Here is a 72,089-nt window from a genome sequence, read left to right on the forward strand (position 1 = left end):
GCATTATGTTGCCTTTCAAATGAATGATGAAATGAATAAAGGACTAATGCATGTGTACCTACACATATACATACTATTATTATGTAATGAAGAGCTTTTGAGGCTCTCTGAGTAAACTGCCATTTGTTTAACCTGTTCAGTTCAGTTCAGCTCAGTCGCTCAGTCATGTCCGACTCTTTGCAACCCCATGAATTGCAGCACGCCAGGACTCCCTGTCCATCACCAACTCCCGGAGTTCACTCAGACTCACGTCCATCGAGTCATTGATGCCATCCAGCCGTCTCATCCTCTGTTGTCCCCTTCTCCTCCTGCCCCCAATCCCTCCCAGAATCAGAGTCTTTTCCAATGAGTCAACTCTTCGCATGAGGTGGCCACAGTATTCGAGTGTCAGCTTTAGCATCATTCCTTCCAAAGAAATCCCAGGGCTGATCACCTTCAGAATGGACTGGTTGGATCTCCTTGCAGTCCAAGGGACTCTCAAGAATCTTCTCCAACACCACAGTTCAAAAGCATCAATTCTTCGGTGCTCAGCCTTCTTCACAGTCCAACTTTCACATTCATAAATGACCACAGGAAAAACCATAGCCTTGACTAGATGGACCTTTGTTGGCAAAGTAATGTCTCTGCTTTTCAATATGCTGTCTAGGTTGGTCATAACTTTTCTTCCAAGGAGTAAGCGTCTTTTAATTTCATGGCTGCAATCACCATCTGCAGTGATTTTGGAGCCCAAAAAATAAAATCTGACACTGTTTCCCCATCTATTTCCCATGAAGTGATGGGACCTGATGTCATGATCTTCGTTTTCTGAGTGTTGAGCTTTAAGCCAACTTTTTCACTCTCTACTTTCACTTTCATCAAGAGGCTTTTTAGTTCCTCTTCACTTTCTGCCATAAGGGTGGTGTCATCTGCATATCTGAGGTGATTGATATTTCTCCCGGCAATCTTGATTCCAGCTTGTGTTTCTTCCAGTCCAGCGTTTCTCATGATGTACTCTGCATATAAGTTAAATAAGCAGGGTGACAATATACAGCCTTGACGTACTTCTTTTCCTATTTGGAACCAGTCTGTTGTTCCATGTCCAGTTCTAACTGTTGCTTCCTGACATGCATACAAATTTCTCAAGAGGCAGGTCAGGTGGTCTGGTATTCCCATCTCTTTCAGAATTTTCCACAGTTTATTGTGATCCACACAGTCAATAAAGCAGAAATAGATGTTTTTCTGGAACTCTCTTGCTTTTTCCATGATCCAGCGGATGTTGGCAATTTGATCTCTGGTTCCTCTGCCTTTTCTAAAACCAGCTTGAACATCTGGAAGTTCATGGTTCACGTATTGCTGAAGCCTGGCTTGGAGAATTTTGAGCATTACTTTACTAGCATGTGAGATGAGTGCAATTGTGTGCTAGTTTGAGCATTCTTTGGCATTGCCTTTCTTTGGGATTGGAATGAAAATTGACCTTTTCCAGTCCTGTGGCCACTGCTGAGTTTTCCAAATTTGCTGGTATATTGAGTGCAGCACTTTCACAGGATCATCTTTCAGGATTTGAAATGGCTCAACTGGAATTCCATCACCTCCACTAGCTTTGTTCGTAGTGATGCTTTCTAAGGCCCACTTGACTTCACATTCCAGCATGTCTGGCTCTAGGTGAGTGATCACACCATCGTGATTATCTGGGTAGTGAAGATCCTTTTTGTACAGTTCTTCTGTGTATTCTTGCCACCTCTTCTTAATGTCTTCTGCTTCTGTTAGGTCCATACCATTTCTGTCCTGTATCGAGCCCATCTTTGCATGAAATGTTCCCTTGGTATCTCTACTTTTCTTGAAGAGATCTCTAGTCTTTCCCACTCTGTTGTTTTCCTCTATTTCTTTGCATTGATAGCTGAGGAAGGCTTTCTTATCTCTCCTTGCTATTCTTTGGAACTCTGCATTCAGATGCTTATATCTTTCCTTTTCTCCTTTGCTTTTTGTTTCTCTTCTTTTCACAGCTATTTGTAAGGCCTCCCCAGACAGCCATTTTGATTTTTTGCATTTCTTTAACCTGTATTCTTAATCAAATACCAGTTATCACTCAGTTTATAGCCACACTTCATCTCTAAAGTGTTCGCTCATTATACTAAATTGAAAAGACCAAATACCTATAATTATTTTCCCAAATACTCAGAACTAAGTGAGTGAAGTCACTCAGTCGTGTCCAACTCTTTGCGATCCCATGGACTGTAGCCTACCAGGCTTCTCCATCCATGGGATTCTCCAGGCAAGAATACTGGAGTGGGTTACCATTTCCTTCTCCAGACTCAGAACTAAAGCACTCAGAAAATTTAACCGTGCTAACCTCATCACAAGTCACCCATCACATAGTTTATGAGTTACTAACAGACACAGTTCTGTTACTGGGCCCTCCACTAGGCAATGTCTACAGTGCTAGCAAAGCATTAAAGGAAATGTACCAGTCTCACACAGTGCATTTATCACTTAAAACATAATTTGAAACATAGAGTACCTCAACAATGGAAGGGAAGATAATGTTAATAGGGTTTTTTTTTTTTTTTTTTTAAATATAGTGATAGTTTGAAACAATTTGGTCTTTTTTAGAATCCAGATGGGAAATTAATAGTTGCTCAGGTTTGGAAGTAAACTACAAGGTTATTCTGCCCAAATCTTTCATGACATCTGTCTCACTCAGAGAATTTTACTTATTATTTTTCTTTTCTATAAAGATTCTCATTAATGAGTTTAATATTATTTTTAAGCTTAAGACTAGAAATTGAGAGCTGGCTGTTTAAAAACGAAGCTGGATAAAAGATTTGTTTTGTCACATGTCTTTTTTAAATAAAATGATCCAAGATGTCTTTAGTCATCATCAGAATGTAGTTTGAGCCTTCATGTGTGTGAGAGAACATTTCCCTCAATTTATTGTAATTTCTGTGATTTATGCACAACAGTGATGGAAACAGCTTGGTGTAGGTTTCCAAAGCACAGTGTGGGAGGCCCTGTGTGTGCAAAATTCCTTGTTATTTGTTAATAGGATTTGTCCACATACCTTCTGCCCAATCTGTCCAGTGCTTTGAAATATTGCAGCTGCTTTTCATTTCCCGTTAAATCTGATTGGCAGCAATATCAGAGCTGTAGTTCAACCTGGAAACAGAAGCATGACTCCAGCAAGAATACACAGGGTGGCAAAACAGTCATTAATGCCACCACAAAGTGAAAATTTTCCATCCCTGGCTACTATCTGGGGGCTTTAGTTACAGTGCTAGGCCCATTTCTAAAGTAGGATGTTCCATCTGTACTGGATGCTGGTTTATAACATGGGTGACTCCAACACGGTGGTTCTTAACTGGGCGTGATTTTGCTTCCCACAGGACATTTAGCAATGTCTGTCTCAATGGTCCCAATTGAGGAGTGATGCCCATCACATGGGTGGAAGGCCAGAGATGCAGCTAGAGTCTTCCAAGATAAAGAATTATACTGTACATAATTTCAGTACTGCTGAGGTTTAGAGTCCTGTTCAAGGTATTCCAAACCAAACTAAAAGCTATAAACGATAATTTCCCTTCTTTACTGCCATTTAGGATACAAACAGCAATGCTTACTAGGGAACAAGCACTTTTAAATGCATGGGAACTGACTTGGTACTATACTTCTGTATTGGCAATATTTATGAATTCATTTATTGCTATGCATTTGACCAGGATAACAAGAACCAACAGGAACTTCCCTGGTGGTCCAGTGGCAAAGACTCTGTGCTCCCAGTGCAAGGCCGGGGTTTGGTCCCTGGTCAGGGAACTAGAACCCACAAGCCACAACTAACAGTTTGCATGCCACAACTAAAGATCCCACATGCTGCAACTAACACCCAATGCAGACAAATAAATAAATATTTAAAAATAAGTACCAATAATCAGGAGAAAGGAAAATGAAAATTCTTAGAAATTTTATAGCTTTGAGGGACTTTTCTAGTCCAGGCTTTACAAACTCTTACACAATTAGTTCTGTAAGACATATCCCATGATATGTCTTATAGGCATCCAGGTCCAATGGCACAGAGAAATGTTGGTTTAAACAGAGTGAAATATGCTTTGATTACATATGACCATTATAAGAGCCTTGATTGCTCACAGGCACCATGGCTCTTCAAAGGTGACTATAGTAAAAATATATATATTTCAACTCATTGGACCATGAAATCTTTTACTTCTGTAATATCTATTAATATGGCTTAAACAAATGATCTAGTCCAACCAGCATGTTCCTCTAAATAAAGAAGTATGGTATAATACAATAAGTATTGTACAATTGTATGGTACCATACTTCTTGTACCATACTTGTTGTATTGTGCCATCCAAGAAGTATGGTACAATACAATAACCCCAATACCTGGGGTTATTTGTCCAGGATTACCGACCAAGTTAGAGACAAAGAAAAGATCACATCAAAGACTACCTCACACAGTCCATTCTTTCTTCCACTATACAATGTTTCTTTATACAGCTGTTTTAAAATATGATTTAATTATATCATAGCACCACAGTACATAGTGCTTGGAGTAAACATTACTTTACACAGAGGGGGCTTTCCCTGGTGGCTCAGCAAGTAAAAAATCCACTTGCAATGCAGGAGACCCAGGTTCAGTTCCTGGGTTGGGAAGATCCCTGGAGAAGGGAATGGCTACCCACTCCAGTATTCTTGCCTAGAGAATTCTATGGATAGAGGATCCCACAGGGCAACAGTCCATAGTGTTGCAAAGAGTCAGACATGACTAAGCAACTAATACTTTCACTATACAGAGTATTTTCAAATTCATGATCCTGTTTAATTCTCACAACTCAGATCAAGTTATTTTTTCCCCTTCTTTTTTTCCTTTCTTCATCTTCATCATCATCTTTCCTCTCATCATCACTACTGCCACTTCTTGAATATAAACCACTAGTTCACCATGAGGTTAGGGTCTTGTTACCCCAACACTTAAAACAAGCTGTGGCTCACTGGAGCCACTTATTGTTCGTTGAATTAATGGATGCCCCATTTTACAGAGAAAAAAGAGTAAGAGGCGAACTTACAGTGGAAGTATTCCTGATGCTTCAGACAGTAAAGAATCTGCCTGCAATGTAGGAGACCCAGGTTCAATCCCTGGGTCAGAAAGGTCTCCTGGAGAAGGAAATGGCTACCCACTCCAGTATTCTTGCCTGGAGAATTCCATGGACAGAGGAGCCTGGTGGGCTACAGTCCATGGGGTTGCAAAGAGTCAGACACGACTGAGCGACTAACATTTTCACACATTATTTTTAAGAAACATGTTATTTTCATATGTCTTTTGACCATGTACATTTCCTTTTTATAAAAATGTCTATTCAGTTTAGGTACCATTTAAAAATTTTTTTTTGTTGTTTTTGTTTTTGATGTTAAGCTGTATGAGCTATTTATATATATTGGATATTAATCCTTTATTGATCATATCATTTGTAAATATTTTCTCTCATTCAGTTGGTTATCTTTTCCTTTTGTCAATGATTTCCTTTGCTATGCAAAAGTTTTTAAGTTTAATTAGGCCCCATTTATTTATTTTTGTTTTTATTTCCTTTGCTTTAGGAGACAAATACAAAAAAAAAGAAAAGAAAAGAAAACTGCTGCAATTTATATCGAAGACTGTTCTATGTTTTCCTCTGTCTTTTATGGTATCTGGTCTTACATTTAGGTCTATAATCCACTTTAAGTTTCTTTTTATATATGGTGCTAGAGAGAGTTCTAATTTTCTTCTTTTATATGCAGGTGTCCAGTTTTCCCTGTACCACATATTGAAGAGATTGTCTTCTCTCCATTGTATATTCTTACTTCCTTTGTCATAGATTAAGTACCCTTAAGTGCTTGGGTTTATTTCTGGGCTCTTTATTCTGCTCCATTGCTCTATGTATATGTCTTTTTGTGCCAATACCATACTGTTTTGATTAATGCAGTTTTGGAAGTAATGGAGCATAATTACTCCTGCTCTGTCCTCTTTCATTTAGAAGATTTCAATCTTTTTCAAGACTGTCTGTCTATTTGTGTCTTTTGAGTTTCAGTGCAAATTTTTAAATTATTTGTTATAGTTCTGTAGAAAATGCAATTGGTATTTTGATAGGGATTGCCCTGAATCTGTAGATTGCCTTGGGTAGTATGAACATTTTAGCAATATTAATTTTCCCAGTCTAAGGACACAGTATGTCTTTCCATCTGTTTGTGTTGTCTTCAATTTCTTTCATCAGTGTCTTGCAGATGAGAACCACAATGAGATATCACTTTATACTTGTTAGAATCACAATCATCAAAAAGAACACAAATAATAAATGTTGCTGAGAATGTAGAGAAAAAGGAATCCCTGTACATTGTTGGTGTGAATGTAAAGTGATGTGGTCACTGTGGAAAACAGTATAGAGGTTTTTGTCCTGGGTCTATATCCCTAAAACAGTAATTAAAACAATACATGCAGACTAATATTTGTAGCAATTTTATTTACAATTGCCAACATATGGAAGCAGTCTAAGTGTCCATCAACAGGTAAATGGATAAATAGGATGATACACACACACACACACACGCACACACACACAATGGAATACTACTAAGACATAAAAAAGAACAAACCTTTTCCATTTGCAGCAACATGAATGGCCATGGAAGGCATTATGCTAAGTGAAATAAGTCAGGCAGAGAAAGACAAATCTTATATGTTATCACTTATATAGGAAGTCTAAAAATACAATAACCTAGTGGATATAACCCAAAAAAGTGGACTCACAAATATAGAGAACAACCTAGTGGTTACCTATGGGGAGAAGGAAAAGAGGAGGGCAATATAAGTGTAGAGGAGTAAGAAACACAAACTATTATGTATAAAAAAGCTACAAGGATATATTGTACAACACAGGGAATGTAACCAACATTTCATAATAACTATAAATGGAGTCTAACCTTAAAATTTGAGAATCACTATATTGTACATCTGTAATATACAAGACCTTTTAGAACTACCACACAAAAAAGATGTCCTTTTCATTATAGGGGACTGGAATGAAAAAGTAGGAAGTCAAGAAACACCTGGGGTAACAGGCAAATTTGGCCTCGGAATATGGAATGAAGCAAGGCAAAGGCTAATACAGTTTTGCCAAGAGAATGCACTGGTCATAACAAACACCCTCTTCCAACAACACAAGAGAAGACTATACATGGACATCACCAGATTGTCAACACTGAAATCAGATTGATTATATTCTTTGCAGCCAAAGATGGAGAAGCTCTATATAGTCAGCAAAAACAAGACCAGGAGCTGACTGTGGCTCAGATCATGAACTCCTTATTGCCAAATTCAGACTTAAATTGAAGAAAGTAGGGAAAACCACTAGACCATACAGGTATGACCTAAATCAAATCCCTTATGATTATACAGTGGAAGTGAGAAATAGATTTAAGGGACTAAATCTGATAGATAGAGTACCTGATGAACTATGGATGGAGGTTCATGACATTGTACAGGAGACAGGGATCAAGACCATCCCTATGGAAAAGAAATGCAAAAAAGCAAAATGTCTGTCTGGGAAGGCCTTACAAATAGCTGTGAAAACAGAAGCAAAAAGCAAAGGAGAAAAGGAAAGCTGTAAGCATGAATGCAGAGTTCCAAAGAATAGCAAGAAGAGATAAGAAAGCTTTCCTCAGCGATCAATGCAAAGAAAAAAACAACAGAATGGGAAAGACTAGAGATCTCTTCAAGAAAATTAGAGATACCAAGGGAAGATTTCATGCAAAGATGGGCTCGATAAAGAACAGAAATGGAATGGACCTAACAGAGGCAGAAGATATTAAGAAGAGGTGGCAGAATACACAGAAGAACTGTACAAAAAAGAGCTTCACAACCCAGATAATAACGACAGTGTGATCAGTCACCTAGAGCCAGACATCCTGGAATGTGAAGTCAAAGTGAAAGTGAAAGTGAAGTCGATCAGTCGTGTCCGACTCTTTGCGACCCCATGGACTGTGGCCTACCAGGCTCCTCTGTCCATGGGATTCTCCAGGCAAGAATACTGGAGTCAAGTGGACCTTAAAAAGCATCACTACGAACAAAGCTAGTGGAGGTGATGGAATTCCAGTTGAGCTATTTCAAATCCTGAAAGATGATCCTGTGAAAGTGCTGCACTCAATATACCAGCAAATTTGGAAAACTCAGCAGTGGCCACAGGACTGGAAAAGGTCAGTTTTCATTCCAATCCCAAAGAAAGGCAATGCCAAAGAATGTTCAAACTGCCGCACAATTGCACTTATCTCACACGCTAGTAAAGTAATGCTCAAAATTCTCCAGGCCAGGCTTCAGCAATACATGAACCGTGAACTTCCTGATGTTCAAGCTGGTTTTAGAAAAGGCAGAGGAACCAGAGACCAAATTGCCAACATCCGCTGGATCATGGAAAAAGCAAGAGAGTTCCAGAAAAACATCTATTTCTGCTTGATTGACTATGCCAAAGCCTTTGACTGTGTGGATCGCAATAAACTGTGGGAAATTCTTCAAGAGATGGGAATACCAGACCACCTGACCTGCCTCTTGAGAAACCTATATGCAGGTCAGGAAGCAACAGTTAGAAGTGGACATGGAACAACAGACTGGTTCCAAATAGGAAAAGGAGTACGTCAAGGCTGTATATTGTCACCCTGCTTATTTAACTTCTATGCAGAGTACATCATGAGAAACACTGGGCTGGAAGAAGCACAAGCTGGAATCAAGATTGCCGGGAGAAATATCAATAACCTCAGATATGCAGATGACACCACCCTTATGGCAGAAAGTGAAGAGGAACTCAAAAGCCTCTTGATGAAAGTGAAAGTGGAGAGTGAAAAAGTTGGCTTAAAGCTCAACATTCAGAAAACGAAGATCATGGCATCTGGTCCCATCACTTCATGGCAAATAGATGGGGAAACAGTGGAAACAGTCAGACTTTATTTTTTGCCACTCCAAAATTACTGCAGATGGTGATCGCAGCCATGAAATTAAAATATGCTTACTCCTTGGAAGGAAAGTTATGACCAACCTAGATAGCATATTGAAAAGCAGAGACATTACTTTGCCAACAAAGGTCCATCTAGTCAAGGCTATGGTTTTTCCTGTGGTCATGTATGGATGTGAGAGTTGTACTGTGAAGAAAGCTAAGCACCAAGGAACTGATGCTTTTAAACTGTGGTGTTGGAGACGACTCTTGAGAGTCCCTTCGACTGCAAGGAGATCCAACTAGTCCATTCTAAAGGAGATCAGTCCTGGGTGTTCTTTCGAAGGACTGATACTAAAGCTGAAACTCCAATATTTTGGCCACCTCATATGAAGAGTTGACTTATTGGAAAAGTCTCTGATGCTGGGAGGGATTGGGGGCAGGATGCAAAGGGGACAACAGAGGATGACATGGCTGGATGGCATCACCAACTCGATGGACATGAGTTTGAGTGAACTCTGGGAGTTGGTGATGGACAGGGAGGCCTGGCGTGCTGCAATTCATGGGGTCGCAAGGAATCAGACATGATGAGTGACTGCACTGAGCTGAACTGAACATATAATAATGTATGACAACTATATTTCAATTAAAAATAATAATTAGTAAAAATCACTTAGTCTGCTGAAGGCACTATGCTAGTCAATTTTTCATTTATCATTTCTTTGAATTAGTAACAAGTAGCAGCAACAACAAGAGATAAAGCAAAACTGACAGAGGAAAGGAAAAAAATTCACATTCTTTAGGAAAGCATCTAAGAGAAACTACAGAATAAGTGAAAGAAAATTGCAGTAGTCTATTTTTTTCTTGCTTTTGCACATTAAGGGTATGTGTAGAGGAAAGCTGGACTTATTTTATATTTCAGCATATTGTCTTACATTCATTTGATTTTATGCAAAAGGCCAATGATTTTGCTAGGGAAAATTTCTCAGTGGAGCTACAAGAAGGGACAGAATAATGAGCAATGAACTTTTCATGACTATCTGGTTAAACTAACGGGAATTAAACACTTCAGTAGTTTCATTTCAGTTTTATTTTTTTTTTCTTGTGGTCATGGAGTCTAGTCAACTTGGTGTTTAACTCATAATTCTCAAAAAACAAAATTAAGTAGCTGCTGCTGCTGAGTCACTTCAGTCGTGTCTGACTCTGTGCGACCCCATAGACGGCAGCCCACCAGGCTCCCCCGTCCCTGGGATTCTCCAGGCAAGAACACTGGAGTGGGCTGTCATTTCCTTCTCCAATACATGAAAGTGAAAAGTGAAAGTGAAGTCGTTCAGTCGTGTCCGACCCTCAGCGACCCCATGGACTGCAGCCTACGAGGCTCCTCTGTCCATGGGATTTTCTAGGCAAGAGTACTGGAATGGGGTGCCATTGCCTTCTCCGAAACTAAGTAGAACTCACTGCAAAAGTAAAGAGATGAAAGATCATCTTTAATGATGAATTCCCTAAGCTAAAGACCCTTGTCAGTTCTTCTCCAATAACATGGAGACCAACATTGCAGAGAATTGTCTTAACACATTATTGACCAGGGGATTTTTTCCAGAAATGAACACCTGTGGCCAGTGATTTATTATGTAAGTGAATACTGAAATGTCACCAATGACCTTTGAGTAACAAAAGGTGTATTAATGAAAGCACTGGTTACTAGGAAGCAACATTTAACAGTGGGATATGTTACCAATTTCCTTGGAGGAGGAAATGGCAACCCACTCCAGTATTCTTGCCTGGAGGATCCCATGGACAGAGGAGGCTGATGAGCTACAACAGTCCATGGGATCACAAAGGGTCAGAGATGACTGAGCAACTAACATTTTCACACATTATTTTTAAGAAACATGTTATTTTCATAAGCCTTTTGACCATGTACATTTCCTTTTTAGAAAAAAAAGTCTATTCAGTTAAGGTACCATTTAAATTTTTTATTTTTTTTTTTGCTCAGTTGTGTTCGACTCTTTGCAACCCCATGGACTGTAACCTACCAGGGTCCTCTTCCATGGGATTTTCCAGGCAAGAATACTGGAGTGGGTTGCCATTTCCAATTTAAAGGTAGGCAAACCTAAAAGGGCATTATAACCACAAATAAGATAAAATCAGCTTTGAATTAGTTCATTTCTACACTTGAGACTAATGATTTTAATATCCAGTTATAGTCATAAGTTTCCACTGTTTCCCCATCCTTTTGCTATGAAGTGATGGGACCAAATGCCATGATCTTAGTTTTCTGAATGTTGAGCTTTAAGCCAACTTTTTCACTCTCCTCTTTCACTTTCAACAAGAGGCTCTTTAGTTCTTCTTCACTTTCTGCCATAAGGGTGGTGTCATCTGCACATCTGAGGTTATTGAGATTTCTTCCGGCAATCTTGATTCCAGCTTGTCCTTCTTCCAGCCCAGCATTTTTCATGATGTACTCTGCATAGAAGTTAAATAAGCAGGGTGACAACATACAGCTTTGACGTACTCCTTTTCCTATTTGGAACCAGTCTGTTGTTCCATGTCCAGCTCTAACTGTTGCTTCCTGACCTGCATACAGTTTTCTCAAGAGGCAGGTCAGGTGGGCTCCAAAATCACTGCAGATGGTGTTTGCAGCCATGAAATTAAAAGACACTTACTCCTTGGAAGGAAAGTTATGACCAACCTGGACAGCATATTAAAAAGCAGAGACATTACTTTGTCAACAAAGGTCTGTCTAGTCAAGACAATGGTTTTTCCAGTAGCCATATATGGATGTGAGAGTTGGACTATAAAGAAAGCTGAGGGCCAAAGAACTGATGCTTTTGAACTGTGGTGTCTGAGAAGACTCTTGTGAGTCCCTTGGAGTGCAAGGAGATCCAACCAGTCCATCCTAAAGGAGGTCAGTCCTGGGTGTTCATTGGAAGGACTGATGTTGAAGCTGAAACTCCAATACTTGGCCACCTGATGTGAAGAGCTGACTCATTTGAAAAGACCCTGATGCTGGGAAAGATTAAGGGCAGGAGGAGAAGGGGACGACGGAGGAAGAGATGGTTGGATGGCATCACCTACTCAATGGACATGTGTTTGGGTAAACTCTGGGAGTTGGTGAGGGACAGGGAGGCCTGGCATACTGGGTTCATGGGGTCTCAAAGAGTCGGACACAACTGAATGACTGAACTGAACTGATAGTCATATGTTTAGAAAAATCTTAAATGAGCCTGAAGAGCACATAAAGCTAAACTGAAAGGCTGCCACAAGATATTTGTTTATTGACAAGTCTATTAGCCCATCACTCATTTGTATATCAGTATGCACATACTATGTGGAAAGTACCAAGCTCAGTGCTATGGAGGATTAAAGATAAAGACTATGATCTTAAGGAAGCCATGCACTAGAGAATCAGATATTAAAAAAGATAATCCTATACATATGTGCACAAAATTGGATTTAAAAAAATGCTCATTGCAGTTTCACATTTTAAAAAAATGCAGGGAACATAAAGGTTCATTAAAAGAGAGACGGCTAAAATAATATAAATTATTCACTATGTGTAATAACAGCAGCAAGTAGCTCACAAAACAATCCCAAGATTCAAAATTTGAGTCAATAAAGCAAGTTGCTGAATAAACATAGCCACATAATTACTATATATTTAGTGTATATAACATGTATAGGAATGGTTAGGGGAAAGTTCTGAAAAGACATAAATGAAATGAAAACAGTGGTTCCCTCTAGGTAAAGTACTGGAACTAGAGGAGATGGTCATAAAAATTATAGTTTTACTGGAACTAGAAGAGATCGTCATAAACACTATAGTTCAGATTTTATAATGAGAATATGTTTGCTGCTGCTGCTAAGTCACTTCAGTCGTGTCCGACTCTGTGCGACCCCACAGACGGCAGCCCACCAGGCTCCCCTGTCCCTGGGATTCTCCAGGCAAGAATACTGGAGTGGGTTGCCATTTCCTTCTCCAGTGCATGAAAGTGAAAAGTGAAAGTGAAGTCGCTCAGTCGTGTCCGACTCTTAGCGATCCCATGGACTGCAGCCTACCAGGCTCCTCCATCCATGGGATTTTCCAGGCAAGAGTACTGGAGTGGGTTGCCATTGTGTTTATCAAAGAATGTAAACAGAGAGATATAGGCATAGGTTTATGTTAATGTGATCAATACCACAAAGAAAATCACATAAAGTGATTTAAAAAATTTTAATGAGTGAAATGGTTTCTTCCAGGAGAAATTATGCAACATTCTGTTTAAGAGAAGCCAAATCATCTTAGTTATAAGAAATTCAGAGGCAGACACAAAGTAGTGCTATAACACACAAAAATTAACTAAAAATGGCTGCCAAGCTTTTGGAGGGAAGGAAACAGGGATCAAGATGTAGAGCACAGGGGATTTTTAGGGCATTGAAACTATTCTGTATGAATTAGAATGGTGGACACATAATATTATGCATTTTGTAAAATGAAAAGAATTATTGAAGCCGAACAGTGAACCCAACTTTTTCCAATGGACTTTAGTTAGTAACTATGCATCCATACTGGGTATTTCAATTTTAACCAATTCACCACATCACTGCAAGATATTAGTAACAGAAGAAACTGTGTGGAGATGTTGTGGAGAGGAGTAGGAAGTATAAGGAAATTCTCTATTTTATGTTCTCTGTATAGTTGCTCAGTCGTATCCAACCCTTTGCGACCCCATGGACTGCAGCACTGGCTTTCCTGCCCATCACCAACTCCTGGAGCCTACTCAAACTCATGTCCATCATGTCGGTGATGCCATCCAACCATCTCATCCTCTGTCATCCCCTTCTGCCACCTTCAGTCTTTCCTAGCATCAGCATTTTATGTTCTATTTTTCTATAAAACTTAAAATACTCTAAGAAATAAAGCCTATTTTAATTTTAAAATGTTATAGTAGAGCAGTGCATAAAGAACAAGAAGAACATAAATAGAATAATTAATGCTTTGGGTGGGAGCCTTAGCCAGTGGTTATATGATATCCATGACATGAGTTAACAAACACACAGAGCTCTAATGTGACTGATACACAGAACATTCAGTGTTTTATCTATTTATTTGCTTATTTATTTAGCTGATTTATCTGTTTGCTTAGTTCATAATTTTTGATATGTCTTAAAGAAGTAGAATTGCACAAGGAAGACAAAGAATCAAAAATATTGCAAGGAAAGAAAAGAGCTAGATTGATGACATTCATATGTGAAGAAGAGTCCTTTCTGGGACTGGAATAGAATCTGGAGTGATTTGAGAGCAGGTTTATGTTAAACAAAATGGAAATGAAACAAGAACACTAAGATGAGATTAGACTTCTAAGGTGTTTGGGTATGAAAATCAACATTTTTTTTTTCCCTAAGACAATGACCTACTCACTTCTGTGCTTCTGGAAGATTGATGAGAATGAGCAGAGATATAGAGAGGCCAGGAAAGGGATAGAAAATATGTATCAAATGTTATGGTTTGGGAATTAAAATGAGTGGGTTCAAATTTTGGTTCTGATATTTTCTAGCTACGTATGTAACCATAAGACACACATCTTAAACATTTTCAATCTTAATCTCCTCATAAATAATAATATTTGTAAATACAGTACTGTTAAATAGGTTTGTTGGTGGTATTAGTTGAGATAATATGTACTAAAGTTGAGATAATATATTAAAAACTACCCAATACAGAATCTTATACACAGTAAAGGTTCTAGAAATTTAGGAGTTTTCCTGTTACAATACTCAATATAATTGTTGTTGTGTTAGAGACCTAAGAACAGATAGAGACAAAAAAATGAATTTGGGGCAATGGAAAGAGAAAAAGTATGACAGTGACTCAGCTTGAGTTACTTGAAGAATAGAGATATTAATGACAAACAGGGAAAAAAAAAAAAAGGATGGGAGAAGTTTGGACAAAGAATTTGATCACAGACATAGAACTTAAAATTTTTTCAAAATATACAAAGAGCTCATACAACTCAACAACAAAAATACAACTTTTGAAAAGTGGGCAGAAGACCGAAATAGAACATTTCTCCAAAGAAGACATATAGATGTCCAATAGCCACATGAAAAAATATTCAATGTCACTAATTATTAAAGAAGTATAAATCAAAATGATAAAAAGTCAGAATACCCATCGTTAAAATGTCCACAAATGATAAATGCTGGACAGAGTGTGGAGAAAAGGGAACCTTTGTACACTGTTGCTGGAAATGTAAGCTGGGACAGCCATTATGGAAAACAGTATGGGGGTCTCCTCCAAAAACTAAAAATACAGTTGTCATGTGATCTAGCAACCCCACTGCTGGGAAAATATCCAGACCAAACTATAATTCAAAAAAATACACGCAGCTCTGTGTTCATAGCAGCACCATTCACAACAGATAAACCATGGAAGCAACCTCAATGTCCATCAACAGATGAATGGATGAACTTAGAGATTATCATATTAAGTGAAGTAAGTCATAAAGAGAATGACAAATACCATATGATATCACATATATGTTCAATCTAAAATATGACACAAAAGAACCTATCTATAAAACAGAGACAGATTTACAGACATAGAAAAGAGATTGCCAAGGGGAAATGGTGGGAGGGATGGAGTGGGAATTTAGGGTTAGCAGATGTAAGGTAACATATATAGCATTGATTAACAACAAGCTCCAACTATATAGCACAGGGAACTGTATTCAATATTTCATGATAAACCATAATGCAAAAGACTATATATGTGTATAACTGAATCACTTTGCTGGATAGCAGAAATTAACGGGCCATTATAAATCACTATATTTCAATTAAAGAAAGAAATATTCATCCCAGATCCAAATGAAATCATACAGTAGAAAGCAACGTGAGAGGGTAAAATAAACAAACAAAAAAAACCTTTAGAGTTTAGAGTTTATGGGCAGGAGACTATATGTGACACTGAGATATTTTTAACTGATTCACAGGAAGTAGGCATTAAGGGTGCAGGGAAAACATGCAGGATAATGCCAGTGATGAAGGCGGAAGGCTGCAGAGGAACACTGTACTCAATAGAAACCTCTCACAATTTGCAACCAGTGAGAAAGGAACAGGAAGGTAAGAGTGGATTCCACAAAGGCCCTGAGGAATTCTCTCTGAAAACCAGTATGCTTCTACTGGCCTACTTATCTCTTTATGTTTCATCTCACACACATCCTCCACACAAATGCCCTCAAGGCATATCTCAGTTTGCATCATTCAGTCTCTCAGTCGTGTCAGACTCTTTGTGACCCCATTAACCTAAGCAGGCCAGTCTTCCCTGTCCATCACCAACTCCAGGGGCCTGCTCAAACTCATGTACACCGAGTTAGTGATACCCTCCAAGCATCTCATTCTCTGTCATCCCCTTCTCCTCCTGCCTTCAATCTTCCCCAGCATCAGGGTCTTTTACAGTGAGTCAGCTCTTCGCATCAGGTGGCCAAAGTATTGGAATTTCAGCTTCAGCATCAGTTCTTCCTATGAATATTCAGGACTGATTTCCTTTAGAATTGACTGGTTGGATCTTCTTGCCGTCCAAGGGACTCTCAAGAGTCTTCTCCAAGAACCACAGTTCAAAAACATCAATTCTTTGGTGCTCATCTTTCTTTATAGTTCAACTCTCACATGACTACTGGAAAAACCACAGCTTTGACTAAACGGACCTTTGTTGGCAAAATAATGTCTCTGCTTTTTAATATGCTGTCCAGGTTGGTCATAGCTTTTCTTACAAGGAGCAAGCATCTTTTAATTTCATGGCTACAGTCACCATCTGCAGTGATTTTGGAGCCCAGGAAAATAAAATCTCTCACTGTTTTCATTGTTTATCCACCTATTTGCCATGAAGTTATGGGACCAGATGCCATTATCTTTGTTTTTTGAATGTTGAGCTTTAAGCTAGGTTTTTCACTCTTCTCTTTCACTTTCATCAAGAGACTCTTTAGTTCCTCTTCATGTTATGCCATAAGTATGGTGTCATCTGCATATCTGAGATTATTGTTATTTTTTCCAGCAATCCTGATTCCAGCTTGTGCATCCAGCCTGGCATTTCACATGATGTACTCTGCATATAAGTTAAATAAGAAGAGTGACAACCTACAGCCTTAACGTACTCCTTTCCCTATTTGGAACCAGTCTGTTGTTCCATGTTTATTTCTAGCTGTTGCTTCTTGACCTGCATACAGATTTCTCAGGAAGCAAGTCAGGTGGTCTGGTATTCCCAACACTTTAAGAATTTTCCACAGTTTGCTGTGATCCGCACAGTCAAAGGCTTTGGTGTAATCAATAAAGGAGAAGTAGATGCTTTTCTGGAATTCTCTTGCTTTTTCTATGACACAGTGGATGTTGGCAATTTGATCTCTGGTTCCTCTGCCTTTTCTAAATCCAGCTTGAACATCTGGAAGTTCATGGTTCACGTACTGTTCAAGCCTGGCTTGGAGAATTTTGAGCATTACTTTTCTAGCATGTGAGATGAGTGCAATCATGCAGTAGTTTGAACATTCTTTGGCTTTGCCTTTCCTTGGGATTGGAAAGAAAACTGACCTTTTCCATCCTGTGGCCACTGCTGAGTTTTCCAAATTTGCTGGCATATTGAGTGCAGCACTTTAACAGCATCATCCTTTAGGACTTGAAATAGCTAAGATGGAATTCCATCACCTCCACTAGCTTTCTTCCTAATGGTGCTTCCTAAGGCCCACTTGACTTCCCATTCCATGATGTCTGGCTCTAGGTGAGTGATCACACCATCATGGTTATCTGGATCATGAAGATCTTTTTTGGATAATTCTTCTGTGTATTCTTGCCACCTCTTCTTAATATCTTCTGCTTCTGTTAGGTCCATACCATTTCTGTCCTTTATTGTGCCCATCTTTGCATGAAATGATCCCTTGGTATCTCTACTTTTCTTGAAGAGATCTCTAGTCGTTCCCATTCTATTGTTTTCCTTTATTTCTTTGCATTGATCACTGAGGAAGGCTTTCTTATCTCTTCTTGCTATTCTTTGGAACTCTGCATTCAAATGGTATATCTTTCCTTTTCTCCTTTGCCTTTCACTTCTCTTCTTTTCTCAGCTATTTGTAAGGGTTCCTCAGACAACCCTTTTGCTTTTTCACATTTCTTTTTCTTGAGGATGGTCTTGATCACTTCCTCCTGTACAATGTCAGGAACCTCTGTCCATAGATCTTTAGGCACTGTGGCTATCAGATCTAATCCATTGAATCCATTTGTCACTTCCACTTCAGTTTGCAAGGGCTGCTATAAATAAGAATATCATCGAGTGAGTGGTTTAAACAACATTTATTCTCATTGCTATGGAAACCCAGATCAAGGGAAATCACAATAGGTTTTGTTCTGAGGCCTCCTCTTGGCTTATAGGTTGCCACCAATTCAGCCTATGCTTATACGATCTCTTTATGTCCTTGTGTAGAGAGGGAGAGAGAAAGAGAAAGGGAGAGGGAACTAGGGAGGGAGCCAGGGAGGGAAGGAGAGAGAGTCAGGAGTTATCTCATATATTAGAAACAAAAGTATATATTCTTAATATGCTACACTAAAAATATGAATATTTATAATAGGGATGTAATGACATACTGTGGGAAATGATAAAAGTGATGTTGAAAAGTGAATATATTTTTTGATAATTTGTCTCTTATCATAAAAATTGACCTTTGTCATGTCCATTACTATTTTTTCACTTCATTCTTTTAATTATTAAACCAATAGACCATTGCCTATTTTTTATAATAATTTTAAAACCACCACTTCGACATTAATTTTGCTCACTGGCACACTATACTGCTAATTATTTCATTCAATGCATAATATTTTACCACTGTTATTGAAAGACCAAATTGAATTACAGATATGTAATTGCTATCCTGTGTTGATATGTAAATGCTATCCTGTATTGCTAATTTATCATATATTTTATTATTCTACTAATTACAGCACCAGCACTGATCATGTTCAGGGTAAAGGTGAGGGTTACTAAGGCATTAGTATTAGTTTCTAGGAACTTTAAATTTAAGTGATTCACTCTTTTCCCTAAAGCAATCTCATCGTTTCTCCATCAGACTCAAATTACATCTTATGGTTTTATTCAGTGACTAATTAATGCCATTTTCCAGAACAAATCTCTGACAGCGTTGAGAATAAAAGCCTAATTTACAATACAAAAACAATGGACCATGTGGTCATGGTCAGTGACTTTTACTCAAAAGTCAATGCCATCTAATTACAATGCTTGGAAAGTCGCACAAGGGATCAATGCCAACTTATTTTGTTCAAGTTCTCCCCGTTAACAGTCCAAATGTCCAAGAGTAGGACTGTCATCCTCCTAAGAAAGAACTCAGAAGGCAACAAACAACATGAAAGCAATAATGACCATAGGGCTTACCACAGCGTTGGGCACAAAGTAATTGTTCAATAAATGCTAGCAAATAACACTAAGAGTACTATACTACCAGATTTAGTAATGTTCTTGGTTAAAGTTCAGAGAATAAACAACATAAAAAACTAAAAGGGCTCCAACATATAAAGTATTTGATATGTAAATTTCTATGAATGTCACAAAAACATCCTTAATTTATTTCCTGGAAAACAGTATGCATCTCATTCATTTCCTGAATGAGGGTATGAATCAGTGCTCTTCAGAACAAACTGTGTATGTGAGCAAAGGAGGAGGCACGAAATTACTGCAAGAGTTGCCCTTTCACAGTCCTTTATAATGACCATGCTAGCAACTCCAACTTGGGTAAGCTAAACCCCAATAACTGTCACAGGGATCAAACAAATCTGCACCTTGCCAGTTTTGCATGTCTGACAGAATCAGGGCAGCTCCTTAAGAGTCAAAACATAATAATCATTAAATAAAAATGTGGAAAAATGCCAAAATAGGACTTACTTTTACTCTGTCTTTCCCTACAGGATATATTAAGCCAAAATTGCTGGCAGGGGAATGTGGTATTTTTTTATGATAAGTCCTGAGATTCTTTATTAAATGCCCATAACACAATAAATATCATTCTTAGTTTGAAAAATATTTAAACTCCATAGATTACTATTAGTCTTTCTTGGCGGCATCGTAATTAGAGGAAAAACACATTTTTAAAAATTACATCTCTATAAGGTTATTTTCTTGTCATCCCTTCACTAGATTTGCTCTGACTAAAGTTTCATCTTTCTCTATATATAACTTTTTGTGTGTGGGGGGCACACCTCATGGCATACAGGATCTTAGTTCCCCCATCAGGGATCAAACCCATACCCTCTGCAGTGGAAGCACAGTCTTAACCACTGGACCACCAGGGAAATCTCAATAACCATTTTAACTTTCCATTTTCCAAGCATCCTTAAAAGTGTACTTCTGCAATATCCTGGAGGAAATGCTATTCTAATTGCATTTTTAAATTATTACACATGTGTGTGCTGAGTAGGACTTTCAGTTAATGTCTCTGCCTATTAGGTAATTTTACCTTGAAGTTTGAAATAATTTGTTATTAAACATTGTTTAAATAATCCCAAGACAACAATGTAGCCATTAATATGTCTAGCGATGATTATTTATTCATGCATAATGTCTCTCATGTATGAGTTAATGTTACAATAAACCAGGCACTAACTCAATGTTAAATCCGAGATCTAATTCTGCTGCTGTTGACCACCTTTAAAAGCAATTTTGAAATTTTTAATTCAGCATTATGTGGCTAAAACCAAATTGAGATTATATACAGAATTATGTTAACTCTAATGGGAATTATAGGCTTTCAGTCTTGATATATGTTATTAAGCCGCAAGTATGAAACTTCGCAGGTACCAAAACCTATAATTTTCTACTCTTTAGCCACAAAGCCATCCCTTCCCCCTATTTTAAAAAAATATAATGTGGTAGGGGAGGGATGGAATGGGAGATTGGGGTTAGCAGATGTAAGCTATTATATATAGAACTGATAAACAAGGTTCTACTGTGTAGCAAAAGAAACTATATTTGATATCCTGTGATAAGCAACACTGTAAAAGAATATGAAAAAATAATGTATATATATGTGTATATATAACTGAATCACTTGGCTGAATAGCAGAAATTAACATAACACTGTAAATCAATTATTTCAATTCAGTTCAGTTGCTCAGTCATGTTCGACTCTTTGCAGCCCCATGGACAGCACCCCAGGCATCCCTGTCCATCACCAATTCCGAGTGTACTCAAACTCAGGTCCATCGAGTCGGTGACGCCATCCAACCGTCTCATCCTCTGTAATCCCCTTCTCCTCCCACCTTCAATCTTTCCCTGTTGTTCCATGTCCTGTTCTAACTGTTGCTTCTTGACCTGCATACAGATTTCTCAGGAGGCAGATCAGGTGGTCTGGTATTCCCATCTCTTGAAGAATTTTACAAAGTTTGTTATGATCCACACAGTCAAAGGCTTTGGCTTTCATGCCTTCTATTCCAGAATACAATTGAATTAATAAGAAATCATAATGATTATAGTATATCCATGCAATACTAATTTATATCAATTTAATTGCTCATTCAAATATCTCATCACTATAATCTATGACAGTTTTAAAGTCTTTTTGAAAATCAAAATTATATGTATGTGTGTGTGTATATATATATATATATATTAGATATATAGTAGATACATATATATTTTTTCCCTATTCCTTAGCAGCCGTCAGCTTTTAAAAATAATGTGACATTTGGCCTAGGAAGAAGTAAAGGCAGGGACTGTTTTATTTTGTAATCAGTTTGTCAGGAATTTCTTTATTCCCTTCTGCTTCCCTCCTCACCACTCCCCTCCATCTCTCTCTCTCCCTCTCTCTCTGCCCCCTTCTCTCTTACTCTGGAAGAGGCACTGAAATTAGAGGGACTGTGCATCTAACTATATGCCACAGACACCTTAAATTTTTTCACGAGTTTCTCTCTATGTATCTGTGCGGTAAGACACACCAGCCCAAAACCTTTCTCACTTCTGTACATATAGTATTTTATATATCCTGGAACTTGATTAAGATTTTGAATGTTTTCCATGGAAGCTCTTATTACATACATTCATCTTTTTCCTAAGGAAACTCAACTTCTACAAATTCTTTTTCCTTCTGTTTCAAATTAGCACAGACCAAAGCTGTCTTAACACAGTGTCTTAAATCCAGGTCAGTGATTCTAAAACTAAAACTATCTGAGATAAATCTGACATAAAATATATTTTACTTTGTTTAACAGTTTTGCTAAAATGTCTTTTTCATTGCATTCAACCTTTGTCAAAAATAAAAAATGAGTATATGTGCATGAATTTATTTCTGATATCTCTATTCTTTTCCATTAATTTCTGCATCTATCCTTTTAACACCACCATGCAATTATTGAGAGAGTTAACTCTCAGGTAGGTTGATAAGAAGTACAGGGCCCCCAAGGGAGAGGAGGAGGAGGAGGAGGAGGAGAAGGAAGGGATCTGGGACTCTCAAGGAGGAGAAAAGGAGAAATTTTTTTTTCCTCTCTACTGCTGCGTCTTAGTCACATAAAACTTTTTTTTTTCTTTAAGCCAAGAGGAAATGATTATACAACAAAACAACTCATCTTGCTCAAGGGTATGTTTTTCCTTAAACTCTGTACCAATGATTATATAACAAATGTATCCTGCTCAGGACAGAGGACATGTTTCTCCTTCTTGAGAACCTTCTGACTAATCCTGTCATCTTACAGTATGTGCTGTGGGAAGTCTGGTAAGATCTTTCTATTGCTAGTTCTAATCCTATTATCTTAAAATGTGTATTGTGGGAGTGGGTCTGGTAAGACCTTTACAACCTTGAGACATTATTTTGATTTCTTGTTAATAAGCAGTTGAAGAATATATAGCTCCCTTGCTAAGCCTAGTGGCAGGGCGCTCTCCGCCCCCTTCTGATGTCTATGTCAGAAGCGTACTCTGTGCTTTTTCATTGTTATAAAACTTCTGCCACAGTAAGTTCTGAGTGTCTGAAGCCTGGTCTGTGGTTCTGAGGTTAAATCTTCCTTTTCGGAAATCACAAATCTGGTATCGTTCACAGTAAGCTATCAGTATGATTACCGCAGTTCTATAAATTAGGAAAATTGGCCATTACAACATACATCACAAACTTCCATCACAGTTAAAATAGTTCTATGCATTTCTGAAAAAATAAGCCATGATTGGTTTCACATAACTTTTGAAAACATTTTGGCTATACTAGTCTTTTTGTTTTTCCATAGAATTGACTTGGAAATATCTACCAACAGCAAAAAAAAAAAAAAAAAGTCTGTTAGGATTTTGATTGAGATTGTATTGAATCTATAGATCAAATTAGGCAGAACTGACATCTTAATGATACTGAGTCCTCCAATTCATGAACATGGTTGAACCCTGCATTTATCTAACTCTTTAAAAAAATATTTAATAAATATTTGTGGCTTTAATACAGACTACACATTCTATTAGATGTATATTTATTTCATTTTCTGGTGCTTTAAGAAATAGATTGACTTTCAAATTTCCTATTTTTGTAGCTCACTGCTATTATACAGAAGCATACATTTTTGCTACCCAAAAGATCATAAAACTTACTCACTGTGAGATTTTTTTTAAAGATCTTTGTTATGTTTGACATAGATAATCATGTCAACTGCAAATAGAAATGATTTTATTTATCCTTTCTCAAACTGTATGTCTGTTTTTTCTTTATTTTATAATGGTTAAAACTTTATTTGAAGTGATTTTTAATAGAAATGATGAAACAAGATATTGTTGAATTTTGTCTGATCTTAAAGGAAAAAGAATTCAGTCTTTCATCACTGAATATGCGATTACCTTAGGTTTTCTGGTGCAAGAAGTTTCAACTGAATATTTGATGGAGTTATCTTCTATTCATAGTGAGCTGAAATTTTTCATTTTGTTGAATTTATTATAAAAAATTACATGGATTGATTTTCTAATGTTAACCCAGGTTTATAGGCCCTAGATAAATTTCCCTGGGGCAAGATGTAGTATGATTTTAATATACTGATAGATTCTATTTTCAAATATTTGGTAGACAATTTCTGTAGCTACATTCATGTGAGATATTGATATGTAGGTTTTCTTTTCTAGCAATATATTAGTCATATAACTGGTAGTGATTTTGGTATTACCTAAATGCTAGTGTCATGAGATAAAATAGGGAAATTTTTCTTTTCTCTTCCATTTTTGAAATAAATAGTGTAGAGCTGATATTATGTATTCCTGAACTATTAGGTAGAATTCAGCATTAAAAACATCTGGGCCCATTTTCCTTTTTTTCAGATTTATAACTAAGAATCCAATTTCATTTATAGGTATTATTTAAGTTCAGTCGCTCAGTCATGTCCAACTCTTTGCAACCCCATGGACTGTAGCACGCCAGGCCTCTCTGTCCATCACCAACTCCCAAAGTTTACTCAAATTCATGTTCATTGAGTCGGTGATGCCATTCAACCATCTGGTCCTCTGTCCCCTACTTCTCCTCCTGCCTTCAATCTTTCCCAGCATCAGGGTCTTTTCCAATGAATCAGTTCTTCGCATCAGGTGGCCAAAGTACTGGAGTTTCAGCTTCAGCATCAGTCCTTCCAATGAATATTCAGGACTGATTTCCTTCAAGATGGACTGGTTGGTTCTCTTTGCAGTCCAAGGGACTCTCAAGAGTCTTCTCCAACACCATAATTCAAAACCATCAATTCCTTGCTGCTCAGCTTTCTTTATAGTCCAACTCTCACCTCCATATGGAGAAATCAATGGCAACCCACTACAGTACTCTTGCCTAGAAAATCCCATGGAGGAGCCTGGTGGGCTGCAGTCCATGGGGTCGCTAGGAGTCAGAACAACTGAGCGACTTCACTTTCACTTTTCACTTTCATGCATTGGAGAAGGAAATGGCAATCCACTCCAGTATTCTTGCCTGGAGAATTCCAGGGACAGGGGAGCCTGGTGGGCTGCCGTCTATGGGGTCACACAGAGTCAAGACATGACTGAAGCGACTTAGCAGCAGCAGCAGCACATAAATAGATGACTACTGGAAAACCAATGGCTTTGACTAGATGGACCTTTATTGGCAAAGTAATGTCTCTGCTTTTTAATACGCTAAGTTGGTCAGAACTTTTCTTCGAAGGAGCAAACATCTTTTAATTTCATGGCTGAAGCCAACATCTGCAGTGATTTTGAAGCCCCCCAAATAAAGTCAGCCATTGTTTCCACTGTTTCCCCATCTACTTGCAATGAAGTGAGCAGACCAGATGCCATGATCTTAGTTTTCTAAACGTTGAGTTTTAAGCCAACTTTTTCACTCTCCTCTTTCACTTTCATCCAGAGGCTCTTTAGTTCTTCACTTTCTGCCATAAGGATGCTGTCATCTGCATATCTGAGGTTATTGATATTTCTCCTGGTAATCTTGATTTCAGCTTGTGCTTCATCCAGCCCAGAGTTTCTCATGATGTACTCTGCATATAAGTTAAATAAGCAGGGTGACAATATACAGCCTCGACGTACTTCTTTCCCAATTTGGAACCAGTCTGTTGTTACATATGCTGTTCTAACTGTTGCTTGTTGATATGCATACAGATTTCTCAGGAGATAGGTCAGGTGGTCTGGTATTCCCAACACTTTAAGAATCTTCAACAGTTTATTGTGATCCACACAGTCAAAGGTTTTGGCATAGTCAATAAAGCAGAAGTAGCTGTTTTTATGGAACTCTCTTGCTTTTTCAATGATCCAACAGATGTTGGCAATTTGATATTTGGTTCCTCTGCCTTTTCTAAATCCAGCTTGAACATATGGAAGTTCTTGGTTCGTGTACTGTTGAAGCCTGATTGGAGAATTTTGAGCATTACTTTGCTAGCTTGTGAGATGAGTGCAATCGTGCGGTAGTTTGAACATTCTTAGGCATTGCCTTTCTTTGCGATTGGAATGAAAACTGACCTTTTCCAGTCCTGTAGCCACTGCTGAGTTTTCCAAATTTGCTGGCATATTGAGTGCAATGTTTTCACAGCATCATCTTTTAGGATTTGAAATAGCTCAATTGGAATTCCATCACCTCCAGTAGCTTTGTTCATAGTAATACTTCCTAAGGCCCACTCATTCCAGAATGTCTGTCTCTAGGTGAGTGATCACACCATCTTGGTTATCTGGATCATGAAGATCTTTTTTGTATCTTCTGTTTGTTCTTGCTTCCTCTTCTTAATATCTTCTGCTTCTGTTAGGTCCATACCATTTCTGTCCTTTATTGTGTCCATCTTTGCATGAAAAGTTCTCTTGGTATCTTTAATTTTCTTGAAGAGATCTCTAGTCTTTCCCATTCTATTTTTTTCCTCTATTGCTTAGCACTGATCACTGAGGAAGGCCTTCTTATCTCTCTTTGCTATTCTTCAGAACTCTGCATTCAAATGGGTATATATTTCCTTTTCTCCTTTGCCTTTCGCTTCTCTTCTTTTCTCAGCTATTTGTAAGGCTTCCTCAGTTCAGTTCAGTTCAGTCACTCAGTCGTGTCTGACTCTGCGACCCCATGAATTGCAGCACGCCAGGCCTCCCTATCCATCACCAACTCCCGGAGTTCACTCAGACTCACGTCCATCGAGTCAGTGATGCCATCCAGCCATCTCATCCCCTCTGTCGTCCCCTTCTCCTCCTGCCCCCAATCTCTCCCAGAATCAGAGTCTTTTCCAGTGAGTCAACTCTTTGCATGAGGTGGCCAAAGTATTGGAGTTTCAGCTTTAGCATCATTCCTTCCAAAGAAATCCCAGGGCTCATCTCCTTCAGAATGGACTGGTTGGATCTCCTTGCAGTCCAAGGGACTCTCAAGAGTCTTCTCCAACACCACAGTTCAAAAGCATCAATTCTTTGGCGCTCAGCCTTCTTCACAGTCCAACTCTCACATCCATACATGACCACAGGAAAAACCATAGCCGTGACTAGACGGACCTTTGTTGGCAAAGTAATGTCTCTGCTTTTCAATATGCTATCTAGGTTGGTCATAACTTTCCTTCCAAAGAGTAACGGTCTTTTAATTTCATGGCTGCAGTTACCATCTGCAGTGAGTCTGGAGCCCAAAACAATAAACTCTGACACTGTTTCCACTGTTTCCCCATCTATTTCCCATGAAGTGATGGGTCCGGATGCCATGATCTTCGTTTTCTGAATGCTGAGCTTTAAGCCAACTTTTTCACTCTCCACTTTCACTTTCATCAAGAGGCTTTTGAGTTCCTCTTCACTTTCTGCCATAAGGGTGGTGTCATCTGCATATCTGAGGTTATTGATATTTCTCCCAGCAATCTTGATTCCAGCCCAGCGTTTCTCATGATGTACTCTGCATATAAGTTAAATACGCAGGGTGACAATATACAGCCTTGATGTAATCCTTTTCCTATTTGGAACCATTCTGTTGTTCCATGTCCAGATTTAACTGTTGCTTCCTGACCTGCATACAGATTTCTCAAGAGGCAGGTCAGGTGGTCTGGTATTCCTATCTCTCTCAGAATTTTCCACAGTTTATTGTGATCCACACAGTCAAAGGCTTTGGCATAATCAATAAAGCAGAAATAGATGTTTTTCTGGAACTCTCTTGCTTTTTCCACGATCCAGCAGATGTTGGCAATTTGATCTCTGGTTCCTCTGCCTTTTCCTCAGGCAACCCTTTTGCTTTTTCCATTTCTTTTTCTTGGGGATGGTCTTGATCCCTGCCTCCTGTACAATGTCATGGACCTCCATTCATTTTATTCGGGCACTCTGTCTATCAGATCTAATCCCTTGAATGTATTTCTCACTTCCACTATATAATCATAATCATAATACACATGGACCACTGCCTTGTCTAACTCAATGAAACTATAAGCCATGCCATGTAAGGCCACCCAAGATGGACGTGTCATGGTGGAGAGTTCTGACAAAACATGCTCCACTGGAGAACAGGGTGGCAAACCTGGAAGCCTTACATAAATCAAAGGATTTAAATCATACCTGAATGGTCTAGTGGTTTTCCCTACTTTCTTCAATTTTAACTCTGAATTTCACAAAAAGGAGTTCATGATCTGAGCCATAGTAAACTCCTGGTCTTTTTTTTTTTTTGCTGACTGTATGGAGCTTCTCCATTTTTGGCTGCAAAGAATACAATCAATCTGATTTCGGTGTTGACCTTCTGGTGATGTCGATGTGTAGAATCTTTTGTGTTGTTGGAAGATAGTATTTGCTATAACCAGTGTGTTCTCTTGGCAAAACTCTAATAGCCTTGCCTTCCTTCATTCTGTACTCCAAGGCCAAATTTGCCTATTACTCTAGGTATTTCTTGACTTCCTACTTTTGCACTCCAGCCCCCTATAATGAAAAGGACATCTAGTCCTAGAAGGTCTTGTAGGTCTTCATACAGCTGTTCAACTTCAGCTTCTTCAGTATTACTTGTCAGGGTATAGGCTTGGATTACTGTGATATTGAAAGGTTTATCTTGGAAATGAACAGAGATCATTCTGTCATTTTTGAGATTGCATCCAACTACTGCATTTTGGACTCTTTTGTTGACTATGATGGCTACTCCATTTCTTCTAAGGGAATCTAGCCCACAATAGTAGATATAATGGTCATCTGAGTTAAATTCACCCATTCTTGTCCATTTTAGTTCATTGATTCCTATAATGTCGATGTTCACTCTTGCCATCTCCTGTTTCACCACTTCCAATTTGCCTTGATTCATGGACCTAACATTCCAGGTTTCTATGCAATATTGCTCTTTACATCATCGGACTTTACTTCCATCACCAGTCCCATCCACAACAGGGTGTTGTTTTGCTTTGGCTCCAATTCTTCATTCTTTCTCGAGTTATTTCTCCACTGTTCTCCAGTAGCATATTGAGCACCTACCAACCTGGGGAGTTCATCTTTCAGTGTCCTTTATTTTTGTCTTTTCATACTGTTCCTGGGGTTCTCAAGGCAAGGGTAGTGAAGTGGTTTGCCACCCTGTTCTCCAGTGGAGCATGTTTTGTCAGAACTCTCCACCATGACACGTCCATCTTGGGTGGCCTTACATGGCATGGCTTATAGTTTCATTGAGTTAGACAAGGCTGTGGTCCATGTGATCACATGGTATAAGACCATTTATAGGTATAAGACCATTCATATAGCCTTTTCTCCTAGATTGTGTTTTAAAAGTGTTTCTTTTTTTTTTTCCCCCCAAAGAATGTGTTCATTTCATTCATATTTTCACACTTAAGGAATGGAGTTGTTCAGTATTCTTTTATTATCCTTTTGATTTTTGTGAGGTTATGGTGATGCATCAGTTGTCTTTCATGACATCAGTAATTTGTGTTACCCTGTTTCATCTTGATCATTCTGACTCGATGTTCATCAATTATATTCACACTCATGAAGAACTCGTTTTGGTTTCATTAAATTTCTTGATCATTTTCCTATCTTCTGATGGCTTTGAGTTTAGTATTCTTTCCTTTTCTAATTTCTTACAAGTGAAACATAGATAAGTGGTTTGAGATTTTTTATTTTCTAAGTTAAGCTTTTAATGATACAAATATCCCTCTAGGCACTGCTTTAGTTATATCCCACACATTTTGATTTGTTGTTTTTAAATTTCTGTTTCATCTCAAAATATTTTAAAATTTCTCTTTAGACTTTTTCAGTTGGTAAAGAATCCTCCTGCAATGAAGGAGATCCTGGTTCTGTTCCTGTGTCGGGAAGATCCCTTGGAGAAGGGATAGGCTACCCACTCCAGTGTTCTTGGGCTTCCCTTGCGGCTCAGTTGGTAAAGAATCTGCCTGCAATGCAGGAGACCTGGGTTCAATACACCTGGAGAAGGGCAAAGCTACCCACTTCAGTATTCTGGCCCAGAGAATTCCAAGGACTGTATAGTCCATGGGGTTGCAAAAAGTCAGACACAACTGAGCGACTTTCACTTAGACCTTCTCTTTGAAATGTGTTAAATTTCCACATAGCTATGAATTTTTCTGCTATCTTTTTATTACTGATTTCTAACTGAGTTCCAATTAGAATGGTCTAAGAACATTTTTGTTATGGTTTCTATTCTTTAAAGTTGGCTGTGATTTATTTATTTATTTTTTGGGGGTCCAGATTATGGCCTATGTTGGTGAATTTTTCTATTTAATCATCTATTTAAGAGAACAAATATATTCTGTTTCATCTCCCAGGTCTACCTCACAATGAAGTCTGAAGGCTCTTCCCAATCTTTTTGTGTGTGAGCCTGGAGAGGATTATGAAGAAAAATCTTAAAAGCAAAGAAGATACAAATTCAACCAATATCTATAGCCCACAAGTGTCTCCCACTGTCCTTTCACAAGAATTTCCCATATTTTGCCTTCGTTAATTTCCCATCTTCTCTTGCTGAAATCTTCTAACCAGTTTGGTTGTGTCTTCTTGGATGAACAAGTGCTCAATTTCCTTTCTGTACTCACTTCTCTCTCCTTGCTGCTGCTGCTGCTGCTGCTAAGTCGCTTCAGTCGTGTCCGACTCTGTGCGACCCCATAAATGGCAGCCCACCAGGCTCCCCCGTCCCTGGGATTCTCCAGGCAAGAACACTGGAGTGGGTTGCCATTTCCTTCTCCAATGCATGAAAGTGAAAAGTGAAAGTGAAGTCGCTCAGTCGTGTCTGACTCCTAGCGACCCCATGGACTGCAGCCTACCAGGCTCCTCCATCCATGGGATTTTCCAGGCAAGAGTACTGGAGTGGGGTGCCATTGCCTTCTCCGTCTCTCTCCTTAGACTTTCGCTTAGTTAGGTATTCGGCCAGTTGGTTCAAAAAAAATCATAAATTCAATCTGCTTTGTTTTTAATTTTAAGAGTGAGAATGATGCTCCTTCCAATTCCCTACATATTATGACAGAAATTTATTTACTGTTTCTGTCTAAAATGGGTACTTTTCATTTTACTTTAAAAGGAAGTTTACTGCCCATCGTATAAGATAATTAGCTATTGAATATCTTCTATAGAATAAAATCTATATTATTTCTAATGATTATTAACCCTTGAAACATAACCAACTTGTGTATACTGAAAACTTTATATTTGTTTATAGTTCCTATAAAATAAGACACAATTATAATCATAAGAGAAGCAACAAGAATACACTAAAAAAACTGCATATCTCATTTATAATTAAAGCCAATCTATGGTTTGTTATACTTCACTTTTAAATGCATCACCAAAATTCCATAAACCCCATGAAAGAAATTATAAAATTAATGAAAACATCCTGAAATGAAATGTAGTTGTATAATCATGAAGAAATAAAGCTATGGATGCTGCATCTAAATAGAAAACAGAACAAAGAATTGTCTGCTTTCATTTATCATTTTTCACCTAGGGGTATAAAGCCTCATTGAGAATCTCACATCACAGTTTAATAACAGTAACCCTTTATATTGGGCTTCATAGTTCATAAATTTAACTATAAAGGCATTATAATCTGGAGATAAGAGGACAGATTTTGGAATCAGACAGATTTGGTCCTGATCTTAAATTCAACCCCATCAGTTAACTATAGGTTATTTCAGGAATAATGAAAGAGACTTCTCAATAAAAGACTTATGTTAAAATATTTCAAGATTATTTCCAAATAGCATGGAAATTAATGGCCTAATGAGTTTTACCTGTCAATGGATACCCAGAGAACCATCCACTCTGATCATGTACTTGTAGTTATTTTGGTGAAATTTTGAAGTCATTTAGCAATTCCTTGGCATGACATCCTTGTTTACTGAACAGAATGCACTGAGTTTTTTTTAGTTAAAACAATTGGGATCTAATTCCAGTCATGCCTTTATTTGGAAAGCAAACTTTTGTAAATCACTAAATTGATATGATCTACAATATTCATCTAAAAATGAGAATTAAAAATATATTTCTCTTAGGACTGTAATAAACAATGCATGCAAAATGCCTAAATCTCTGCTACTTCTATCATCATCATCACCATTACCATCACCATCTTCACTTTTAATATCACAGAGCTTGAGAAAACCAAGTTCAAGAGTCAGTGTCAAATCTAGCTGCAAATTCTTGTCACAGCCAAGATTAGAAGCCTTAACCACCTTGCAACAATTTCTGTGTTTATACTTAACAATTGTGCTTGCTAGGTGGTGCTACTGGTGAAGAACCCACTTGCCAATGCAGCACGTAAGAGATGTGGGTTCGATCCCTGATCCCCTGGAGGAGGGCTTGCAACCCACTCTAGTATTCCTGCCTGGAGAGTCCCATAGACAGAGGAGCCTGGTGGGCTACAGTCCATAGGGTTGCAAAGAGTTGGACATGACTGAAGTGACTCAGCATCCACCACCACCATACCTAACAATTAAGATAAAGAATGCATGAAATAAAAGCTTTACAATTGTGATAAAAACAATAGTGCCCTGAGGTTTCCAAAAAAAAAACACTTTTAAACTCAATTTAATTTCAATTCAACTTTTTAAAATAATTAGATGACCAGAAATAAGTTAGATTTCTGGTATATGAATGTTGCTATTATCAAATAAAACAATGACATAGCAGACTGGATGTCATATGATATTCCATATTTAGAGATGTTCTTAGATCTTTATACTATTTTAAACCTTTGTTGTTTTTAATGATTCATTATCTAATGCTATCTTATTGATTTGCTTTATAGTGACCCAGTGAAAAGCTTATGAACTTCTCTAAATTTTGTTGTTCAGTCACTAAGTTGTGTCCAACTCTTTGTGACCCCCTTGGACTGCAGCACACCAGGCTTCCCGATCCTTTGCTATCTCTCGGAGTTTTCTCAAACTCATATCCATTGAGTTGGTGATGCTGTCTAACCATATCTATGAGAAGTTATAGTTTAAGAAAACATACTCTTATTAGTGTAAGCCAAACCCTCAATTCTGATTCTAATTCTAGTAACTACTTTAGCCAAGACACTGTTCATCCACATATTTTATTACATGACTTGGATCATAAGATTTCTTCCCATGCTATTTATTTAATAACCTTAGAGCAATAACAAAGTTAGGTGTTTTCAGGTCAACACACTTCTTGCAAAGATACATAAAAATAAATATTTCATGGGATACTTATGCAAATTATTATATTAAAAAGGATCTCATTTGACCCTTGGTTGAACTACAAGTAGGAAATCAAGAAAACATCACAAAGAAAGAAGAACAAAGGGTCAGGTGAAACTCAGAATGATAAACCATAATATTGAATGATTATAAATAATTTTTCCAATAAAAGTATCCCTCATCTGCCATTTTGATAGTTTTATGTGTCATTCCTCCTAACATTTCCTAACTAGCTAATTACAATCACTGACTGCTTCATCCAGAAAACTGACAATGTATTCATCCCTCCACCCTCCATTCATCAATCCATCCTTTCATCTTTACTGATTATCTACTTAATAATCAGTAGTTATCTACTTAATAATTATCTACTTAATAATCATAAGCCCCCATGTTAATGCTGAGGGTGACTCCAATATGGCTAGTATAGAACTGATTGCTTGCCAGCCAGTTTAGCAAAAGGATATACCTTACTGCTTAAGTGTAAAGACTTTGAATCACAAAGATGCATATTCAAATCCCATCTCTGCTATTAGCTATGGGTTACATGCACTTTGCTTAATCTCCCCTTGCCAAAATTTACTTATTTGTAAAAGAGAGGTTATAATATCTATATTTGATGGTAGTAGGATGTTTAAATGAGATTATCATACAACCTACTTGTTGACCTCAGTAATGGTAACTATCATTATTATTCAACAGATTGGGGGGGGAAAAGACACAAATAAGAACTAAGACTCATCAAATATTGCTGATGGAAAGGAGCATTCAGAAACATCAGCAGAGTACAACAACTTAAAAGGAAAGCAAAGAAAGACATTTACATTTTATGTAAAGGTAGTGTCAAATGCTGGGGAAAAACTGAGGAAAATCAGTATTTTGATCCATTGGTTCTTCCTGAAAATTTGTAAGAGAGTATGACTGTGGCTCAGATCATGAACTCCTTATTGCCAAATTCAGACTTAAATGGAAGAAAGTAGGGAAAACCACTAGGACATTCAGGTATGACCTAAATCAAATCCCTTATGATTATATGATTATATTCAGCTTCCCATATCGCTCAGTTGGTAAAGAATCCACCTGCAATGTAGGAGACCCCAGTTTGATTCCTGGGTCAGGGAGATCCACTGGAGAAGGGATAGGCTACACACTCCAGGATTCTTGGCTTCCCCTGTGACTCAGCTGCTAAAGAATCTGCCTGCAATGAGGGAGACCTGGGTTAAATCCCTGGGCTGGGAAGATCCCCTGGAAAAGGTAAAGGCTACCCACTCCAGTATTCTTGCCTGGAGGATTCCACGGACTATATAGTCCCTGGGGTAGCAGCAAGGAGTCAACATGACTGAGCGACTTTCACTTTATACAGTGGAAGTGACAAATAGACTCAAGAAATTAGATCTGATAGAGTACCAGAGGAACAATGGACGGAGGTTCGTGACATTAACAGGAGGCAGTAATCAAGACCATTCCTAAGGAAAAGAAACACAACAAGGCAAAATGGTTGTCTGCAGAGGCCTTACAAATAGCTGAGAAAAGAAGAGAAGCAAAAGGCAAAGGAGAAAAGGAAAGATATACCCATTTGAATGCAAAGTTACAAAGAATAGCATGGAGAGATAAGAAAGCCTTCCTCAGTGCAAAGAAATAGAAGAAAACAATAGAATGGGAAAGACTAGAGATCTCTTCAAGAAAAGTAGAGATACCAAGGGATCATCTCATACCAAGGACCCAATTCAAGATGGGCACAATAAAGGACAGAAATGGTATGGACCTAACAGAAGCAGAAGATATTAAGAAGAGGTGGCAAGAATACACAGAAGAGTTATCCAAAAAAGATCTTCATGACCAGATAACCATGATGGTGTGATCACTCACCTAGAGACAGACATCCTGGAAAGGGAAGTCAAGTGGGCCTTAGGAAGTATCACAATGAACAAAGTTACTGGAAGTGATGGAATTCCAGTTGAGCTATTTCAAATCCTGAAAGATGATGCTGTGAAAGTGCTACATTCAATATGCCAGCAAATTTGGAAAACTCAGCAGTGGCCACGGGACTGGAAAAGGTCAGTTTTCATTCCAATCCCAAAGAAAGGCAATGCCTAAGAATGTTCAAACTACCACACGATTGCATTCATCTCACATGTTAGCAAAGTAAATGCTCAAAAGTCTCCAAGTCAGGCTTCAACAGTACATGAACCAAGAACTTCCAGATGTTCACGCTGGATTTAGAAAAGGCAGAGGAACCAGAGATTGATTGCCAACATCCACTGGACCATCGAAAAAGCAAGAGAAATCAGAAAAACATCTACTTCTTCTTTATTGACGATGCTAAAACCTTTGACTGTGTGGATCACAACGAACTGCAGAGAATTCTTCAACAGATGGGAGTACCAGACCACCTTACCTGCCTCCTGAGAAATCTTTATGCAGATAAGGCAACAGAACCGGACATGGGACAACAGACTGGTTCCAAATTGGGAAAGGTGTATGTCAAGGCTGTAAATTATCACCATACTTATTTAACTTATATACAGAATATATTATGCAAAATGCCAGGTTGCATGAAGCACAAGCTGGAACCAAGACTGCCAGGAAAAATATCAATAACCTCAGATACAGAGATGGCACCACACTTATGGCAGAAAGTGAAGAACTAAAGAGCCTCTTGATGAAAGTGAAAGAGGAGAGTGAAAAAGCTGGCTTAAAACTGAGCATTCAAAAAACTAAGATTATGGTGTCCAGTCCCATCACTTCATGCAAATAGATGGGAAAACAATGGAAACACCTAGAGATTTTATTTTCTTGGGCTCCAAAATCACTGCAGATGGTGGCTGCAGCCATGAAATTAAAGGATGCTTGCTCCTTGGAAGAAAAGCTATGACCAACCTAGACAGCATATTAAAAAGCAGAGACATTACTTTGTCAACAAAGGTCTGTCTAGTCAAAATTATGGTTTTTCCAATAGTCATGTATGAATGTAAGAGTTGGATTATAAAGAAAGCTGAGCACTGAAGAATGGATGTTTTTGAACTGTGGTGTTGGAGATTCTTGAGAGTCCCTTGGACTGCAAGGAGATCAAACCAGTCAATACTAAAGGAAATCCACCCTGAATATTCACTGGAAGGACTGATGCTGAGGCTGAAACTCCAATACTTTGGCCATCTGATGCGAAGAGCTGACTCATTAGAAAAGACCCTGATACTGGAAAAGATTGAAGGCAGGAGGAGAAGGGGATAACAGATTAGATGGTTGGATGGCATCACCGTCGATGGACAAGAGTTTGAGCAAGCTCCTGGAGTTGGTGATGGACAGGGAGGCCAGGCATGCTGCAGTCCATGGGGTCGCAAATAGTCAGACACGACGGAGCTGAATTGAACGACTGGGTTTACCTCTTTTTATTTAGTGGCACTCATACCTGGAAGCAAGGGCATTGCATAAATAAGCAAAGAAAGGTATATATGTATAGACACAGATATGTTTGTCTATGTACACAGATATGTATACATGCACGTACATACTCACTATTGCAGCATGCTGCTGCTGCTGCTGCTGTTAAGTCGCTTCAGTCGTGTCGGACTCTGTGCAACCCCATAGACGGCAGCCCACCAGGCTCCCCCGTCCCTGGGATTCTCCAGGCAAGAACACTAGAGTGGGTTGCCATTTCCTTCTCCAATGCATGAAAGTGAAAAGGGAAAGTGAAGTCGCTCAGTCGTGTCCGACCCTCAGCGACCCCATGGACTGCAGCCTACCAGGCTCCTCCATCCATGGGATTTTCCAGGCAAGAGTACTGGAGTGGGGTGCCATTGCCTTCTCCCTATTACAGCATACCCCACTCCCCAAATTTTGTTTTAAAAGCTTATGATATACTTGAAATATACTTTAGAAATAATTGAATATAGACAAGCTTCAAGTGAGGAACTGTTGTAAAACATTTGCTGGTGTTCTTATTTCTGACAAAAATAAAATGTACAATTTCTTTTTTGTTTTTACTTTCTTGGTATTGAATTATGTTACTTATTTCTCTAGATTCCTCATTTTGTATATGAGAGAACAAGAAATTGAAATAAGAACAGAAATATAAAGGAAGTAGAGCAATTAGCTGTGATGCCACCTTAGAGGGCAAGCATAAGTGGCCTAATTAGTGAAAGCGACATGCTACAGTGCATAAGCTTCAGTGAAGATATAGCCTTAGAGTTTATTATATAATTTACTTAAGCCCTTATTTAGGAGTGGAAAATACAACAATGAATAAGCCATTTGCTTCAGGTGGTCTCTACTTATAATGGCGAGAATGTAGAATTTACAGTCAGGGAAATATGGAGATTCAAATTATAGCTGACCTGAATTCTCATGGATAAATCACTTCATTACTTTCAATCTGTGAGAGGCAATATTGCGTGTCTGATCAAAGCATAGGTTTACTGGATTCGTACCTGACTCTACTGTTTATTAGGTGAGTGGCCCTGGATATGTAATTTAATCTTTCTCAGTGACAGTTTCCTAATTAAATGTGAATAACAGTACTAGATTCATCAGCACGATGCTAGAAGGTGTAACAAATAAACCTCGATATCTCAACATCTTAATGCAACAGAAGTTTATTTTGCTCTTATGTTACAGTCTAGGCAGGTGCTCCTAGAGGGCAGGCAGCTTTCCTACATTGTGGCAGTACATGTATCTAGGCTCCTTAGATCCTGTGGTTCCACTAACACCAAGGGTCTTTGCAGTCAATCAGTGGGAGGGGAAAGAAATCCCGAAGAAGGCACATTCAATTCTTAAAGGCTTTGGTGCAGAGTGGCATATACCATTTCCGCTCAGGTTCTGTTTATAACGCAGTGCCATGTGGTCACACCTAGGAGCAAGGAAACCTGAGAAAGATGGTCCTTGTCTGGGAACTCACTTTGTAGCCATGACCCTACGATGGACTCAAGCACCAACAGTGGCAGACAACTAGCCACCTCCCAGTCCGTATCTTTTATGGCTGATGAGAGGCTCAGAGATGACATATGCAAAGCACCAGCCAAACATATGCTATACAGTGAGCAATCAATAAATGGTAACTGCTAATTACTAGGAGAAGGCAATGGCACCCCACTCCAGTACTCTTGCCTGGAAAATTCCATGGATGGAGGAGCCTGGTAGGCTGCAGTCCATGGGGTCGCTAAGAGTCGGGCACGACTGAGTGACTTCACTTTCACTTTTCACTTTCATGCATTAGAGAAGGAAATGGCAACCCACTCCAGTGTTCTTGCCTGGAGAATCCCAGGGACGGCGGAGCCTGGTGGGCTGCCATCTGTGGGGTCGCACAGAGTCGGACACGACTGAAGCGACTTAGCAGCAACAGCAGCAGCTAATTACTAACTCCTCCAAGGTTGCCTGAGATTTTCCTGGCTGTAGCACTGAGGACCCTGTGTTCCAGGAACCCTTAGCTTCAGGCAACCTGGGATAGTTTGTGTACAACTGTCCTGGTTTTAAAATTTAAAATTCCACATCACAAAACCCCCCTCAGTTATATGCAAAACAGGACAGTTGGTTACCCTACTACTAATGTTATTATAATGATTGCCTTGAATAAAAGAAAATACTTTTTATTTGTGCGCTGAGTATGTGTGTGTGTATATACTGATAATTGCTTTGTTGATATGAATGCAATGTAATAAATAAAAGATGCATGTTAAGTTGCTTCAGTCACGTCCGACTCTTTGAGACCCTTTGGACTGTAGCCCACCAGACTCCTCTGTCCATGGGATTCTCCAGGCAAAAATACTGAAGTGGGTTGTCATGCCCTCCTGCAGTGGATCTTCCTGACTCAGGGATGGAACTCGTGTTTCTTACATCTCCTGCATTGGCAGGCAGGTTGCTTACCACTACTGCCAACTGGGAAGCCCAAATAAAAGGCATTGTTACATAAATTCCTATTTTGAAAATGATTTGCTGGGAATGATGCAAAGATACATTTGAAATGTTTGCAAGAGTGAGAGCTGTCTTCAAACGAACAAGTATAAGCATGTTTAAATGTTAAGACGTACTTTGAGTGGTTTCAGAAGCTGGAAGACATGAAAGGTAAATGATAGCTTAATATAAATAATTTTTAAAAAGAACTGTTCAATTAGGAAACAGACTAATGTAGCATCTCCCAAGGCAGATTTGAAAAGCTAAACACACATTGTTGCTACATCCCAAAAGGATTACATTATCACTTAATACAATTTAAATGCAATATCATCCTCACCCTTCTGCATATAGGAGTCAGCCTTTTAAAACTGATCTTTGTTCTTAGGCCAATAGATATTGAGTACACATTTTAGCAATAAATGTAGAAGAGGAACGCATTTTCCCCCTTACTTTACCAATCTTTATAAATCTATCATTAAGCTTAATTTTCTGTAATCACCTATTTTTTCTGTTTCTAATGTCAAAGTTACTCTCTGGGAGCAGAGCTAATTCAGAATTCACTGTGGTTTAAGCCAGTCAATGGAGGCTGTTGTTCAGTTGCTCAGACGTGTCTGACTCTGGACCTGCAGAATGCCTGGCTTCCCTGTCCTCCACCATCTCCTGGAGTTTGTTCAAATTCTTGTCCGTTGAGTCGGTGATGTCATCCAACCATCTGGTCCTCTGTCGTCCCCTTTTTCTCCCGCCTTCAACCTTTCCTAGCATCAGGGTCTTTTCTAATGAGTCAGCTCTTCGCATCAGGTAGCCAAAGTATTGGAGCTTCAGCGTCAGTCCTTCCAATGAATATTCAAGGGGGATTTCCTTTAGGATGGACTGGTTAGATCTCCTTGCTGTCCAAAGGACTCTCAAGAGTCTTCTCCAACACCACAGTTCAAAAGCCTCAATTCTTCAGCGCAATCAATGAAGGTGCTTTTCCCATTTTTCTCTATATCTATCTCTATGAGTTAGAGGAATGATAGAATTGTATACTTGAGCTAAAAAAAACAATACTGGCCAGAGTCCTTGTAGATGGTGATCTTCAAGTTCTACAGATCTGTAGTACTGGCCACCCCAAAAGAAGTTGGTTGCAGGATCCCCTTACCAACATCATCTTTGAGTTTCCCTTCCTGACAACATTTTTCCTGGATGCCACCATACCCTATAATGACAAGTAAAGAGGAGGTTCTCTGTGAGATCCCCAAACTCACTGAAGCTGGAACTTTGTTTTTCTTTGATAGGACTGGCATATTTGATTAACAAATACTATCTTTCCTTTTAAGTGACCAGTGATTAGATTTATTTTTTGTTTTCCTTTTGGCAATTCCAAAGAGGAAGAGAAGACCACAAGATCTGGAAAGGAGGAAATGAGTCAAATGCAAAGACGCTTGTGTAGTCATTAAGTTGTGTCCAACTCATTGTGACCCCATGGACTGTAGCCCATCAGGTTCCTCTATTCATGGGATTTCCCAGGCAAGAATATACCAGGGTGGGTTGCCATTTCCTTCTCCAGGGGTTCCTCCTGATCCAGGGATCAAACTCAAATCTCCGGCATTGCATGTGTATTCTTTACCACTTAACCACATGGACCACGTGTAATTGCGATGTAGGGGCTGGTGCTTTTTGAAACAAGGCCTCCTTTTAGAGACCAGCAAGAAACATATGAGCCTTGTGAAGTGGCAAATTTCTATCATTTATATATGGGGCATCTACATTTAACAGGGCTTCTCTGGTAGCTCAGGCAGTAAAGAATCTGCCTGCAATGCAGGAGACCTGGGTTTGATCCCTGGGTTGGGAAGATTTCCTGGAGGAGGGTATGGCAACCTACTCCAGTATTCTTGCCTGGAGAATCCCCATGGACAGAGGAGCCTGGTGGGCTGCAGTCCATAGTGTCTTAAAGAGTCAGATATGACTGAGCCACTAAGCACAGCACACCACAGCACTATTTGACAAGGCAACATGCTTTGGCTTACTCATACAGAAATCAAGGAGGACTGTCAGAAAACAGTCCAGTAAGGCCTTCCGTGGGACAAGATACTCTCCCAAGTCTAAGGTCTTAAGATTATCTATACAAATGTGAGTTCTTTTCTCTTGCTATTGGTATCCCAATGAAGTAAATATTATCCTGACATATTTAATGGCATTCCCACAGTTCCCCAGGAGAAAGTAAGCAATGCACTTTTTGATGAACAAAGGAATGCTGGCTGGATGAATGATATGACTTCTAGAGAAGAAAGATAAAGAAATAGCAACCAAGACTTCCCTGGTCGTTCAGTGGTTAAGAATCTGCCTCCCAATAAAGGGAATATGAGTTCAATCCCTGGTCAGGGAAGATCCCATATGCTATAGGACATCTAAGCCCATGTGCCACAGCTTCTGAGAACGCTGTGCTGTGTGCTGCAGCTATTGAAGTCCATGCACCCTAGAGTGCATGCCCGTGCTCCACAACAAGAGCAGCAACAAAGACCCCATACAGCAACAAATAAATTTAAAAAAAAAATGAATTAGCAACCAAATAGACAAAATTTTGGTAATCATGCAAATCACTTTCAATAATTGAGTGAGTCATTGAATTCTACTTGACTTACAAATCTTAATTCAATTTAGGACACCAGAATTTACACTTCCTAATTATCATTTCAATCTTTATACTGCCCTGTATGACCTTTCAGAGCACAAAGACAGCACTATATTATTCCTTTGGACTTTTCAATTTGGTCCTCAGTGAAAATAACAGAATGACCTCTTGCCAATAAACGAAATCCCATTTTATTGGGAAAGTAGGGTAGACCCATGAAATGATGTGAAGCTTTAGTTCTTGTCATAGCAACTTAAACTCCCTGGGTCTCAGAATTTTAAATGATAAACTGGAGTGACAGTGAGCCCCAGGTTCTTCACTTCCATTTATATTAGAGTCTTTTATTTGTATGTTTCCCCCCTCCAGACTCTGAACTTCAGAAGTGAAGTGAAGTGAAGTGGCTCAGTCGTGTCCAACTCTTTGCGACCTCATGGACTGTAGCCCACCAGGCTCCTCCATCCATGGGATTCTCCAGGCAAGAGTACTGGAGTGGGGTGCCACTTCCTTCTCCAGGGGATCTTCCTGACCCAGGGATCGAACCCAGGTCTCCCACATTGCAGGCAGATGCTTTAACCTCTGAGCCACCTGGGAAGGCATGTCTTATTCATCTATTCATAGTCATAATGCTAAAATTAAAAAGAGAATATTTTGGTATAGAATGCAAAGTCTGGAGAAGCAATAGCTTCAGGCACCACTGCATCCAGAAGCTCAAACAATGTTCCAACCTTCTATCTCTTTCTCTTGACTCAATCTTTGGCTTTACTTTTTGGGTATCTTTCTTCATATATTGACTTCTGACAGCTTTAGCCTTGTCCTATCTTTTCAGTTAACAATTCTACTGAACAGAACACTTCTCTTTAATTAGTACCACCAAAACTCCTGGAATGTTTCATTTCCTTGGTTTGGTTTATAGGTACATGTCTTAAATATACTGTTTCTATGGCTCCTGAAGCTAAATATGCTAACTGGCCAGACATTTTTATTTACTCAACCTAAGGATTAAAAATCAGGGCAGGGTAAGATTAGCCCCATCTAAACTGGTGAGAACCATTTGGACTAAGGGTGGAACAGGAATATTTCCCTAAAAATAAACAGAGAAGTAATGGATCCCAGGAAGATATTCACATTCTTGCCCACAAACCCTTCCCTTCCTCTGTCTCTCTGTCTTTGCCTTTGTCTCTTGCTCTCTTTCACAAACACACAAGGTATGTACTCTGCATGTTTGAGAGTAACTATATTTTAGAAGCACTTTCCAAGATTAACAAAATAACATTGGTTATTACAGGTCCAAGAGTTTGGTTTTTAAACAATCATTAGTAGCATCATAGTAAGAGTACTTGTCAGAAAACATTTAGACTACACAAATATAACTAGATGAATTTAAAAAATGAAAGCAATGATAGCCAACTTCCTGTATATTTCTCCTACTGAATTTCACATTCTATTGAACTTTTCCTCTTGAAAATCTTTATGCTTCAAATATTAGATTAACACAGGTTTAATACAATTCACTTCTAGCCCAAGAGTCTATGTATTTTCTCCCTTCAATTAAGAAGCCCTAAAAATACTAGTTTTCTGCTAAATTATAAATTCTATTAAATTATAGCTCAAACTAAACAGGTTTTATCAAATCTAAAAATGATATATTTTTTAATCTCTTGAAAATTATGCTAAATATCATTAAAAATACAAGAGTACAAAACAATGAATTACTCTGTAAAAATTAAAATATGGATGGAAGTGTTTTGTAATTCTCTACCTGGGGTCCCCCTTGTTAACACATTTCCCTTATAATTAAATAACATTTAACAATGTTATTTCAAATAATAATTACTTTTAAGAGATCCATACATTAGTTTGAAACATGAAATTTCTATCATTGTAGGCAAAATGCCACCAAATAATAAATATTTCAAATAAAACTATAGTTTGGTAAAAAACAATTACCATTTTAGAATCATATCAGTGATATGGAAACATTCAGAGGACAGTTCTACACATTAAATTCAACATTAATGTTTAAGGATATTTTGTGCAGCCTAAACATCACTTTGAGAAAGGGTATTTACTGCTACATTGTTTCTTGAAGTGCTTAATGTCAGTCAATAATACTAACAGAAATTTTATTAATTAGTTTTTTCTTTAGGGTATTGAGCTGGGGAAAGATTAGGAGCAGACATTAAATTATGGGTACTTTGCCTATTTCATTGCATTGTCATTTCTCTCCTATGTTAATCTTATCTCATTCGAAGAACTGAGACAAGTCTTCATTCATAATTGCCAGTATTCATTCATAATTCAAGAAAGACTTTTCTTCTACTACCCTTTCTAGCTCTTTTATTCTACTTTGTACCCTATGACAAAATCTAGATATCTCTGAGATCATAGTACTTTGAATGCTTTATGTATACTCTTGTCAATATTACCATCACAATATAATGACTATACAGCCTGGAGAACAGGAATGGCCTTATTTTTCATCTTTGTACACAGTATCAGAAACATATATATTAAATTATATACCTTAAAGCAAACTGGCAGACAAAGGTGACATCAAAATACTGCTAAGTGTTTTAAAACATATTAAATTCTATCACAAATGGAAATTTTTGACTGCCTATGTTTCTGGTAGCAGAAACATTTTTATAAGATTATACCTATTTTTACATACAAATAAAGGAAAATTGTATAAAATATCACTCACTAAAATTAATTTGTAGTGAATCATCTTTCAGATACAGTCAGTAAGAATTTAAATTTCTTTTGGTTTGAAACATATGAAAAAGAGATTTATTTCTTACAAAGCTATGAATCCATAGGGCTAAAAATTTCCGACACTGCAGAAGAACTTATAATGAAAACAGTCTTCTGCTATATTTCTCCCACTGTACAACCTTCTCCACTAGAATAAAATTCCTAACTTTATTCTTTTTGGTTTCAGATTCTTCCTATAGTTGCCTACAGAAGTCTTATATGACTATAAAAGATTTATAAGGTATCATTTATAGTCTTTCTGCTGTGATAGTTGAAAGTTAGTTCAAATATTTCAACACCATCTCCACCTTACCTCTCAATATATTTACACATCACTTTTTAGTTCTAACCTGGAACTTTAAACAAAAATACTATAACCTCAATTTTTCATTCTAGTAACTTACACAGAGTATTCTTTGGCTCCACTGCTTTACACCATGAGGATATGCACAATCTTACCCTAGTCTAATGATCTCCACTACCTCTGCCTACAAACTCTGATTTCTCAGTTTCATCTATATTTTTAGTTATATGTTTTCTGAATTTTACTTTCATATTTTCTGAAACTGTAGCCACATGTTTTCTGTTTAGCCATAACCATTGATTCTAAAAGATATAAACTATTAAAACTGCTTACACCACTATGAGCAGGAAAATAACATAGTTAGGATGCTTGGAATACATTTTCTTCCTTCTTCTTACAATGTCCTAATTTTTAAATTACTTAATAGAGTGCAGTTCAAATGTATGCAGTGTTTTTACACTCCATCAATCACTTCAAGAATTTTTAAGTTCTCCGTAACATCACCAATTCTTCTGCTTCTCATGGGGGTCGCTGTCTTGGATGTCTTTGTGCTTCTTGACTGTTTCCACACAGTAATATAGATTTCTCCATGCAAAATCTTTTTGCCTGCCTTTCTGTGCTTTCTCAATTCCAAAGTTTCCTGACTCTTTGCATATCTGAAATGCTTTTTTTTTTTTGTCCTCACATTTGAATGACAAGTTTGTCTAGGTATAGAGTTCAAGTTTGAAAATATTCCCTCAACATTTTGAAGGAGTGTGTCTGCATATAGTAATGTTGGTGAATCTCATGATATTATTCATTGTTTTAATTGTGGTCTCTTCTTTTTCTCTTGAAGCTTTTAATAGCTCTCTCTCTCTTCATTTTTAGTTCCTGAAAGTTCCTGCTGCCTTGTCATTTAAAGGTCTTTATTCATTGTGACTAGGCACTTTGTGGGCCATTTTAACTTAAAATCTGATTTTAAAATTTCTAATTAGCATGCAGTAATTCTGTATAAATCTGTTTTCCCTTTGGAAATTCAAGTAGTCACATGTGGTATTGTATTTTCTGGTTCCATTCTCTAGTTTTTGTTTTTATTTGTTCTTTTCTTCTAATTCTTAGTGTTTTCTTTAATTTTATATTTCAATCCATGTTAAGATTTTTTTGGACTCGTATATTTTTTTAAGTTTCAAGAGCTGTTTTTTCCTATTATTTCTATTTCATTCTGTTTGGCTTTTTTAAAGATGAAATGTATCTCTGAATCTATCTGGTAATAACAGTAGGAATGGCTTTGGATTTTTGTTTATTTTATGTTTATTTAATTATGTTCCTTAATTATCTCTGTGTAATCCCTGGGTATATATTTTTCATTTTAGTTCTTAGATTCTTATTATTTATTGTTATTTAGATTCTTTACTGCTATCCTACATATTTGTTTTTGTGTTCATATATAAGAATGAAAGCATATATAAGAATGAAAGCAAAAAAAGCAAAAAGAGAGAGGCAAACTTGAAAGGATTAGCATTTAGTTAATAAATAACCATGGAGGCAACAGAGAGACCATGTTGGGAAGTTGTACCACCTAGTAATTGAGACTATAAGCTCTAGAATTAGAATGCTAAAGATCTAATAGGAGCTCCAACTTTACCAGTTGTGGGATATTGGACAATTTGTTTTCCCTCTCTGAGACTTGGTTTCCTAATATCTAAAATATGCACAATAATGATAACTTTTACTTATAGGATTTTTGTGAGCATTAACTTATATATGTGACACAATAAGATAATGTAAGTGCTATCAGTGTCTGGCATTGTGAGAAAACACTCTGAATACAATCTGAAGCTGTCTATAGTCTTTTATAGATCTAAAACAATTAATTACTACCACAAAAAGCGACATTGATTTTCTATAGACAAATTTTTATAATATAATACTTCTATGAGTGAGTGAGTGAGTGAAGTCGCTCAGTCGTGTTCGACTCTTTGTGACCCCATGGACTGTAGCCTACCAGGCTTCTCCATCCATTGGATTTTCCAGGCATGGGTACTGGAGTGGGTTATCATTTCCTTCTCCAAATACTTCTATATGAAGTATTAAATAAGAAGACATGAATGTTATGGGTCTAAGTTATTAAACAGATGCAACTGACCTTTCTAAAGTAGAACTTAATATTGTATCTGTTCACTGATACAATATTTCCTTTGTTCTTGTATGAATTTTTAAAGAGGTTATATTTTCAAAATATTAGGATGCATTACACTTTTCAAAAATGTAAGTCAGAAACAAATCAACATTATGAGTACTTAGAGAGAGTACCATACAGGGAAAAAAAGAAATAAATAAATAAATAAAGCCTTGGTAAGACATGGATGGTGTGATGGAAAGAAGCCAGGAGCGTATACTTAGACAACCTAGACCTGATTCCCCTCTTCCTTCTTTGCTCCAAGGCACCTAAGTCACACTCACAACCTGAGCATCACCTCCTCATTTGCAAACTGTTCAAATGCCCATACAAATTAAAGATTCTAGCATCATTTATCCATAAGTTAAAAACTCCCTTTTGTGTCATCTTGGATAAGATATGCAAATCAGAAATCTATTTTGATATCTTAGAAACCTCACACAGTGTGATTCTAAGTGAGAGTTCTTAATATAACTTCATATATATATATATATATATATATCCTATCTAGTACTTTCTCTTTAGTAGTTTCTCTATCTAGTACTTTCTTCTATTACTTTCTCTATTCAGTGCCTTCTTTATTGAGTTGTCTAAGATAAACTTCTGAAACTAGCCATAGCTAGGAGTGATAAATACCTTCCTACATGTTCTTCTAGGAAAGATTGTGAACTTGCTCTTGTAGTTTTTCTAATACACATAGAAATGGTTTTAAAAGTCAAACACACCTAGGGTTAAGTTTAAGAGTACCTATCATACTCTCCAAAAAGTACCTTCCAGAGTTCTGTTCAATTCAGCTTCACTAGAGTTAAATCTGCCTTAAGGAATATTAACTATGATGATATTCAAGTTAATCATGAATAACTAAAAAGATTTATCTTGCTGTCAGTCTCAGCCCAGTTGAATAACTGAGCATGTGAAATGTAAGGAGTTTAAAAATAGTAAACTATGCTAATTAGAAAAGTCATTTTAGGTGTCAAACACCTTCAAACTCCTGTGGGTGTTTCTATATGGATATAAATTTTTCATTTTACATGATATTATTGAAAAGGGCAATAGTGCCATGTTATTGATGATCAAAGTGAAGTTTAAATAAATGAAGTTTTGTAGTTTATTCAGGGATTGATTAGTTCAATGGGTTGTGCTGTTTCCTATAATCAGATGTGAACTTTGGTTTAATATTCAAGAAAGTCTACTGTTCTGCTTCTACTGTTGGTTACTTTCTGTCCTTAGCTTCACTGTCACTTTCTCAGGTGGTCTTCCTTGACCACTCTGTCTTATTATCATTTTACCCCTTTAATTTCCTCCAAAGCATTTTAGTAACCAATGATTATGCTGTTTCTTTCTTCTTTACTGTCTCTCTCCCACAACAGAGTGTCAGTTCCACATATTAGGAGATTTTATCTGCATTTATTTTCTATTATTTATCTGTATTATCTGAATCTATATATATCTGTATTATTTTCTGTTATTTTCTATCTCCAGCCTTTAGCACAATGCCTAGTGCAAAGTCTAAGCTTAACACATATTTTAAATAACTAAAAGAAGACCAGGTCACACATTTAAGCTGTTTGGGAGCTATTTTCATACTACTCTCTGACTTAAAATATAGAAATTTCTATCAATTTTTGTATATAATTCTAACATTACATTACTTAAGGGAATATTATCTCAGAACCTGAGGATTCTTCCTGTGACTCAACCATCTTTAATACTCGGCTTCCAACATCATCCCCCGAAGAGGAAAGAGCAAGAAAAATGGTACATGACAGATGTACAGCATGGCAGATCCGCAGCACGGCTGGTAACCTTTCATTGGCCAGAATTCTGTCAAATAGCTACCTGCAACTAGAGGGAGGCAATAATAGGGAAATGAAGTCTATCTGTGGGCCCAGGACAAAATGAAAATGAATTGGGTGGACACATTGCAAGGCTTTGCCACATGGATTAAGTTACTATATATCTAGCATCATTTTTTAAAAACGTGGGCTTTACTCATATATTGTATATCTAACGCAGCGACTGAAACATACTTAGCTTGTAATCAATACTTATTAAATAAATTATGTTGAGGTAGATACATTGGATTTATATTTTAAAGACATCTTATAAACTCATAATTGTATGTCAAATACATAATGCTTCAGTTCTTTTTGTCTTATAGCATCAAGTTTACACATAATACTTTCTTTTGAATTAAGGAAGATAAAAACTTTGGTGAGATTCACTGATATTGATCATTCATCAATTCCACATATACTTTAAGCTCCTTTGAAGGTCATTTGGTTTACCAATATTTGACAAAATTGGATCTGGCTTAAGTGCTCTGCTTTTCCATGCTTGCTCAGATTTTATAATTTATTGACTCCACAAGATTTTCCTTAATCACTTCTGACAGATAAGGAAGTTAATAACAAAATTATGTAAGAAAAAAAAATCTTCCTTTCAGTCTCAAAACTTTAGTCATCAGTTTTCACTGTCCCACTCTGCTGCTTTTCAAAGCTGGTTTTATAAAGTCAGGTAAACAATTGAGTAAATCTAAATGTGTGCAGACCTTGTTGTCAGAGTGTTATCACTGAAATCTCAGCTATGTAACACACAAAAAATTATATAACTTGTCTGAGTTTCAGTTTTCTTACCTGTGAAATGATAATCATACAACCTGTTCAGAGAAGCCAGCTTGTGCGAAAACACTGTGGAAATACAAAGCATTGTACTGAAGTCAGCTATTATTATTCTTGGTGTGCTTATTGATGCTTTTTTTTTTCATATAAATACTTTCTCAATAAAGTTGTAGGGAAGAATCTTTAATCAGCTAAATTTCATTGTTCATACATATAATGCAGATTATCAAGGAGATCATATTTTCTGAGTTTCAGAAACAGGATCTTTCGTTGGACTTATTTGTATAACAACCCCAAAATTTCACCAAGAGAAGGTAAAAATTCCTACAGATGAAAATGTGAAAATTTAAAAAAAAAAACTCAGTAATATTACAGAATCATAGGTATAAAAGGTCTTATGATAAAGAGTTTCAAGATGCAACAAGGGATTGGAGTCAAATTAAAATCAAGATGAATATAATTCACTGCAAAATCAAAGTGATTTTTATGTTTATCATGGCATTTGTAACAAGAAACAAAGAATAAAGATAGTGCTAAGTCATGTCTGACTCTTGCAACCCTATGGACTATAGCCTGCCAGCCTCTTCTGTCCTTGGTATTCTCCAAGCAAGAATACTGGAGTGGGTTGCCATTTCTTTTTCCAGGGGATCTTCCAAATCCAGGAATCGAACCCAGGTCTCCAGAATTGCAGGCAGATTCAAATAAACAATGGGAATTTCTAAATAGGGCAGCTTTTAAGATTAGATCATTCTGAGTCTGAATCTCTGCTCTGCCACTTGTTACCTAGTCTATTGAGACTTCAACCTTCTCATCCCCCAGAATTGATTAACAGCTGTAACATACAGCTCTACTGCTGGGAAAGACGGTGTTTTACAGTGCCTAGCACAGTGCCCCAGTAGATGGATCTCAGAAATAGCAACACTGACAGATGGCATCAGGAAGATAAATCCCCCAATCTCTCTCTACACTTACCACATAGTCTTTCCATTTTCTCCTGTTACTTTTTTTAGCCTCTCTATGTAGTCTGGACATCCAGTGATCAAGGCTGTCTTGGAGAATTTAACACTCAGTTTTAACATTATCACTATCTTGCCAATTTTAAATTCTAGATAATCACTGTTACTGAATTAACCAGTCTCATCACAGATATTGTTGCCTGAGAATATCACATCCATTCTCAAACCTACCAAAATTAGTGCTTTCACTAATAGTCAAAACAATCTCTTTCTAACCTTAACATACACACAGTTGCCGTTGGTTTTAGTTTTACCTGAGAGTTTTGTGACTTCTCAACAATGTTTATTTTTTTCCAGACCTAAACTGTATTCTTCCTAGTCGCTAAGCAAATCTTCTAGACTAACAAAGACACTTCCTCACTTTCCCTGATTCCCTCAGAGCGAAATAATCTCAGTCTCTCCCTTTTTGTTTGTTTTCTATTGTGTGTGTGCATGAATTCATGCACATATGGTTGATGCTGATATTCATACTATGTTTTTGTGTATTTAGGTTAGCGGGTATATATTTGCCTAAAAGCTGTGTGGTACTTTTTCTGTATGTTCTTATGTGAGTGTATGCTTGTGTGTGTATTCTTGTATATCCCCTACCATTTAAACAGTCTCTAAAAAAAGAGTCCTTGCTTTTCTTATTCTTTCTATGTAACCCCATTGTAATACAAATTTTATGGATATTCAGTAAATATTTGGATAAATAATGAAAATTTCTATCCATTAAGCACAACTATATTTTTCTTTACCACATAAATCCCAATACCTAAACACAACGGCAGAAAACATGATTATGCTGGATTGAATATTTTAATATGCTGTTTTTTAGATAGAATAATAGAGTCTGGAATTCAGTGTGTCGTTTACATATTTTTGAACCTCATTAATCCAGGCTGGAATACTGAGACAGTATTTTTTCCGTAACTTGTGAATTAGAGCATGAATACAAAAATTCACATGTATTTTTCATAATAATGAAAAGTGTTCATGATACAATTTCTGGTTTATCAAATATAATAATACTTCATTCTTTATATATATAAGGGCTTTATCATAATTTCTAAAATGAAATGCCTTTTTCTATTAGCAATACCACTTTCAAAAGCAAGAGTAAACAAAAACATGCCAACATCTTTTGGAGGGAACAGAAATATCTGTAAATTGATCAAGTGATAATTACTTGAATTCTATTTCTTAGGGACAGTTGACAATTTTTTTAAAAAAATTTTATTTAAAACCTGCTTTAAAAAGGTAATGGCTTTATAGAGGTATAAATCAGATATCACATAATTCTTCCATTTTAAGTATACAATTCATTGTTCTTATTCATATTCAAAGAGGTTTGCAGCCATCACCACAGCTCATTTTAAATGTCTTCATTAGTCCCTAAAGAAACCCTGTACCCATGACCCCCAAAGGAAACCTCATACCTATGGCTTCCCTCTTGTACCATCCAGCCCTACAAAACCCTCATGTTCTACCTTCTGTCTTTTCAGGATTGCTCTGTTTCTGGAACTGGTAGCCTGATCCCTGAGCAACTGAACAACAACCCGTGTTAGTACAGTGCCACCTTCATGACTACCTCCTATAACTCAGTCAGAAGACCCCGCATGAGGATGGTGGTTAAGAGAGGAATAAAAGTGCATGTATTTCATTGTTCTCTAAAATTTAAGAACTTCAGGGAAATGTGCAATTACCAGGCCCAGTCATGAAATAACAGAAGCAACAGAGACCAAAATAACTCTGGCAGTCAGACTCTGTCCTCAGATTCCAGTAAACACCCTAAAAGTTGAAGGAAGTTCGAAAGTTTCTATACAACACCATTACTTTTCTCCTTTTCTAAATATTCACAGAATGGCCTCATTTCATTAGCTTCTAGAGCTTTTATTTTTAGTCTACTCTGCTTTATACTGCCTGTTCATTGGGTACAGGAATAGATGCTGGCATTCAAGGGCAAACAGGGTCATAACAAGAGGACAGATTCAGAACCATCAAGCTAATCTATAACTAATGAGGGTAATAGAGCACAAGATTATTTCTTATTCAATCACTGTATAATATGAGATTTTTACATTTGGAGTTGGCTTATTAGTAACAATGTATTTCCTCAAATTTCACAGTTGAGCAGATGACACAAAACACCAAGAAGAAATGGATAAAATATCTAGACAAAAAAAAAGGAGGATGTGCTTGATATCTTTTGTATGATAGACACATGTCATTTCCTGTCTAATAAAAGAAGTACATGGTTATAAGAAGAGGCTGATAATAGCTGTACTTATGCACCCCTTATATTAACTGAAAAAAAATCATCAGACAGAGGTTAGCTTCTGATCAGTGTGAAGTCAACCTACACACACACGGAATAATATTTATAGTTGACATCCTTCCTGAAGGACTTCAATTCTAGCTCAGAGGAACTACAGCTGAGGCAGGTCACCCTGAGGATGAGCAGCAATATAGGTTCACAATGGAAAATAGAGGGTCAGCACAGTTTACCCAGTCCTATATCATGGGCAAGTCTGAATAGTAGAAGGAAAACAGGAACATATCAATTATCAAAGAAATGTTTAAACTGTCCTTATAATTTGGCTTTAAATTGGTATCTCAACTACACTAACTTTTTAAAAAGAAATCACAAATTTATTTGATTTATTGGTGATTTATGCAGAGTTTAAAGATTGGTTTCTTATCAAAAGCCTTAAAAAATGTTGATTATCAATAGTGCTGAAACAAAATGGGTAGTAATTATGCATGTGTATGTGCTAAGTCACTTCAGTCATGTCTGACTCTGTGTAACCCTGTGGACTGTAGCCCACCAGGCTCCTCTGTCCATGGAATTCTCCATGCAGGAATACTGAAGTGAGTTGCCACGCCCTGCTCCACGGGATCTTTGCAAGCCAGGGATTGAACCTGCATCTCCTGCATTGCAAGCAGATTCTTTTACCACTGAGCCACTGGGGAAGCCTGGTACTAATTATACCAGCTGAAAACTTTCATATACTAGAAATGCACCAAATGTATTTGTTGGCCGAATTACTTACAGTCAAACTTTTAAATCAATATTCAGAGCAAGTCAAAGCCAAATTGAATAAAGCTGTCATAGAATAACCTTCTAAAATAAATATGACTTAAAAAAATTCAGTTACTATTTAATCATTTACTACTACTACTACTACTACTACTATTTTGTTATTTAATTTTATTTAAACTTTTAAAAAGTTGGCCTTTTTTGGAGGAGCCCCTCCTCATCCTTATTTAATCTAGATGGCTCCTATAGTTACCACAATGTGCTACTGCAGTATGAACTACTTGCTTGTTTGAAACCTAGGACTGTGCAGGAATGAGGTTATTTCTGTCCAGCTCTGCCAGTAAGGGGTATTAATAATGCACTGGTAGTGTTTTTATTCACTTAATAATAGTAACTGACTAAAGGTAGAGCCATCTTTACTTCATTTCCTGAACTGCAGTATCATTGGGGCAGATGCAATTTTTCTGAAGCAACTTAACAAACTTAACTCTCACGTGCTTCCTCAAGAAGATATTTCACTCACTTTTTAAAAAATTTCTAATATTTTTGTAAATACTTCCTGATTCACACAATCTCTTGGGGGAGAAAACATGCCTAAACCTTGAAACTGGAAATATGGCCCTAGGACAATGTGGCTAGCTTTATAGACATGCAAATTGTTTCTAAGTTTTCATTGGCATCTAAGATTTCATGTGCTCAGTCACTCAGTCGTATCCAATTCTTTGCAACCCTATGAGCTGTAGCCCACCAAGATTCTCTGTTGATGGGATTCTCCAGGCAAGAATACTGGAGTGGGTTGTCATTTCCTCCTCCAGAGGATCTTCCCAACCCAGGTATTGAACTTGTGTCTCCTGCATCTCTTGCATTGGCAGGCAGATTCTTTTATTACTGAACTACGTGGGAGGCCCTAAGATTTCATATCATCTGTGCTAATTTCAGAATCTTCTCTGGAGAAGAATGTTCTAAGGTTTGATTAGTGAAGACTATCCCCACCCCAAAATACCTATACTTTCAAATCACATGAATTTGATTCTAGCAAATAAACTAATATATATTTTTTTCTCCATGTTAACCTCATTGGACAAAATTTGGCCCATCTCTATAACATTTAAAATATTATGATGACAATTAAGTTTTAAATCTTTAGAACAGGTGATCTAAAAGCCTTTCATGATTTGAGTGTTCTTTTGAATATAAAAAAGTTACAAATTCATATTTACTTGTATTTTTACTATTATTCACAGAGAAAAAAATCTACATGCAGACCAACCACTAACTTGTTTACCAGAGACTCAGTGGAAGATCCAGAGTTTTCCACCACTGCTGTGAAAGACTTAATTTGTAACATCTTTACCTAAAATTATTAACTGAGCCCATACTGTGTCCCAGACACTGTTCTAGACACTGAGGATATTCTAAGAAATTAAAAAAAAAAAAGTCTACCCTCAGGGGCTTACATTTTAGCAAGGAGAGAGAAAAATAAAAATCATTAAGTGCCTTGAGAATTATATAGTGGTGAGGATGAACAGAAGATACTGACAAGAAAGTTCTGAAATCAAATAAATCATCATCATTTCTCTATGTTTCTGGGAGATTTTCTTTAGAAAGTTTCTTTTCTAAACTGTGATTTTGTTTGTACTACTATTCGAAGTGCTAAGTAGATCTATTTTGGTCATTTTCTTGCTGTAAAAATTATGCTAAACAAATCAAATATTATAATGTTGTAATGCTTGAGCCAATATTTTCTTTTGAAAACATTATAGCCTGTGATAAGGACAATCTGTTTTAGCATTAGATGGTATTTTTAAAAAACTATATGAAATGACTTTGGGAACATCCATTCAAATTCATCGTACTTTTGAATAACACTAATAATGTTCCATAAGAATATTAAAGTATTCAAAAGTACTTTACATGTAACCTATCTTTTATGACATGGTAATTTAACTGAAAAATCAATATTTATGTCACTAAATTAAATATGTTACAACATATGTTGAAAATCAAGAAAAAGAAACCTTAGGAATTTTATCAAAGTATAGACGCCAATAGTAACAAATTTCCAAACAATCAAAGTGAGTTTTAGTGTCATTTTTCTATCAATTTGTATCAAGGTCAAAAAATCATTCTAACTTAAGTTGACTTACTATATGATGTAAACTTCCCCAGAACTCACTGATATATTGAGATATATATATTAATATATATATTATATAGCTCACTGATATATTGAATTATATATTAATATACCATTTAAATCCATTTTAGCCAATAAAGATCTTCATTTATTTAAAAAATAGCTATTGTCTCTTTCAAATCCCTTTAATCTCATAGATCAAAATATTTCACTTTTATTTAGATGGAATTTCCATTTCTCCTGCTGAAATATTTCACTTGTTCAATTTTAAGTTTGAAAATATGGTAAGTAATCTAACGATTGTGTTTTGCTCTTAAATATTACTTTGAATTCCTCTATTTTGAATCAGAACTATTATTTTTAAATTCTAGGGCTATTAGAAATGAATTATGAAATGTCATATTTTAAAGTGGTACATGAAAAGAACCTCAAATGAAATCATCATTCTAAAAATCATATCTAAAAGCAGATGGTCTGGAATATGATTTTTCTCAACTCCATCTTTGGCTAAATTCAATTTTGCTTCGCCACACCAAGTCTTAAAGAAGGAGAATCTTAAAATATAATGAGAAACCTGAACAGTAGACAGATGGGAATCACTATCATTTAAAGCAGCTTCAGGTGAAATTCACATCCACATACAGTGTGAAAGGTAGCATGAATACTCAGGTTTTTACTACAAAAGCTTGTTTATAAGCATCATTATAACTGTTGAAAAGCTTGCTATTTTGTTCATACACTATGTGTCTGGGTTGCAAATGTATCAATGAAAACTAATATGCATATGCTGAGAGCATAATGACCTTTAGAGCAAGAATTGGGCTAGTCATGAATGAGTTATTATGCAAACCAGGATCTAATTGATTGGGTTTATTACAATGATTATAATGATAATTATCATAAAAAGAGCAATTGCTGTTCACTGAGTACTAAGTCTGGATTAATGGCTTTCCTAAGCACTTTGGGTGCATTATCTCATGGCCTAAAGCTCAAATAATAATAAAGCAGTGGGCAGTAATTCAATTAATTCTCATAGTTTTATCAAGTAGGTACTGTTATCCTCACTTTACAGATGAAGAAATTGAGGCTTAGAAATATAAATAACTTGCAGAAGTCATGAACTTTGGATTTGATAAAAGGCAAAGCAGGGATCAAATCCAAGTTATTTGAAGTGAAAGTCTGCATTCCCATCTACTTTGTTTACTGTTTCCTAATAGTCATTTTCCTCTTTGCTGTGACTTCTAACTGAAACTTGTATCAACTCAGATCTTGATTTCTATCTTGTATCTGAAACATAATCATGAGTTACTTTGCTTGCCAACTTGATTTTTGTATTTGATTCTGCACTCACCCAGTTTTGATGTGCCAAAATCAAACAGTTGGTTAACATGGTTGGCCATCTCTCTTCTTGAATACTTGTTCCCGTGGTATTTTAGGCATAAAACTATTGTCTGAAACTATATGACTATTCAGCCTTTCAAAAGGATGCATTATATCAGCTCTCATACTGAGTTTTGGGCATTTTCATATTTTTTAAGTAGTTGGTTAGAAATCATTGTATTCATATTTAAAAAATGAAAAATAGTATAAAAGCCATGAAACAACCTTCATTTTTCATTTTCACTTACTCAAATAGATTCTGAAATCTGAAGATCAATGCTTTTAAATAGGTTGATATAAATCAATTAATACATACTGAGATTCATGTTCTCCTTCAAGGTGACAAAGTCAAAAGCCATCTTCCACTTAGGTATTTCCTTTGCATTTACAATTGTATTGCATTTCAACTTGGAAAGGAAAAGCCAATGATTTTTCCAAGAGAGATTTCTTGCCAAGACAAAGAAGTTGGATCCATTTCTCTGGTATACAATCACACTTCTTCACCAGTATCTGAGAGTATCGGTCAGGAATGTTGGTTACAAGTGACAGAAATCCAATTTAGATTGGATTAAGCACAAGTAGGGAATCTTGGCTTAAATATGGATGCTAAGTTGCTTCAGTCGTGTCTGACTCTTTGTGACCGTATGGACTGTAACCCACCTGGCTCCTCTGTCCATGGGATTCTCCAGGCAGTAATACTGGAGTGGGTTGCCACGCCCTCCTCCAGGGGATCTTACTGACCCAGGGATTGAACCTGAGTCTCTTCTGTCTCCTGCCTTGGCAGGTGGGTTCTTTACCACTATCGCCACCCTGGGAAGCGCCTTGGGTTTTACAGTTGGGAAATTATGTCATATTTTATTCTGGGTATTACTCAATTCAGGGGCTTAAATAATGTCATCCTACCTCAGTTTCTCTCTTTCCTTTCTTATTTTCTCTCTCCTCCCTTAATCCTAGATCCTACAAGGCAATTGCCAGCATGTTCAAACTTGTTTATACCGATAACAGACTAGACCATTTTCTTAAAGTCTTCTTTTTCTCAGAAGTTTTCCCTGATTCTCCAAACTGGGGCTCATTTACATGGTTTGGGTCACATGACTATGTCTAAACTAATCATGTGGTCAAGAGAGGGACTACATCTACTGCCCATAAGCCTGGATCATATCATAATCTGGACTAATTTGTGTTCCCCTCGCCACACTGATCAATGTGACTGTACATTAGAGTCTTTAGGAGGTAATTAAGGTTAAATGAGGTCATATGGGTAATCCATTAAGACTTATGTCCTTATTAGAAAAGATATCAGAGACACCCCTCCAAACTCGTTTCTCTATCATGCAATGACACAGCAAGACAGCCATCTGCAAGTCAAGAAAAGAGGCCTCAGGAAAAGAACCCGCCAGCAACTTAATTTTGGACTTTCCAGCCTCTAGAAGTGTGAGAAATAAATTTTGGTTGTTTAACCAATCAAGGCTATGGTGTTTTGTTATAGTAGTTTGAGCAAACTAATACTAGCCATAAAGAGCAAGAGAGTGAATCAGTTTTTCCTAAAGCTTACAGACGAAAGAGAGGAAAAGAAGGCACTCTGCAGAAGACAACTCAGAAGCTATTTCCAAAAAAGGTAAAGTAGATATTGGTAAGCATAGTTATTATCCCAGTTTTAGCTAAGCTAGAGTCACTGGGTCCCATGACTGCTGCTGCTGCTGCTAAGTTGCTTCAGTCGTGTCCGACTCTGTGCGACCCCAGAGACAGCAGCCCACCAGGCTCCCCCGTCCCTGGGATTCTCTAGGCAAGATCACTGGAGTGGGTTGCCATTTCCTTCTCCAATGCATGAAACTGAAAAGTGAAAGTGAAGTCGCTCAGTCGTGTCCGACCCTCAGCGACCCCATGGACTGCAGCCCACCAGGCTCCTCTGTCCATGGGGTTTTCCAGGCAAGAGTACTGGAGTGGGGTGCCATCGCCTAGACATCTGCTAAAATGGAATTCTGTGCGAAGTTTTGTGTCATTTGTACCTGTTTTGTACTTGAGGAGCTGATTCATAGAATTCATTGGATCCTTAATTGTTATATTACTCCTCAAAAATGTGTGGATCTGAGTTCATTAGGTCCCACAGAAGATCAAGGTAGATGTGGAACCAAGGAGGAAAAAGGGTAAGAATGGACTCTGGATGTATTTTATTTAAGAGAACTGTTTCACTTTGTTTAGCATAATCAGACTGGGAAACAGATTCACTCTAAGAGCTGTAGCATCAAGTGTTAAGTTTATTTTTACCTTGTGAGTTACTTTCTTTACCTCATGTATCTTTCCTGTATTTTTAAAGTCACCTATTATTAATAATAGATATCTATTATCTATTAACAGGCAATAATATTACCTATTATTAATAATAGGTAACTTTAAAAATACAGGAAAGGTTCTAAGGTATAGCACAGGGAATTATATTCAATATCCTGTGATAAACCATAAGGAAAAAGAATATAAAAAAGAATGTATATATGTGTATAACTGAGTCACTTTGCTGTATAGCAGAGATAGGCACAACATTGTAAATAAATTATACTTCAGTAAGAAAAAATATAGAAATGGAAGAATTCATTTCTTCCCTAGGATATATGTCTTTTCCTTTCCTATACAATCTATACCCACTCTACTTCTCTCATCTGCCTTTATCCCCAACTCTAATTTACTGGGGCGGAGAAAATGTCCCTTCTTAAGCATAAGTGGCTAGGTTCTCATGAAAAAAAATTTATTTATTTATTTATTTATTTAATTTTATTTTTAAACCTGAAACACTATATTAGTTTTGCCAAACATCAAAACGAATCCGCCACAGGTATACATGTGTGGAAAAAAATTTCAAAGTATTTTCACAACAAAAGAAATGTTTATTGATAATAAGTAGGAAATATTTTAAAGTTATATCTGTGTTATCATATGAGCTGAAGAAAAGGCTTGTATCAGAAAAGAAAACAGAAGACACCAGAGTTTAAGTGGTTGTCATAATGTGGTGAGCCATCAATCACTCATATTGTTTTTCTTTTGTGCTACACTCTGCATAAACTATAACTGAAAAAATAACCTTCCTTATTAGAATCAATATAGACACAGACATCCTTCAGTGTTTTCCACTTATTTCTCATTGGTCCCTCAAATAGCTACTAGGCATAGATATACAGGTCTGGTTTTATTCCCCATTCACATTTGTTGAAAGTCTCATCCACTGCAGTTAGGTTTCTTTTCAACCATATATTTCTGAGTCATACACTTACTGCTATCATCAGATCCCAATGGCAATCCAGACTGCAAATGTTGTTGTCATTGGTCTTCATCCTTGATACCTGGTTCTATTTCAGACGTCTGACCAGTTTCATTGGCCGTCTCACTGGGAGGGCAAGTTTTCTCATCAGTTTGTGAGCGTTTTCTGCTACCAATTATAATCATTGCAGGGAGGGAAGTGGTAGTGACTTTTACCAAAGGTCTCTAGAGCATTTGCTGTTTTATTGTTTAATTATATTTATAATATTCATTACTGGTGGCAAGTGCTTTGTAAAAAAGAATGAAAAATGAAATAAAACCATCTAAAAGGTGTCAGTTAATTGATATCATGGCATTTGAGACTGTGGTAAATTTAATATAAATTTGGAACTTTCTTACCTCTTTGGTAGCTCATTTTTTTGGCAAGTTTTCCCCACTAGACCCTAAGGTAATGGGATCATTGTCTTTATAAGCTTTGATGTGTAGCCTGCAAGTTGATTTATTTGCATATACTTTTAAATCAACTTGGATATAAGATTGTGATAGTCTAGAAGTAATATTATCATCTTAGAAATAAACTGGTAAAAATTCTACTTTTGTATTATGGAAATGAGATACTGATTTTATGCCAAATACAGTGTCAGAATAAAAGCAGATTTTTATTCTCTGATTAGAAACAATAATAAGTTGTTATATTTTTAATCACTTTCATTCAGGTGACTTGGGCGTCAATTGTATTTTGGATGATTCTGATTTATGTACACAATGGCATGTTTAAAATATTTTAATGATTGGAAATTACATAATGAAATGCATTATTTTATGCAAGTTGCAAATTCTGTAGCTTCAATAATCTTTGCTAATTTTGTGAGACATATGTTTATAAAATAACAATGTGACCCAATGATTATTATTCCAAAGTTATTTTCTTCTTCATTTTTTTCTTGCTTCCTCACTAATATGAATAGATAATGATTAAGATTATTCAGATTTCAACAAATAGAAGAAAGGCAACATTTCCACCTAACACAAACCAGCTCTTCCAATCAGCACTTGCATTGCAAAGTAAAAATTTTGACAGCCATTTTTATTTATGAGTATATTGTTCTGGATTTTTTTTGCTTTCCTTCTCTTTGTAGCAGTGGCTGTGGGTGAAGGAATGCCTGTTTAACATGCATGCTCTTGGAGAGACTGTCATTTGAACTAAATTTTCAAACTTCTTATCACTATGCCCAATTTTTAAGGTGATTTAGTATTAATGAGCTTCCCTGATAGCTCAACTGGTAAAGAATCCACCTGCAATGCAGGAGACCCTAGTTGGATTCCTGGATTGGGAAGATCCACTGGAGAAGGGATAGGCTACCCCCTTCAGTATTCTTGGGCTTCCCTTGTGGCTCAGATGGTTAAGAATCTGTCTGCAATGTGGGAGACCTGGGTTTGATCTCTGGGTTGGGAAGATCCCCTGGAGAAGGGAAGGCTACCCACTCCAGTATTCTGGCCTGGAGAATTCCATAGACCGTATAGTCCATGGGGTCGCAAAGAGTCAGACGTGACTTTCACTTTCAGTAGAGTGGGTATAGATTGTTTAGTAAAGGAAAAGACATTTATAAACAAATTTTAGGAATTTCTCTTAGATACTGAGAGATGTAAAATTTGGGAGCTCTGGCTTCAAGAAAGTTTCCATTAAGATAGGCATTTTCTTTTTTTCTTTCATACACTACCCAAAGTCCATAGTTTACATTAGGATTTGCATTTTGTGTTGTATATGCTATGCTGCTAAGTCGCTTCAGTCATGTCCGACTCTGTGTGACCCCATAGACGGCAGCCCACCAGGCTCCTCTGTCCCTGGGATTCTCCAGGCAAGAATACTGGGGTGGGCTGTATATGCTATAGGCTTTGACAAATATGTAATGACACATATCCATGATTATAGTATTATATAGGTTTTGACAAGTATGTAATGACATATATCCATGATTACAGTATTATATAGACTGGCTCCATTGCCATTAAAATCCCCTGTACTGTCTATTCATCCCCGACCCTGCCTGAAATCCAGGGCAACCCACTGATCCTTTTAGTGTGTCCATAGTTTAGAGTTTTCTAGAATGTCATATACTTGGAATCATACGGTGATTCAGTATTCAATACTGAATACAGTATTCAAACTTCCCTTTTCCGCTTAATAATATACATTTAAGATTCCTCCATGTCATTTCACTTGATAGTTCATTTCTTTTCAGCACTGAATGGTATTTCGTTGTCTGGATATACCACAGTTTATTTACATATTCACTTACTGAAGTACATTTTGGTTGCTTGTAAGTCTTGGTACCTATGATTAAAGCTGCCATAAACATCCTTAAGCAGATTATTTTTTATGTAGAAAAAAGATTTCAACTCATTGATAAATGGATAAATGTTGAATAACAAGGAGTACAATTGCTGGATTATAAAGTAAGAGTATATAGTTTTATAAAGGGGACACAGGCTCTGTCTCTGGGTTTGAAAGATCCTCTGGAGAAGAAAATGGCAACCCACTCCAGTACTCTTGCCTGGGAAATCCCATGGACAGAGGAGCCTGCCAGGCTACAGTCTAAGAGGTCATAAGAATCAGACATGACTTACTGACTAAAGAGCAACAACTAGTATTATTTTGGTGTGAATTTTGAATTAACATTCTTTTCTTCTCTAGTTAGTGTTAGTCACTCAGGCCCTTCACTCTCACGCTTTAATTGGTAAATATTCTAATAAAATCTGTTTTTTGATTTTTTTTTAAGGAAAAAATACAAGTGTCATTGGAGGTCCAAATGCAACTGAGTGAATTTTGGTAGAACATAATCTTATTTCATAATCTCCCTCAATGTGATACATCTATCAGTCTCGTCAAGGTACCTATACACATTATCATATTCTTAGATAAAACTGTTGTGAATCACAGCTTCATATTTTGGCTGTGATTCATGTTTAATTATATTAAGACAAGGCTTATCACCTATCTTCTCTGATAACATTGTATCATGCCTTCAAACTACTTATTGAATTTTAATTACATATGTAATTGTTTAGGATTAATGTTTGTGTCCTCAGCCTCCTCCTCCTGCTTTTTTAAATAATTTGAACACAGTACTTGGTACATGGTAGATTTGCAGATGTTATATATAGACCTCAATGACTTTTACAAACATGTATGATACATACATCATGTATCATACAACATGTATACTTTCCTAATCATGTATACTTTCCTAATAAAAATGTTGAACACAGCTTCAACGCCACAAAGTCCCATCCAGCCTCTTTTCAGTCAATCCTCATGAGCAAACTGGGAGTTCCATAGGTAGCAATATTTATATAAGACTTTAGTTTACATAAACAAAAGCCAATCAACACAACAGTACTGAAACCTTTCTGCAATGTTTCAGCCAAAGCTAATTTAAAGTCATTATTCTCTTTTGAATCCACATTTTCAAGGAAAGATAATCATTGGAAATCTGTATACAACTGAGCACATTTTGGTAGAATTTAATATAAAATGAAACTGGCTTCAAAAACTTTCCTTTTTTGTTGGGAATGAGAGTAGGTGAGAGGACAGTGGGAGCTCAGAAAACATTCATTATTGTTCAATATGCAGAGCAGCAGGGGAGGGAAATTAAAGTAGAGGAGTGGAGAGGAACAGCAGCAATATCCTGCAAATCAGCAACCCTCCTTCGTGGGAGTGGAAATACCCAAGGGGAATAGAATCTTAGAGTGTCCCATCTTCTTGATCTTGCTGCATTCTGTGAGTAAATATGAAATGGCAAAGCAAATATGCTGCTAGAAATGGAGGAAAAATAGGTAAATAACTGACTGAAATAGAGCCAACCTGCTGCATTGATAAAGGGGGCTTTTCTCAGCTTTACTGGGGCTTGAAGCCTATTTGAGGTATTAGCTTCCTCATATATCATGATAAATATCTTCAGTTGAAAGACAAAGAGATTTTCCCAAAAAGGGTCAAATAGTTTATTAGGCAAAAAAAGAAGAGAAATTGAGTGAAAGGCATAGCTGTTGCTTGTCAGTGAATACTAGGTAGGCATTGCACAAAAGCCCACTTCCTTAGCTATGAATATTTAAACGTGGCAACCACATTACAAGAAAACAATGAAGCAATCTGACAATTCAGCAAGCTCCCCCACCTAAAGATTTATAAAAACAGAGAATAAGTAGAACACGACATTTGGCAATTGCTGTTTCTGAACTGAACTGCTATTATTTCCAAAGCAAGTAATTACTCAGAAAGCAAACTAGAGACAGCAAGCAAGCAATCAAAATACCACCGTGATGAACCTGTATACATAAGCTGGTTTTTGAACTGAAATATAGGGGCTATCCTGAGTGATGGAAGACAAATTTGGACCGAATAATATGAGACCCAAGTCAAGCCATTATTCTGAGTCAATCTGAAATAAACGTAAAAGTTCATTATTCATGTTTGAACAAACTTGAAGTTCTTAGTTCCAGCTGGGACCAGAAGTTGAAGAGCCAAATCAGAGAACCAAAAGACATGAGGACTTTGTGATATGCACACCTCATTTGGAAGTGTGAAACAGGAACGTTTTTATGAAAGTAAAATTAGTAATCATTTTGATTTAAGAAATGTAATGCTGCTAACCACCTGACCTGTCTCTTGAGAAACCTATATGCAGGTCAGGAAGCAACAGTTAGAACTGGACATGGAACAACAGACTGGTTCCAAATAGGAAAAGGAGTACGTCAAGGCTGTATATTGTCACCCTGCTTATTTAACTTATATGCAGAGTACATCATGAGAAACGCTGGACTGGAAGAAGCACAAGCTGGAATCAAGATTGCCGGGAGAAATATCAATAACCTCAGATATGCAGATGACACCACCCTTATGGCAGAAAGTGAAGAGGAACTAAAAAGCTTCTTGATGAAAGTGTAAGAGGAGAGTGAAAAAGTTGGCTTAAAGCTCAGCATTCAGAAAACAAAGATCATGGAATCTGGCCCCATCACTTCATGGCAAATAGATGGGGAGACAATGGAAACAAAGTCAGACTTTATTGTTTTGGGCTCCAAAATCACTGCAGATGGTGATTGCATCCATGAAATTAAAAGACACATACTCCTTGGAGGGAAAGTTATGACCAACCTAGATAGCATATTCAAAAGCAGAGACATTACTTTGCCAACAAAGGTTCGTCTAGTCAAGGCTATGGTTTTTCCTGTGGTCATGTATGGATGTGCGAGTTGAACTGTGAAGAAAGCTGAGCGCTGAAGAATTGATGCTTTTGAACTGTGGTGTTGGAGAAGACTCTTGCGAGTCCCTTGGACTGCAAGGAGATCCAACCAGTCCATTCTAAAGGAGATCAGTCCTGGGTGTTCTTTTGAAGGACTGATGCTAAAGCTGAAACTCCAATACTTTGGCCACCTCATGTGAAGAGTTGACTCATTGGAAAAGACTCTGATGCTGGGAGGGATTGGGGGAAGGAGGAGAAGGGTACAACAGAGGATGAGATGGCTGGATGGCATCACCGACTCGATGGACATGAGTTTGAGTGAACTCCGGGAGATGGTGATGGACAGGGAGGTCTGGCATGCTGCGATTCACGGGGTCGCAAAGAGTCGGACATGACTGAGCGACTGAACTGAACTAAACTGAATGCTGCTAATTAGAAGTGAAAAATACTATCACATTTCTAATAAACTAAAGTCACCACCAAAATCAATTATATATTATTCTATACAAGCCAAGCATTTCTCCAAGAAGTAACATAGCCCTTCTGTCTATCATAACTGTGTAGTTTTCTCTTGAGTCATTATATACCTAATGTCTAGTACCGAGTCCTATTTATATCAGGTGATCAACAAGCACTTACTGAATAAATTGGTATTACATAAATGTATTTCACCATACTATGTTCAGACCAAGTCTTAATGATTCTTAAAAATTTTATATAGAAAATACATCAAAGTAAACCCGGCCTCTCAGGTGGCTCAGTGCTAAAAAATTTGCCTGCCAATGCAGGAAACATGGGTTTGATTCCTGGGAAGGGAAGATTGCCTGGAGGCAGAAAATGCAACCCACTCCAGCATTCTTGCCTGTGAAATCCCTAGGACAGAGGAGCCTGCTGGGCTGAACAAGTCAGATATGACTTAGTGACTAAACAAAAACATGACGTGGGTGTGTGTGTGTGTGTGTGTGTGTGTGTGTTTTCATTTGAAATAGGTGAAAAACAGCAGAAATTTTAAAGAACTTTTTTGAATATCAGAAGTCCAAAAACATTCCAGTTTTGAAACTGAATCATGAAACAGACTTTGTAAACTTAAGAGATACAACTTATTTCTAAAACAACATCTAGGGCAATGAAGACTGCAATAAGTCCAAATTAGTTACAATAAAAATATTAACTGTAGAGAAGATACACTCAAGTTTTGTATACCAAAGTAACATTGAAATGGCCCAAAGTTATGAATATATTCAACACAAAGATAAACAGAGTATAAACCAAAAATTGAGTTAAGAGATTATTACTCATTTGATTTTCTAGGGATAGCACCAATATGTATCTAGGCATTTAGAATTTTTTCATCTTGCTCCAAATTAAGTATTATTTTAAGTTTAATAAGCAAATTTAGATGTTTACTAAGATTTATGTACATATATGCTTTATTTTGTTTTGAGTATGTTAATATGTCTTCTGTCAAAAGTTTTTAAAATATAGGGAATTTTTTTCAATTTAAAAATGAATTTAAGCATGCAATAATTTTCTCTTTGTTTATATTTCTCAGACCAGAGCTTTATTAGCCACCACTCCATTATTTCTGAATTGGTTTCTCACAATCATCCTCAATTAAAAAATACATGTTTTGACAGTGTTAGGAAATTCTATCAGGAAAAAAACTTTTTAACAAGTCTTTAAAAATTATTGGTACAATCTGTGTTACAAACTTTATGTAAACAAGATGTATTACAAAGCACATTCTCATATGAATATGCATAATCTATTAGTTTATTCCTACCGAGGGATACTTGCTGCTGCTGCTGCTGCTGCTAAGTCACTTCAGTCATGTCCGACTCTGTGCAACCCCATAGACAGCAGCCCACCACGCTCCCCCATCCCTAGGATTCTCCAGGCAAGAACATTGGAGTGGGTTGCCATTTCCTTCTCCAATGCATGAAAGTGAAAAGTCAAATTGAAGTTGCTCAGTCATGTCCAACTCTTAGTGACCCCATGGACTGCAGCCTACCAGGCTCCTCCGTCCATGGGATTTTCCAGGCAAGAGTACTGGAGTGGGGTGCCGTTGCCTTCTCCAGAGGGGTACTTAAGTTGTTTTTTTGTTTTTAAATAGTAATAATAATAATTATTAGCAATGCTGTAATGAGTTAATAACTTTGTACCAAGAATGATATTCAAAATATTTAATAGTATAATTTATGTAGTTCTCAGAAGAACACATACTTTGCAACTCAGAACTATCCAGCTATTAAATAAAATAAGGTATTATAACAGAGTATACTGGCTCAAAATAGTCCTACTTTATGGATCATGGATAGATATTTTTCTAGAATAGGTCTCTAGAAGTTAAACTGCATAATCAAAATATCTACAAAATTCTAATTATTACATACTGTCAAACTGGGAAATAGATGGGGAAACAGTGGAAACAGTGTCAGATTTTATTGTTTTGGGCTCCAAAATCACTGCAGACAGTGATTGCAGCCATGAAATTAAAAGACACTTACTCCTTGGAAGGAAAGTTATGACCAACCTAGATAGCATATTGAAAAGCAGAGATATTACTTTGCCAACAAAGGTCCATCTAGTCAAGGCTATGGTTTTTCCAGTGGTCATGTATGGATGTGAGAGTTGGACTCTGAAGAAAGCTGAGTGCTGAAGAATTGATGCTTTTGAACTGTGGTGTTGGAGAAGACTTTTGAGAGTTCCTTGGACTGCAAGGAGATCCAACTAGTCCATTCTAAAGGAGATCAGTCCTGGGTGTTCTTTCGAAGGACTGATGCTGAATTCAGCTGAAGCTCCAATACTTTGGCCACCTCATGTGAACAGTTGACTCATTGGAAAAGACCCTGATGCTGGGAGGGATTGGGGGCAGGAGGAGAAGGGGACGACAGAGGATGAAAAGGCTGGATGGCATCACCGACTCGATGGACATGAGTTTGAGTGAACTCCGGGAGATGGTGATGGACAGGGAGGTCTGGTGTGCTGTGATTCATGGGGTTGCAAAGAGTCGGACATGACTGAGCAACTGAAGTGAACTGAACCGAAAATGCTATTTTAATTTCCATGTCCATGGTAATAAGTAAGATTAAACATTATAATATGCTTTTATCCAATAAGTATATATTTCTTCCTCAAACAGCTTACTCATAAGCTTCGTCCATTTTTTTTTCTTTATTGGCGTATCTCTATTGATTAGTAAGAGTTCTTTATATTTTCTTACTGTGTTTTACAGATATTTTCTCCCAGGCCCTCATATTTCCTTAAACTTTGTCATTATGTTTTTTTCTATAGATATTGCACTACAGCTACCTTCATTTTTTAATTAAAGTGAAATATTGGTTTTTCTTGTTTAATTTTTTCTTCATTATACAAGTAAAGAACATTATACAGGCCTTCTCCTAAGACATATACTTAATTTTTAATACATTGTGTAAACAAATTTTTGTCTTAACAAGTTCATTCCAAACTTCTCTTAAATCTGTTTATTTAAGTTTATAACATCATATTTTTGTTCACACTGTCAAATAGTTTTCCTTCTCCCAATTTTGGGCTGCATTTTCTTCAGCACTTTCCAGTTTAATCTTACCTACTTTCTCTCCCTAACAAGTTCCTCATAATTTCTAGTCTTAGTGTCTTTCAGAATCATAGTGGATATATTTATCTATTTTCCTTGAATTCTAAATTTTTTGGCTAGAGTTAAGTAGCTCTCTGCTCAGTCCATTATCTTGATCTAATCTCTCTTAGGTTTGCAAAAATATCTTTGAATACAGAAAGTAAACACCAATTGGTAAGAATATCCACATCTAAATGAAACACTGCAAGGTGTAGAATTAAAAAGTGTGATTTCTCCATGAGGCAGATTAAACATGGGAAGAGTAAGGGCAGCACTAAAGAGAGAAAATGGAGAGGAAAAGCCTGGAGGAGCCAACAATCTGTGAAGCAAGGATGACCTTGAATAAGAAAGAAGGAAGATTAAAGAAAAGAATCCTTAACTGTGTGCAATTTCAAAGAAACCTTGGCCAAGGCTTTTGGGGAGTCCTGGAGCCATCAGAGGATCCCTGTATCTCCTAAGAAAGGATATGCTTTGGTACCCCTGTGTGCTCACTCACTGACTGGCTGTAGCCCATGTGGCACGAAGCTTTATTACGAGCTTGGATTTGGGAGATACTTCAGTCCATACAGGAGAAGGCAATGGCACCCCACTCCAGTAGACTAAAATCTTTGTAACTGGAGGTGTGATAGGCACGTTCTCATAGCCATCAAGGTGATATGTACTTTTTCCATGCTTTATTGAGAGTTACCTTGTTTGAACTTTACCAATTTTTATGTTTTTACTTATTTGTGGTGGTGGTTTAGTCGGTAAGTCATGTCCTACTGCTGTGACTCTATGGACTTGTAGCCTGCCTGGCCCCTCTGACCATGGGATTCTCCAGACAAGAACAGTGGAGTGGGTTGCCATTTCCTTCTCCAGGGAATCTTCCCTGCCCATGCAGGCAGATTCTTTACTGACTGAGCTATGAGCATATAACTTTCAGAATGGCAGGCATTGACAATATATTTTGAACAATACCTGCAGGCTCTTGGCCATTCATTTTATTGTAAAAATACATTATTATTACAAATTTAAAATAATAATAATAATCTTATTCTTATCACTTTATTTGATGGAAATGTTGATAGGATAGTAGAAAACCCTCAATTGTATGTTATTTCTAAATACTGAGAGAACAAAAAGGCATCTTTAATTTTTGCTATTAATATGCTACATGAATATAAGCTTTTCAATTCATTCAATAAATATATCAAAGATGAATAAACAAACAAAGTACACATATAAAACAGCATACGGGCCAGTAACACTCAGGATTACTAGCTTTTCTAAAATTTCCAAACACTAATTTTATAATTGTCACAGAATGTTTGTAAACATTTCCATCAGGTTTTTCTGTTTTCATAATTTTCTATTCATCATAAGCAGTTCTTTACTCTTATGGGTAAAATTAAATTATTACTAATTTATTTAGGCATACTTAATTAGTTTTTAATTTTCAGTTAAGGCTTCATTTCCTCTCATACTCTTATATTCTTTTCTAAAACTTCTATAAATTCTGGTTTTTATTATTATGCTTTTATGAGATACATATGATATTCTAGGTACAGTCTGTTCAACAGTGGAGATAGGCAGACAATTGCCTCTCCTTTTTGTTCATGACACAATGCCTTTTCAACCCTAAATCATACAGAAATTTTTAACTGGCAGTACAGACTTCAAATTCACATTTAATTTGCCATCCACAATCACGTTTCTCTTCACTTCTATCTCCTTTGATGGTTAGACATTGTAGGAAAATCTAACATACTTTCATTATTCCTCATTGAGCTTATCCTGCTTAACAAATGCCAGTCTATACGGTTAGCAACATGTTTATGGAATCTGAATTTGCATTCTCTACCTTAACTCTTGCTTGTAATTTAAAGCAGTATTAATATATTTATGAAAATAATATAGTTAAGTATATAGCTGGTTTTGATATCAGTAAATAAATGCATGTGGAATTAATATGATTAACACAGGGATTTTTTTCTCAACTTAACCTTTAATAAAAATGTGATATTACATGTTATGTGGCATAACTTATACTGATAACTTACTTAAGTATATCTTATACTGAATGTTGCTGCTGCTGCTGCTAAGTCGCTTCAGTCGTGTCCGACTCTGTGCGACCCCATAGACGGCAGCCCACCAGGCTCCACCATCCCTGGGATTCTCCAGGCAAGAACACTGGAGTGGACTGCCATTGCCTTCTCCTCTTATACTGAATAGTAATTCTTAATTTTTAAGAACATTCTTTAATTTTTAAGTAACATTCACTCATTAAACAAACCAGAATATATAAAAATCACACACAAACATACACATAAAACAAAAATGAAAATAACTAGATCCAAAAATATTTACATACATATGTCTGTATGTGTGCCTATATATATGTATGGAAGAACTATACAAAAAAGATCTTTGTGATCCAGATAACCATGATGATGTGATCAATCACCTAGAGCCAGACCTCCTGGAATGGGATGTCATGTGGCCCTTAGGAAGCATCACTACAAACAAAGCTAGTGGAGGTGATAGAATTCCAATTGAGCTATTTCAAATCCTAAACGATGATGATGTGAAAGTGCTGCACTCAATATACCAGCAAATTTGGAAAACTCAGCAGTGGCCACAGGACTGGAAAGGTCAGTTTTCATTCCTTCACAAAGAAAGGTAATGCAAAGAATGCTCAAACTACCATACAATTACACTCATCTCACACGCTAGTAAAGAGAAAGTGAAAGTCGCTCAGTCATGTCCAACTCTTTGCGACCTCATAGACTTTGCAGTTCATGGAATTCTCCAGGCTGGAATACTGGAGTGGGTAGCCTTTCCCTTCTCCAGCGATCTTCCCAACCCAGGGACTGAACCTAGGTCTCCCACATTGTAGACAGGTTCTGTACCAGCTGAGCCACAAGGGAAGCCCCACACTAGTAAAGTAATGCTCAAAATTCTTCAAGCCAGGCTTCAACAATATGTGAACTGTGAACTTCCAGATGTTCCAGATGGGTTTAGAAAAGGCAGAGGAACCAGAGATCAAATTGCCAACATCTACTGGATCATCCAAAAAGTAAGAGAGTTCCAGAAAAACA

General features: G+C 37.1%; 1 long non-coding RNA gene across 1 annotated transcript; it reads right to left on the reverse strand.

Moving 5' to 3' along the window:
* Window positions 1-2,655: 2,655 nt before the first annotated feature.
* Window positions 2,656-57,525, reverse strand: LOC129634952 (uncharacterized). Its single transcript, XR_008706024.1, has 3 exons — window positions 57,221-57,525; window positions 49,368-49,421; window positions 2,656-3,132 (listed from the first exon to the last, which is right to left on the reverse strand). It is a non-coding gene; the product is annotated as an uncharacterized LOC129634952 (long non-coding RNA).
* Between the last annotated feature and the right edge of the window lie 14,564 nt (window positions 57,526-72,089).

Source organism: Bubalus kerabau, chromosome 20, assembly GCF_029407905.1.
Source record: "Bubalus kerabau isolate K-KA32 ecotype Philippines breed swamp buffalo chromosome 20, PCC_UOA_SB_1v2, whole genome shotgun sequence".
Taxonomy (NCBI): Eukaryota; Metazoa; Chordata; class Mammalia; order Artiodactyla; family Bovidae; genus Bubalus; species Bubalus kerabau.